The sequence below is a fragment of the Tasmannia lanceolata genome, unplaced genomic scaffold (genome assembly GCF_043159265.1).
Source record: "Tasmannia lanceolata isolate RefF3 unplaced genomic scaffold, GAP_Taslan_0.1 ptg000002l, whole genome shotgun sequence".
In the NCBI taxonomy this organism is placed as follows: domain Eukaryota; kingdom Viridiplantae; phylum Streptophyta; class Magnoliopsida; order Canellales; family Winteraceae; genus Tasmannia; species Tasmannia lanceolata.
In genome coordinates, this window is record NW_027518679.1 from 43482331 (window position 1) to 43553733 (window position 71403).

Genomic DNA, 71403 nt, shown 5'->3' on the forward strand with positions numbered 1-71403 from the left:
AAACTTTTTAGGTGAATGATATTGTATTATTCCAACAGAGAATTCAATCGTCAATGTATACAAGCGTGGTATCCATTTCTATGGAATTGCCGACTACATCTAGGTGACTAAGATTTGTATCTTTTTCTCTATATACATTAAGCAAGCTTTCCTCATTAACTGTTGTGTCTTTCTAACAAAAACACAACCTTCCTAATAATAAATATCCTAATATATACAGCAGTGTAATTAGTATCATTGACTATTGTTTCTTTCTAAAAGAAACCACAGACTTCCTAATACTCCCCCTCAAGTTGGAGTGTGAACATCGTGAAGACCCAACTTGCGAACAGGATTTCGAAATTGGACTTTCCCCAAGGGTTTAGTGAATAGATCGGCAAGTTGTTGGCAGGTCGGAAGATAACATGTGTGAATCATGCCTGACTGAATTTTCTCATGAACGATATGACAATCGAGCTCTATGTGCTTTGTTCGCTCGTGAAAAACCGCATTTGCAGCTATGTGAAGGGCAGCTTCATTGTCGCAAAATAGAGTGGCGGGATGTCAATGCGGTACTCCTAAATCCCATATAAGATTAAAAAAAAAAAAGCCTGGTGAGTTCACAACTTGAGGAAGCCATAGCACGATATTCTGCCTCTGCAGATGAGCGGGATGCAGTATGTTGTTTCTTGGTCTTCCAGGAAACTGGAAAATTGCCAAGCATCATGCAGTAACCAGTGCTTGAGCGACGAGTCATCGGACAACGAGCCCAATCAGAAGCACAAATGCCCTTGAGTTCAAGAGTACTATTAGAAGGTAGGAGAAGACCTTGACCAGGAGACCCTTTTAAATATCGAAGGAAAGGCATTGTGGGGCCAAGATGGGGCTTGCGAGGTTCATGCACGAACTGACTTAGAATATGAACAGAGTAGACGATAACTGGGCGAGTGATGGTAAGATAAATCAATCGACCCACAAGACGTCGATAAATAGTGGGGTCCCGAAGAGGCTCACCATCTTCCGTAGTTAGTTTCAATGTCTGCTCCATCGGAAAATCAACAGGTCGAGCACCAAGGAGACCCATGTCATCAAGTATCTCAAGAGTATAATTGCGTTGAGATATAGCAATACCAGCCTTAGAGCGAGCTACTTCAATTCCCAAGAAATATTTGAGGGGACCTAGGTCCTTCATGTGAAAATGACGGTGGAGGAAAGTTTTGAGGGAAGCAATATCATCATCATTATTTCCAGTGACAATAATGTCATCGACATACACCAAAACAGCCGTGAAAGATGTACCATGGGAACGAGTGAATAAAGAATAATTAGCTTTTGACTGTGTATATCCCGCAGCACGAACAGCTGATGAAAACTTGGAAAACCAATTCCTTGATGCCTGCTTGAGCCCATGAATGGATTTTCGTAGACGGCATACGGGGTGGAAGAGTCATATAGACTTCTTCATCGAGGTCGCCATGTAAAAAGGCATTGTGTATGTCCAATTGATGGAGGGACCAGTAACGGATGGAGGCAATAGCAAGAAGGCATCTGACGGTGATCAACTTTGCAACAGGAGCAAATGTTTCATGAAAATCAAGACCAGCAGTTTGGTTGTAGCCTTTAGCCACGAGATGAGCCTTGTATCTCTCAATGCTCCCATCAGAGCGATGCTTAATGTTGTAAACCCATTTGAAGCCAATGGGGTTTTTATGTGGTGGCAAATGCATAACAATCCAAGTACCATTCTGGTCAAGTGCCTGAAGCTCAATATTCATGGCGTGGCGCCAATTCGGATCCTGCACAGCCTCGGCAAACGAAGTAGGTTCGGAAACAGTAGAAATTGCTGCCACAAAGGCATGATGAGCCGGAGAAAATCGCTCATAAGAAATGAAATGAGATAAAGGAAAGTGAGTACCTTTACTTGAATTTGGCAATGTAGACGAAGAAGATGGGTAAGATGACATGGCAATGGAGCAATAATAATTCCGTAGCCATGTAGATGGTTGTCGAGATCGTTTAGAATTGTGGGTGACTAGCGAAACAGGGGTAGGTTCAAGGGAAGGATCAAGTGGTACCACAGGAGATGGAGATGGAGATGCGGGAATGGTGGGTATGGCATCCATAGTAGTTGTAGGAATAAAATCAAAGTTGGAAGGAGATTGCACAGGAGATGGCTCGGGTGAAGAGAAATCAAGTGCAGGCAAGGGTAATGAGGGTATGATTGGGTTCGAGGGGTTAGAAGTGGATGAGGAAAAAGGAAAAACGTCTTCATGAAAGACAACATCACGGCTTGAGAATATTTCACGTGTATTGAGATCATAAACACGATAGGCTTTTTGACCGTGAGGATACCCAACAAAGATGCACTTCCGTGCACGGCGATCAAATTTATTGCGATGGGGATTCGTATTGGTGGCAAAGCAAAGACAACCAAAAACTCGTAGATGAGAGTACGGTGTCTTCCTAGAGAGAAGAGGTGTAGGTATACAATTAATGAGATAAGTTGCAGTTAATACACACTCACCCCAAAAAGAGACCGGCAATTTAGCTTGAAAACGCAAGGCATGTGCAACTTCAAGAACATGACGGTGTTTGCGTTCAACAACACCGTTTTGTTGTGGTGTGGCAATGCAACTGTGTTGGTGGTAAATTCCATTTTGTTCAAAAAATGATGACATAGAAAGAAATTCAGCCCCATTATCAGATCTTATAGCACGAACTTTGCGATTAAATTAGGTTTGAACAAGAGCAAAAAAAGATTTCATAAGAGATTGTTTTTCAGACTTGAATTTCATGAGGTAAACCCACGTACATCGCGTAAAATCATCTACGATTGTCAAAAAATAATGAACACGAGAATGGGAAGGGGTGGAGTATCCACCCCAAATATCACAATGGATTAGACAAAAAGGTTCAGTGGATGGATGAAATGATGCTCCTTGTAAAAGGCAAATGTGTTTGCTTTGCCAAGGACAGATTTCACAAATACAAGGATCATGAAAAGATATATCAGAAACAGATTTTGATAACTTATGGAGAGTATTAGTTGAGGGGTGACCAAGTCTCTGGTGCCAAAGCTCTGGACGAGCGGAATGAGATGTCGTGAGTGCAATGGGTTTTATAGAGAGATGATAGAGGCCTTCGTCTTCTTTACCCAGTCCAATTGTCGTCTTCGTTGCCAGATCCTGAAAAATACAGAAGTCAGGGAAAAAGGTCACTGAGCAATTTGATACATGACTAGATAGATGGGTCCCACTTAGAGTTGAATAAATTAGGATTTAGCAATATCTAAATTGGCTTTTAATATTAATGTGGCTGCTAGTAATATTTTTAGTACTTATTTATATTTAGTAGGATATGGAGATTTGATATAACTCTTAGTATATTGGCTACTCTTAGAATAAAAAGCTATTATTTAATTAGGAAGTAGATTTGGGTAGGATTCTTATTAAGTAGGAAAGTTGAATAGGATCTATGGCTTATAAAGAAATTGTAATCTTCTATTTCATCAATGAAGAAAGCATCTTAAAAATTGTGTCTTTTGCTGGATCAAGAGGCTGATCTTCCCTCTAAGAAGATCAATCACGTTACGAACCGTTCGGGTTCGTAACAATTGGTATCAGAGCGGTCGATCCTTCGTCATGGCCGCGTCTTTGGAGCTTTGGAAATCCATAGATGAAGATCTGCATGAGATTAAGGCATTGGTTTTGAAGATGATGGAAGGACAACAACAATTAGTATAAGGCTTTAAAAAATCAATATGATGATCGAGAAGCCCTGCACAATGAAAAAGCGACGGTGAAATAGAAAAATAAGGAAAAAGAAGGAAGGAGAAAGAAAACAAATAGAAAAAAAGAAAAATGCAAAAAAGAAGCGTTGTCAATCTCGACAAAGTCATCACCCAAAAATTCGTCAGTCGTCTCAACCCGCACGCCATCAAAAAGATCCTCATCCTGCACGCCATCAGGAAGATCCTCATCCGCGACAATTCGTGCGTCAAAATCTTAATTGTTCCAAACAAGCACGACGATGGAGCTTTGATGAAAAACACAGTCAGATTAATTTGAAAATGGAGCTTCCTTAGCACTTGATGACCAATCGCAAGACGAAGAGAAGAAAGAGAGCTAGAAGGAAAAGAAAAAGAATATGGAAGAATTTTAAACGGTTTTGCGCAAATCTTTCACCAACGAGCCAACGCTTAATTTTCAACCTTGAGGACAAGGTTGATTCCAAGAGGGGTGGAATGATACGGGATGTCAATGCGGTACTCCTAAATCCCGTATAAGATTAAAAAAAAAAAAAAGAAGCCTGGTGAGTTCACAACTTGAGGAAGCCATAGCACGATATTATGCCTCTGCAGATGAGCAGGATGCAGTATGTTGTTTCTTGGTCTTCCAGGAAACTGGAGAATTACCAAGCATCATGCAGTAACCAGTGCTTGAGCGACGAGTCATCGGACAACGAGCCCAATCAGAATCACAAAAGCCCTTGAGTTCAAGAGTACTATTAGAAGATAGGAGAAGACCTTGACCAGGAGACCCTTTTAAATATCGAAGGACAGGCATTGTGGCGTCAAGATGGGGCTTGTGAGGTTCATGCACGAACTGACTTAGAATATGAACAGAGTAGACGATATCTGGGCGAGTGATGGTAAGATATATCAATCGACCCACAAGACGTCGATAAATAGTGGGGTCCCGAAGAGGCTCACCATCTTCCGTAGTTAGTTTCAATGTTTGCTCCATCGGAAAATCAACAGGTCTAGCACCAAGGAGACCCATGTCATCAAGTATTTCAAGAGTATAATTGCGTTGAGATATAGCAATACCAGCCTTAGAGCCAGCTACTTCAATTCCCAAGAAATATTTGAGGGGACCTAGGTCCTTCATGTGAAAATGACAGTGGAGGAAAGTTTTGAGGGAAATATCATCATCATTATTTCCAGTGACAATAATGTCATCGACATGCACCAAAACAGCCGTGAAAGATGTACCATGGGAACGAGTGAATAAAGAATAATCAGCTTTTGACTGTGTATATCCCGCAGTACGAACAGGTGATGAAAACTTGGAAAACCAATTCCTTGATGCCTGCTTGAGCCCATGAATGGATTTTTGTAGACGGCATACAAGCTTCTCCCCCTGTCAAGAGTAACGAGGTGGAAGAGTCATATAGACTTCTTCATCGAGGTCGCCATGTAAAAAGGCATTGTGTACGTCCAATTGATGGAGGGACCAGTAACGGATGAAGGCAATAGCAAGAAGGAATCTGACGGTGACCAACTTTGCAACATGAGCAAATGTTTCATGAAAATCAAGACCAACAGTTTGGTTGTAGCCTTTAGCCACAAGACGAGCCTTGTATCTCTCAATGCTCCCATCAGAGCGATGCTTAATGTTGTAAACCCATTTGCAGCCAATGGGGTTTTTATGTGGTGGCAAATGCATAACAGTCCAAGTACCATTCTGGTCAAGTGCCTGAAGCTCAATATTCATGGTGTGGCGCCAATTCGGATCCTGCACAGCCTCAGCAAACGAAGTAGGTTCAGAAACAGTAGAAATTGCTGCCACAAAGGCATGATGAGCCGGAGAAAAATCGCTCATAAGAAATGAAATGAGATAAAGGAAAGTGAGTACCTTTACTAGAATTTGGCAATGTAGACGAAGAAGATGGGTAAGATGACATGGCAATGGAGCAATAATAATCCCGTAGCCATGTAGATGGTTGTCGAGATCGTTTAGAATTGCGGGTGACTAGTGAAACAGGGGTAGGTTCAAGGGAAGGATCAAGTGGTACCACAGGAGATGGAGATGGAGATGCGGGAATGGTGGGTATGGCATCCATAGTAGTTGTAGGAATAAAATCAAAGTTGGAAGGAGATTGCACAGGAGATGGCTCGGGTGAAGAGAAATCAAGTGCAGGCAAGGGTAATGAGGGTATGGTTGGGTTCGAGGGGTTAGAAGTGGATGAGCAAAAAGGAAAAGCGTCTTCATGAAAGACGACATCACGGCTTGAGAATATTTCACGTGTATTGAGATCATAAACGCGATAGGCTTTTTGACCATGAGGATACCCAACAAAGATGCACTTCCGTGCACGGGGATCAAATTTATTGCGATGGGGATTCGTATTGGTGGCAAAGCAAAGACAACCAAAAACTCGTAGATGAGAGTACGGTGTCTTCCTAGAGAGAAGAGGTGTAGGTATACAATTAATGAGATAAGTTGCAGTTAATACACACTCACCCCAAAAGGAGACCGGCAATTTAGCTTGAAAACGTAAGGCATGTGCAACTTCAAGAACATGACGGTGTTTGCGTTCAACAACACCGTTTTGTTGTGGTGTGGCAACGCAACTGTGTTGGTGGTAAATTCCATTTTGTTCAAAAAATGATGACATAGAAAGAAATTCCGCCCCATTATCAGATCTTATAGCACGAACTTTGTGATTAAATTAGGTTTGAACAAGAGCAAAAAAAGATTTCATAAGAGATTGTGTTTCAGACTTGAATTTCATGAGGTAAACCCACGTACATCGCATAAAATCATCTACGGTTGTTAAAAAAAAATGAGCACGAGAATGGGAAGGGATGGAGTATCCACCCCAAATATCACAATGGATTAGACAAAAAGGTTCAGTGGATGAAATGATGCTCCTTGTAAAAGGCAAACGTGTTTGCTTTGCCAAGGACAGATTTCACAAATACAAGGATCATGAAAAGATATATCAGAAACAGAATTTGATAACTTATGGAGAGTATTAGTTGAGGGGTGACCAAGTCTCTGGTGCCAAAGCTCTGGACGAGCGGAATGAGATGTCGTGAGTGCAATGGGTTTTGTAGAGAGATGATAGAGGCCTTCGTCTTCTTTACCCAGTCCAATCGTCATCTTCGTTGCCAGATCCTGAAAAATACAGAAGTCACGGAAAAAGGTCACTGAACAATTTGATACGTGACTAGATAGATGGGTCCCACTTAGAGTTGAATAAATTAGGATTTAGCAATATCTAAATTGGCTTTTAATATTAATGTGGCTTCTAGTAATATTTTTAGTACTTATTTATATTTAGTAGGATATGGAGATTTGATATAACTCTTAGTATATTGGCTACTCTTAGAATAGAAAGCTATTATTTAATTAGGAAGTATATTTGGGTAGGATTTTTATTAAGTAGGAAAGTTGAATAGGATCTATGGCTTATAAATAAATTGTAATCTTCTATTTCATCAATGAAGAAAGCATCTTAAAAATTGTGTCTTTTGCACAAAGGAGCACCGGTCCTTCCCTCGAAGTGGATCAAGAGGCCGATCTTCACTCTAAGAAGATCAATCACGTTACGAACCGTTCGGGTTCGTAACACAATTGAGAGAACGAGTTATCTTGCTAACAGAGATGACGAGGGAACACATAAAACGTTTTCAAGATGCATAGCAGGATTGAGATCAGTTGATCCAATATGAGATATTGGTGCAAAAGTGCCATTAGGTAATTTAACGGGTTGTACCGAGTTGGTTCTAGAAGAAGACCGTAGTAAATGAGGAGAAGAGACCATGTGGTCACTGGCACCTGTGTCAATAATCCAGGAATGTGGATTCGAAGAAGAAGAACAACAACAAATGGATGTACCTGCTAGGTGTGCCATAGGCAGTGCATTACCATTATGTTGAGATGCACGGTTAGAATCCGAACCCATAACCAAGTAGTGACATTTGATACAATGTTGCAATAGGATTCAAGAAAAAGTATGTGACGGAACTGCATCTGAAACGACCGAAGGCTTGACGGAACTGCGCCAAATATGACGGAACGAGTGACGGAAATGCGTCAAACACGATGGATGGATCGCCGGAGTTCTCAAAAGGGGCGATGGAATGATCGCTGAAATTCTCAAATAAGACAATGGAATGGTCGCCGGAGTTCTCAACAGGACGATGGAATAATCGCCGGACATTTTGAAGAAGAAAAGATTCAAGAGGAGAACATGTTTTTCAGAAAGAGCACCTCTGCTCTGATACCATGTGAAACTTTTTAGGTGAATGATATTGTATTATTCCAACAGAGAATTCAATCGTCAATGTATACAAGCGTGGTATCCATTTCAATGGAATTGCCGATTACATCTAGGTGACTAAGATTTGTTTCTTTTTCTCTATATACATTAAGCAAGCTTTCCTCGTTAACTGTTGTGTCTTTCTAACAAAGACACAACCTTCCTAAGAATAAATATCCTAATATATACAGCAGTGTAATTAGTATCATTGACTATTGTTTCTTTCTAAAAGAAACCACAGACTTCCTAATAGTTTTGGCCAATCTATTGGTGTTCTTTATGTCCCTTTTCAAGATTCCGTCTAAGGTAGCAAATAGAATGGAGAAGCTCCATAGAGATTTCGAGAAATGGAAGAAAGTGTGTAAATCAAAGAAAGAAGGCACGCTTGATATTGGAAAGCTACCATTAAGAAATAAATTACTCTTGGGGAGATGGCTATGGAGGTAAGGAGAATAAAAAGATGCCTTATTGCATAAAATAGTTAGGGAAAATATGGCACTAAATGGAAGGATTTGAAGGAAAAAGTCCTGGGTGCATGGTGGTCAATCTGTACTTCTTGTCCTTTATATGAGTTTATAGTTAAGTATAAGATGGGAAGGGGAAACTAGGTTTTAGGAGGATTTACGGGTAGGAGAGTCATCGTTGTGCCATGAATTACCGGATCTATACTAGTTAGCAAGCCATAAAGTGGTGAGAATTTGTGATTACATCAAGAGAATAGGGATGAGTTCATTGTATGGGTGTGATAAATTCTGAGAAGATTTCTATTAATCTTGGATGATTTACAATGAACCCTATAGGGATTAACATGTCAATGCTCGATTCCAAAAGAAGATGAATGCAAAGTCTCATGTCCAAGCATGGACCCAACCCAAGGAACATTATATAAAGAGGTTGGGAGGAAGAAAAACTCTCCATCACATTTTTCTTCCATGCCCATCCACTCCTCAAAATCAGTTAACTCTCCTTATCTCTCTAGGTGTTGTGGTTTTATCAACCATTTAGGTAGTTTTAATATCACAAACCTCTATCTCAACGGTTGATCTTGTGCAAGACCCCCTTATGGTTCGAATCATTCTTAATATTCTCCCACCTGGCCTGCAAATATCTCTTCTGGCATACTTCAAGGATGGTATGGCTCATATTTGTTGGGTCCCAAAGTAATAATATGTGCCCTAAAACTCTAATCCATAAGATGATCCTAACCATCCGATTTTTTGAGGTTTGAAATGGATGACACATTATATATATAAACCTCCTCAGATCAGAGGGTTATGATCATCCTGAGGAGGAGATTTTGAGTAAAGGGCCTATATTTTCTGCGGCCCAAGGAATGAACGGTTTAGATCACCCAAATATATGTACAGTGTTAATCTATAAATTAATACAGTCTGAGCTCATATTCAGCAAAAATCAGAGTGGCGCAGCGGAAGCGTGGTGGGCCCATAACCCACAGGTCCCAGGATCGAAACCTGGCTCTGATACAGAGAAAAGGCTTTCATTACCACTCGCTTTTTGACCTTTTTTACCCCACCTATCTATAATCAGGCTTCCATACCACTTTACCCTTTTTACCGCACCTATCCATTGGAACAACAGACAATCTCAACCGTTAGATCTTGTTTAGAAAAATAAAAAAATTGTAATTTTTATTTTTAATTCGAAATATTTTTACCCCATCTATCCATTGGAACAACAGACAATCCTAACCGTTAGATCTTGTTTAGAAAAATAAAAAAATTGTAATTTTTATTTATTTTTATTTTTAATTCGAAATATTTTTACCCCACCTATCCATTGGAACAACATACAACCTCAACCGTAGATCTTGTTTAGAAAAATAAAAAAATTGCAAATTTTATTTTTAATTCGAAATAGGTGGCACGCCCTAATCACGACTGGTATTTGGGGTCGATCGTAATTATTCAACCAAATCACATACGTCCATTTTATTAGGCGACCTGATTGGACCATCCCATGGTGGGCCACACCATGAATATAGATGGGGCCCACTTTTCGACCCCACATTAAATAACTCCAGAACATTTTAATCAGAAAATTGTACTAACTATTCAATCAACCGTATCCCTGGACCCACTTTGTGCTATCTCTGTGGTTTTGATCGGGCGGTTAGGATGGCCCAATCAACATAATTTTAGGCCATTGGATATCTATAAAGGGCCCACAAAGTGAATGGTTCGGATAGATCAGAGTCACTCGATTATTCCCTTGAGAGTTTTCCCATGGATCAAAAGCCTCAGATCCTTTAGAAAGAACCTTAAAAGGGCCCTTTTGGATACTGATGGGGTCCGAACTGATGAGGTCCGAACTCAGAACTGATGAGGCCCGAACTCAGCAACCAATTGGCTGTTGACACGTGGCCCTCACAGGGACCGCTGCAAAGCCAACACCTGTCCCTGCTAGGTGTGACACCTGGGCCAATCGGGGACTTCCACCTGCCCCTCCTAGGTATGAGACCTGGTCCATACAGAGGCCACCACCTGTCCTGGACAGGTGGCTCAGAATCACTATAAATAGCCTTCACTTGTGCTAAGGTGAGGGATCTGAAACCAAAAACCCTAAGCTTTCTGCTCTGACATTGCTCTGCACTCCTGCTCATACTGACTTGAGTGTCGAAGCGCCCGTCCGGAGCAACACTCCGGGTTGGTCTTCTGACCCTTTGTCTTCTTGTCTGTGCCCTTGTGCAGCGCAGGACTCCACTAGCCCTTCAGCTGTGGCTTGTCAGATCAGCCCTTCCGGCCCTACCATAACCTGTTACCAATTTTAGACCTAACAGATTTGGCACCATCCGTGGGACCCCGCAACAAAAAGCTGTTCGGAACCTCACTCAAGCAATGGTAGGGAAAAACGGAAAGCATGTGCCAACCTCCCGGACGACCCGGGCTACAGCCCCCCGCGAAGGAAGAAGCGAGCGACTGGCCTCGCAGATAGAGGTCGGGGCGGTAGGGGAGCGAAGTCTGACTCGCTCGGACCGCTCAGACCCTACCCCGACCCCGAGGGAGATGCGGGCCCTTTTCCAAGAAATGACTGCTGTGATTGCGCAGTTCAGGAATCCGGCCACCGCACCCCAGCAGCACCCAGCCGAGGCTTCTCAGCCCACCCAGAGGAGAGGAAGCTCCCGCAGAGAGCACACGCCCCCGCCCCGGGAGCAGACTCGTCACTCCACAAGACGAAATCACCTCTCCCGGGACAAGCATGTGCGCCCCGAGCCTCGCCTACATCACCGGTCACGATCTCCCTCCGTACAAAGGCATGGCAGCAAGAGAGACGCCACGCACGGAGAGGGATCGCGGCATCGGCGAAGGAATCAGGCCAGTCAGTCCGGATCGGCTATGAGTCCGTCAGCAAGAAGAGAGAGGCCCGTCCACCGGGCGGAGGAAAGAGAGGACCCGGTGTTGCGAAGGATCCAGCAGATCGACCACCGGATCGAAGAGCTCGCTCGCTAGAGAGCAGGGCCGGCCTGCCTCCCGGATCTTCACAAGCGCTCAACCATTTTCGGACAGAGTGCTCAGCGCGGAGGCCCCCGCGGGCTGGAAGATGCCGCAGATTTCGCAGTATGACGAGACCACCGACCCCGTGGACCACCTGGAGACTTTCAGGACCACAATGCTCCTCCACGGGGCGTCGGATGGATTCCTTTGCCGGGCATTCCCCACCACGTTGACCGGAGCAGCGCGGGACTGGTACTCGCGGCTTAAACCCAGGTCAGTGGACAATTTTGATGATTTTGGGGATGACCTGGCCCGCCATTTCATGAGCAGCAGAAGACCCAGGAAGACGACCGCTTCGCTGATGGCCCTCAGGCAGGGAGATGATGAGGCCTTGAAAGTGTTCGTTGGTCGCTTTAATAGGGAAGCTCTTCAGGTTCCCAACCTGGATCCCTCCGCGGCCACAAACGCCCTTCTGGCCGGCGCCCGATCAACTGACTTCAGGCGAGCAGTGGCCCGGCGCAACCCGCAATCCCTCGCAGACCTGATGGCCGGGGCGGAGGAGTACATCTCGGTGGAGGAAACTCTCGCCGTCCTGGACTCTGCTAGCAAGAGAAGGCCCGAGGAGAAGAACCCTACCAAGCAGCGTAGGGATGATAAGTCTCAGAAGAAGGAGAGAAGCCCTTCCCGCAGGGAGAGAAGCCCTTCTCGAAAGGGGAGAAGCCCCCACCCGAGAGAGCATTACACGCAGCTGACCGCGTCCAGAGCGCAGATCCTGGCAGCCATTCTGGAAGAGGACTTCATCCGGTGCCCGGAGAGGCAGACCTCGTCGACAAAAAGAAACATGTCCAAGTACTGCAGGTTCCACAAGGACCACGGCCACGACACCAACGCGTGCCTTCATTTGAAGGAAGAGATCGAGCAGTTGATCAGCAGAGGGTACCTCGGAAGGTACTTGAAAAATGATGACAACAAAAAAGAGCGCAAGGACAAGCCGAGGCCCAGAGGCAGAAGCCCCCGGGGCGCTCAACCTCTAGGCGACCGCATTCAAGCTCCGGCCCCGGCCAGCCCCCCTCCTCAGGTACCTCAACCTCAACCTCATGGTGTTATTGGTACCATTTCAGGAGGGCCGACCGCAGGAGGAACCTCTTCATCAGCCCGCAGGACTTATGCCCGGCAGGTCAACGCCGTCCATACCTGCAGCAAGAAGGCCAGGCTAGAGAACGAGATATCCTTTTCAGATGCAGATCTCGACGGCCTGATCCTTCCGCATGATGATGCCCTGGTCATCACCATGCTGGTGGCGAACTGGGAAATGAAGAAGATCTTGGTCGACAACGGGAGCTCCGCAGACATCCTCTATTATCACGCCTTCGAGCGGATGCTGATCGGAACCGACCGTCTGAAGCCGGCCAACTCTGATCTGTTCGGGTTCTCCGGAGAAGTTGTCAAAGTTGAAGGGCAGATCGAGCTTCCAGTTCTTATCGGGGAGCCGCCCTGCCAGTCCGTCGCCATGGTGAACTTCTTGGTGGTAAGGGCCAAGTCGGCCTACAATGGTATCCTGGGTCGCCCCGGCCAGAATCTCCTCCGAGCCGTTCCCTCCGCCTATCATCAGAAGATGAAGTTCAGTACACCAGGGGCCGTAGGGGAGGTCAGAGGGGACCAGCCCAAGTCGAGGCAGTGCTATGCAGCGGCACTGAAAGGGAAGAATGCGTCCGAGTCTCTGCCGATCGAGCTGTTTGATCTAAGGGATGAAGCCCAGATCACAGTAAACGAGCCAGCCGAGGACATTATATCTATCCCGTTGTATAGCGATGACGACCAGAGGGTTGTTCAAATCGGCTCTGCCCTGCCAGAGGCCGCGCAGCAGGATCTTGCTCAGTTCCTCAGAGCCAATGCAGATGTCTTTGCCTGGGCTCCTTCAGACATGCCCGGCATCGACCCTGCAATCAGCACCCATGAGCTCGGGGTTGATCAGACCTGCAAGCCCGTGAAACAGAAGAGGATGCACTTTGCACCGGAGAGGCGAAGGGCCATTAGAGAAGAGGTGGAAAGGCTTCTGAAGGCCGACTTCATCCGCGAGATCCAGTACCCGGACTGGCTCGCGAATGTTGTGATGGTGAAGAAGTCTAATGGGAAGTGGAGGACCTGCATAGATTTTACAGACCTAAATAAGGCCTGCCCGAAGGACAGCTACCCGCTCCCAAAGATCGATCAGCTCATCGACGCTACTGCAGGTCACGAGCTGCTAAGCTTCATGGACGCCTTCTCGGGATACAATCAGATCAGAATGCATGAGTCCGACATTCCGAAAACATCCTTTGTAACCGATCAGGGGACTTATTGCTATCGAGTTATGCCTTTTGGACTGAAGAACGCAGGAGCCACCTACCAGCGGCTCGTCAACAGGCTGTTCAAAGAGCAGATCGGCCGCAATATGGAAGTATATGTGGACGATATGCTGGTCAAGAGCAGAGCTGCCTGCAATCATGTTGCCGACCTCAAAGAAGCGTTTCAAGTCTTGAGGGAGCACAACATGAAGCTCAATCCGACCAAGTGTACGTTCGACGTCGGAGCAGGCAAGTTTCTGGGCTTCATGGTAAGCCAGAGAGGGATAGAGGCAAATCCTAAGAAAATCAAGGCGGTGATGGAGCTGACTCCGCCCAGAACTATCAGAGAAGTACAGCGCCTGACCGGATTAGTAGCTGCCCTGGGGCGGTTCATCTCTAAGTCCGCAGAAAGATGTCTTCCGTTCTTCAACGCAGTCAAGGGTATAAAAACCGCGCCCTGGACTTCGGAGTGCCAAGCGGCATTTGAAGAGCTGAAGCAGTACTTATCCTCTCCACCGTTGCTGTCGAAGCCAGAACCAGGAGAAGAGCTGATTCTGTATCTCTCAGCGGGACCTTTGGCAGTTGCAGCAGTACTGATCAGAGAGGAGTACCACCAGCAAAAGCCGATCTACTATGTCAGTAAGGTCCTCCATGATGCAGAGACAAGATATCAGCGAGTCGAGAAGCTCGTATACGCCCTCGTTATGGCGGCCAGAAAATTAAGGTTGTATTTCCAAGCGCATACGATCAAGGTCCTGACAGGACAGCCCCTCAGGCAGATCCTCCACCGTCCAGACACTTCAGGCCAACTTGTGAAGTGGGCCGTGGAACTCAGCGAGTTTGACATCAAATATCTGCCCAGGCCAGCAATCAAAGCTCAGGTTCTTGCAGACTTCATAGCTGAATGTACCATGCCAGATTCAGACCCCGGGTCAGAAGCAGCGCTTCCTTCAGAAGCAGAACCGGTTATACCCGAGCAGCAGATCGAAGTCGAAGCGGTTCCGCTTCCCGGGCTTGAGAGTGCAGCTCCTCCGACCAGCCCGCTTCCATGTTCTGAAGAGCCGTTCTGGGAGGTATATGTCGACGGTCTTCAAATAAAAGTGGCAGCGGTGCCGGACTAGTTCTCACAGGACCAGATGACTTTGTCCTGAATTATGCCCTGAGGTTTGGATTCCGTGCGTCAAACAATGAGGCAGAGTACGAAGCGCTCATCGCCGGAATGAACCTCGCCATTCAGGCCCGCGCTCAGAGACTGAAGGCGTACTGCGATTCACAGTTAGTCGTATGTCAGATCCAAGGAGTATATGAGGCCCGAGAAGAGCGAATGATAAAATATCTGCAAAGGGTCCGTGGCCTGGCCAGCAAGTTCGGAAGTTTTGAGGTCATCAGAGTCCCCCGAACTGAAAATACAAAGGCTGATGTGCTCTCAAAGCTAGCGGCATCAGGCTACACCGCTCTCAGAGAAATCCGTATGGAGTTCCTAAAGACCTCCAGTATTGATGACCAGCCCGTCGTAGTAATGCAGATCGACGATGAGCCGTGCTGGATGGATGAGATCATCAGATATCTGCGCAGCGGAGAGCTCCCCGGGGAGAAAAAAGAGGCCCGTAAAGTCGTACAGAGGGCAGCAAGGTTTTCACTTGACGGCGAGACTCTGTACAAGAGATCTTACACCCTCCCGTACTTGAAGTGTCTCCGGCCAACCGATGCCCTGTATGCCCTGCGAGAGACCCATGAAGGGATTTGCGGAGAACATCTTGGGGGCAAGGCCCTCGCCATCAAAGCCCTTCTAAGAGGCCTGTACTGGCCTACATTAAGACAAGATGCACTGAGCCTTGTGAAGAAGTGTGAGAAGTGTCAGAAATTTTCTCCCGCCGTTCACCAGCCTGCCGTGCCAATGGCTCCGATCATCAGCCCTCTCCCTTTTGCTATTTGGGGAATGGACATCTTAGGTCCTTTTTCCGCCGGCCTCCGGAGGCCGCGAGTTCGTCGTTGTCGCCATCGACTACTTTACTAAGTGGGTAGAAGCTGAACCTCTGGCCAAGATCACCGAGCAGAACGTCCAGAACTTTTTCTGGAAATCAGTGGTGTGCAGATTCGGGATACCCCGGGTCCTCATAACGGACAATGGCAAACAGTTCGACTCAAGGAACTTCAGAAAGTTTTGTACAGATCTGAAGATTGAGCAAAGGTTCACTTCCGTGGCGCACCCTCAGACCAATGGACAGACCGAAGTGACGAACAGGACTCTGCTGCAGGGGATAAAGAAGAGACTGGATGATAAGGCCGGACGCTGGGCTGACGAGCTGTACCATGTGCTCTGGGCGTATCGGACTACCCCACGCACTGCAACGGGTGAGTCGCCTTTCAATCTCTCCTTCGGAACAGAGGCTGTGATCCCGGTTGACATCGGTATTCCTTCCCCAAGAATTGTTCACTTCAATGAACAGCTTAATGGGGACGGGCTCCATGTCAACCTCGACTTGCTTGAAGAAGTCCGTGAGGAGTCACAGATCAGGGCCGCAGCGTATAAGCAGAAGGTGTCTAGATACCATGATACGAAGATCCGACCAAGGGAGTTCCGCACAGGCGACCTAGTTTTGAGGAAAGCGGCCGTCTCCCAACCAAGAAGGGTGGGCAAACTCTCCCCGACTTGGGAAGGGCCGTACCGAGTCAAAGAGGTCATCCGTCCAGGAAGCTACCGCCTAGAGACACTTGACGAGCAGCTGCTGCCGCACGCCTGGAATTCCAGAAATCTTCGAATATACTATCAATAGCCTTTTATTTTGCCTTAAAAGGCCTGTAAAGAATCTCTGTAATTAAATTTCAAAGAGAAATAAAGTGGAGTTGTCTCTGAACTGTGTCCCTCACTTTTGAGTCACTAGTATATGCCAGCTCCCCCATAAAAAGACTCTAAGTGTTTGCAGACTTAGCTCTCATTGTAAGTGTTTGCAGACTTAGAGAACGGCAGTGGTGCACTCCGGCGCGTCCAATTTGGTGTGAAGATCAGTTCCGACCACATGGACCCGCCCTAGTGGAAACCACCTCAAAGACCTGCCCGGCCTGGCCGCCCAGAGCCTTAGTCGGACAGGATATGGCGCAATCGCTAAACGCCAAAAGACCTGCCCGGCCTGGCCGCCCACAGCCTACGCCGGACAGGATATGGCGCAATCGCTAGACGCCAAAAAGACTAAGTGTTTGCAGACGGCAGTGGTGCACTCCGGCGCTTCCAATTTGGTGTGGAGATCAGTTCCAACCACGGACCCGCCCAAGTGGAAAACCACCTCAAATACTCTAAGTGTTTGCAAACTTGGAGACAGAAGTGGTTCACTCCGGCCAATGACATCTGGTTAACCACTCCGGCTCGGCAGAAAGATAAGGAAGAAGCACAGACGTCATAAATACAAAAAACAAGGCAGCCGTACAGACAGTTAGACAAAATTGAATTTGTATACATATCACAAAAGTGCTCTTTTCGCCGAGCTGGCTTACAAAGAATGAGCCTCGTGGGCCATTACAAAAATTTACAAACAAAAATTAAGGATAGGAGCAAGAGGGCTGCCACTCAGGCCTCCCCGTCGGCCACCTCGTCGGTGACTGCCTCTGTAGTAAGGGATGCAGCCTGGCCGGCCTCGGCGGTTGGAGGGGTGACCTCGGAAGCCAGAACGACTTCCTGTTCTACCTCGATGGGTTGGGAGGAGTCCAGTTCGCCTTCTTCCTCCTCGTCCTCTTCCTCCTCTGGAGGTGCATACGGGACGGCCAGTCCGTCCAGAGAGATGTCGGGGTGAGCCTTCTTAACCTGCTCGGAGCAGAGAAGGAACCCCGCCTTATAGGCTTGGAGGCCCAGGTTGAAGAACTGTGTGTCCTTCCTCTCTTCGGTCTTCTGCACGGCCTCCCGCACTGCCACTTTCACGGCCGCCTCGGTAGCCGCCTTCTCTCTCTGATCGGCTCTCTCCCTCGCAGTTAGGAGATCCTGCACGGCCTGGTTCTTGACCCTCTGCACCTCGTCCTTCAGGCTGTTGCATTCGGCCTCTTTGACCTGGACGGCTTCACTAAGCCCGTCCTTGTCCTTTTGGAGCTCGCCCTTCTCGGACTGTATCTGTGTGAGCGTCTCAGAGAAGAGATAACTCTTCTTCGCCATATCCCTAGAGTACACTTGGAGCTGATAGAGGGCGGAGGCGATCGCCTCTGCACAGGTCTCCGGCGCCTCTTTCTCGACTTCCCGTCGGTCGCGTGGGAGGACGCCCTGGTACATCAATTATGTGGCCACCCGGCTATCCCCTAGGCCGGTGTCCGTTTTCTGCACCGCCCAGTTTGGGCGGAAGACGTTGTCGCCTCTCGCCGCCATGGCGGCAGGGATGCCCAGGACTGGCCCACTGTGTTGGGGCTCTGTCACCCGTGCAGACCCGGAGCTCTGCCCGACGAGATTTGGCCGGCTCGGCTTAACTGCAAGCTTATGTGTCGCCCGGCTGCTTTTGAGAGGCTCAGCCAGTGCGGCCATTGCCGGAGTTGACTCCGGCACCTTTCTTTTCTTGCCTTTGGGTTGGGGCTGCTCATGCGTTGGGGACGCCTGGGAGGTCTGCCTGATTTTGTCCAGCATTGACATCTGCTTCACCATTTCTGAACGTGAAAACAGAACAAAGTTAGAACTATAAAAAAAAAGAAAAAGAAAGGAACAGTTCAAAAAATAAGAGCTGGCCTAAAAAAGTCTACGTACGTGCCGGCGTCGCACGGCTGATACCGAGCTCTACCAGGACGGCCTCCTCGGAGAACTCCGAGCAGTTTATTTGACTGCGCTTCAGCTCTTCTTTGATCAAAACGAAGGTCATGTAGTCATAGCCCTTAAGGGCTGGCTTCCGACTAAGGTTCTTGGTGTCTGGCGTTCTCCACTCCAATGAGAACGGCCAGTGGGAGCCCTGCTCGGTGTCCCTAGCGTAGAAAAACCTGTTCTTCCATGTGTGAATGGAAGTAGGTATGCCAGTGATCATTTTTACTTCGGGCCGTTGGCTGATGTAGATCCAACCGCCGTCCTTGTGCCTCTTCAGGTGCGCACACATCCTGAAGACGGGCAGGGTGGGGTTCCTACGGAGCCGAACTCCCAAAAGGTGCAGGAAGCCGACCAGCATCCTCCAAGAGTTCGGCACGACCTGTGTAACCGCCAGCCCGTAATAATTCAGCACGTCGACAAAAAATGGATGCAAGGGAAGCCTGAGCCCGGCCCGTAAGGCTTCTTCGTATAGGCAGAGATCTGCACTATCGTTGCTGGCCCGGTCCCCTTCAACGGCCGCCCTTAAAAGGTACCGATCAGGGATACAGTATTTGTCCCTGACGGCCTGAAGTTTGCCCGGCCCCGGATGATTCGCCTCGTACAGGGCCCCGATGTTGTACTGTGGGTTGGCCTCCATCCGCGCCTCCGCTATCACCTCGACGGGTGTGCGCGGCAAGCGAGGAACTTCAACGTGTTCTTCGTCGTCGCTGGTTTCTACCCGGTGCGGTCCGTCCCCACGGACCGGGATTGTGTCTAAGTCCACAATCTCTTCCTCTCCGCTCTCCTCGTCTACTACGATTATTATCTCCTCGTCCTCAACACCGGCCTCCGCAGGAGAGGCCGGCCTCGTCCTCTCCGACGCCCCGGACCCAGTACTACTAGTCGAACCGGACTCCTTTGAGCCGGAGTCCGACTCGGAACTAGTGCTAGACATTAAAAGGGAAGAAAAGAAAAGCTAAAAGAAATTACCGAACTGAGGTGCTGACTGAAGATCTCCGGGCTCACTGATCCGAGGCGGGCAGAAATTTGACTAGCCGAGCAGCAGAGAAGGAGAAGAGAATGTGAAAAGTGAAAAATGAGGAGTAAAAACTCCGGTATATATAGGCTTGGAAGAGCGGGAAAAATCCCGCCCTTTTCCCACCAGCCGGAGTGCGCCACGTCACCTACCGCATTAAATGCGCCGCTCGCATTAAATGCACCGTCCGCATTAAATGCGAGGTACAAGTTCCAAAGTGCAAAGTGATGACGCCAGAAGACAAAAGATCTGTCCGGCCTGGCCGTCCAACGCCTTAGCCGAAGCCGGACAGGATATGGCGCAATCGCTACGCGACAAAACACCTGCCCGGCCTAGCCGCCCAGAAGGCTTAGCCGGACAGGATATGACGCGTTCGCTAGAAGACAAAAGATCTGTCCGGCCTGGCCGTCCAACGCCTTAGCCGAAGCCGGACAGGATATGGCGCAATCGTTACGCGACAAAAGACCTGCCCCGCCTAGCCGCCCAGAAGGCTTAGCCGGACAGGATATGACTCGTTCGCTAGAAGACAAAAGATCTGTCCGGCCTGGCCGTCCAACGCCTTAGCCGAAGCCGGACAGGATATGGCGCAATCGCTACGCGACAAAAGACCTGCCCGGCCTAGCCGCCCAGAAGGCTTAGCCGGACAGGATATGACGCGTTCGCTAGAAGACAAAAGATCTGTCCGGCCTGGCCGTCCAACGCCTTAGCCGAAGCCGGACATGATATGGCCCAATCGCTACGCGACAAAAGACCTGCCCGGCCTAGCCGCCCAGAAGGCTTAGCCGGACAGGATATGACGCGTTCGCTAGAAGACAAAAGATCTGTCCGGCCTGGCCGTCCAACGCCTTAGCCGAAGCCGGACAGGATATGGCGCAATCGCTACACGACAAAAGACCTGCCCGGCCTAGCCGCCCAGAAGGCTTAGCCGGACAGGATATGACGCGTTCGCTAGAAGACAAAAGATCTGTCCGGCCTGGCCGTCCAACGCCTTAGCCGAAGCCGGACAGGATATGGCGCAATCGCTACGCGACAAAAGACCTGCCCGGCCTGGTGCCGTCCAGCGCCTTAGCCGGAGCCGGACAGGATACGGCGCACTCACTAGGCGACAAAGGACCTGTCCGGCCTAGCCGCCCCGTCCAGGAAATCTGCCCGGCCACGACGCCCGGGAGGTTTGGCCGGCCAGACTTCTGGTTCAAATTTCGGCCGGACTGGATTGCACAGGGGCTCCTGCCCGGCCGTGCTCCTTCAGGCCAAGTTTCAAGGCCGGACCAGGCCGCCCAGAGGCCCCCGGCCACCGCGGTTTTTCCTGGCCCCTTCTTGAGGCCGGCCTCAGCTGCCCAGAGGCCTTAAGGCCGGCCAGATGCTATTTTAACCCTCTTTTTGCTTCCCCTAGCCGCTGTCACGACTCGGAGAACCAGGGGGCAACTGATGGGGTCCGAACTGATGAGGTCCGAACTCAGCAGTGATGAGGCCCGAACTCAGCAACCAATTGGCTGTTGACACGTGGCCCTCACAGGGACCGCTGCAAAGCCAACACCTGTCCCTGCTAGGTGTGACACCTGGGCCAATCAGGGACTTCCACCTGCCCCTCCTAGGTATGAGACCTGGTCCATACAGAGGCCACCACCTGTCCTGGACAGGTGGCTCAGAACTACCACCTGTCCTGGACAGGTGGCTCAGAATCACTATAAATAGCCTTCACTTGTGCTAAGGTGAGGGATCTGAAACCAAAAACCCTAAGCTTTCTGCTCTGACATTGCTCTGCACTCCTGCTCATACTGACTTGAGTGTCGAAGCGCCCGTCCGGAGCAACACTCCGGGTTGGTCTTCTGACCCTTTGTCTTCTTGTCTGTGCCCTTGTGCAGCGCAGGACTCCACTAGCCCTTCAGCTGTGGCTTGTCAGATCAGCCCTTCCGGCCCTACCATAACCTGTTACCAATTTTAGACCTAACAGATACTTCATGCATTTGTATTTTGATTTGGATTTGAGTTTTAGATACAAAACACATCAATCATCTTCATGATCATGTTTTAAGAGAGAGAGAGAGAGAGAGAGAGAGAGAGAGAGAGGATGTCTCGTTGCTGCCGGAGCAACGTCGAAGAGTAGCGATGGTGAAGGAAGTTGTCACAAATATTGATTTCCAAATAATGTCTCGCACAACAGATTTGAAAATCGGAATTTTTTGCACTGTTGTAGCTGATTTGGAAATCTAAGGATTCGATCCAGTTCAAAATATCAACTAAATCCAAATCTAATTCTTGTTGGTATCCAAACGTGGCCATGAGTTTCTTTTTAGCATTTTCAACTCCTGACCGGGGAAAATGGACGTAAAAGTTGTTTTATGTTATTTTTACAATGAACATAAAACAAATTTTACCTCAAAAGAAACGGGGCCTAAGGGCAAAATAATTTGTTGGGGACAAATTTATGTGAGGACAATGCTTATTCGGCATTTGTTAAGCAAATATTCTGGACAGAAATAATCCTAACTTATTATAGAAGGGATGGAATTTCAAAATTATGGGGAAAAATGGAAAAAAAAAAAACTTAAAAAATGGAAAACTCGCGGAACACTTTTATTTCATAAGAAATGAACAAAATACCTAGGACGATGATATTTTAACCCCCCGCAGTACGCATTCGCCCCACTTTTAACGTGATTTGATGTCAGAAAGCGTTAAAGTTTCCCACTGTGTACGTTATTAGGGGGGCGGATGCGTACCGCAGAGGGGGTGAAAATATCATCTCCCAATACCTATCTAATGAAAATAATCAAAATACCACTAAATCTTCGAAAAATCGACTAAAAATGGGTGGAAAACCGTTGTATTAGACATTTGAAAGAGTCAACCCTATAATTTTGTAACTACATCCCAAAGTAGCCAAAACTTCCCAACGAGATTAGAACCACTGCCCTCTATCTGCCCTTTAAATCTTCTCTAAAATCTCTAATGTGACTGGAAAACCCACCCCAAGATGGCAAAATTGAAAATGAAAACCTCTCTAATTGCCATGTTGTTACTATTGGGCCTGGTGCTGAGCCCATGCATGGCCCATGCAGAATCCGTGTATAGCAACATACCGTGCGCTCTCCTCCCTCGGATGAAGCCAAACGAAGCCGTCGATTGCCTCCCGAAGATCGATCAACCGTACTACGTGCTTAGTGAATCCCGATACCGGGTGGGTCGGCCCCTCTATAGACATAGAAACCGTCCCAGAATTCCGATTCCGGCCAAGGACTTCCCAACCATTGGAAATCCGGGCTCACCCGATAAATCGCACTAAAGGAGCGACACGCGTGTTTTTAAGAAAATGCATGTATTTTAATTGTGCTCAGAATTATACAAATATTGTGGGGATTGTGAAATACATTCATTTTGATTACTTATGAAATTATGTTGCTTGTGAAAGTTATGGGTTCATTAAAATACTGAATTATGTGTTTAAATAATACCATTAAGAATGATAAAACATGTTCGCGCAAGCAAGACAAAAGAAAGTCACAAAGTTCTGGTTCAGGAATAATTTTGTGAAGCAATTATTGGCGTGAATCGAGAAGAAAAGAGGGATAATAAATTATTATCTGTGGAAAAATTGAGAAATAAGGAGATAAGGAAAGAAAATTGGATGTTATAATAGAAATAGCAAAAATAAAATAAAAATACCATTTTTTTGTTTATTTTTTGAGAATTATTTGTGAATTAGTGAAATTCTGCAAAAACATGGAATATTAAACAGTCATATAATTCAGGTAACAATCTTTTTCAGAAAATATTTGAGAATTATTTTTCCAGAATTATTTCTTTTCTTTTCTTTTCTTTTTTCTTTTCTTTTCTTTTTTTTTTTTTTTTTTTTTTGAAGTTTTCTAAAAAATTTAACTACATTATGAACTGGCTGATCTTCTGAAGCCTACTGTTTTGGTACACACTGATACAGGCATGTCAACATTCTCATATGCATTAGATTTTCCTTCCAATTTGTGTTGATGAGAGGGAGATGATCCTTCCAAAGTACAGAATGAACTTTCAGAAGTGAACTTCCTGTCAAGATTAGTGAGATTTTTTTATCAGGAAGGATTTAGTTAGGTAGGACCATTTGTAGTGATTTTTGAATCTAGTATCTTGCAAGAACTGCAGAGAGGTTAGCTCCATTCCATTTAAATGGATACTTAGTCCTAACAAAAAAGTTAGATAACAACATAGTGGAAGATTGATAGTCTTACATGAAGATAATCAAGGAAAATTGCCTCAGATTAATAAACGTTAGAAGGTGTACAACATTATATACACTTACCTAATACTAAAATAGGTCAAAATACAGATAAAGGTCGCTAAATTACCCGTTGTTAGTAGCGTGGGCGACTCAGCATCGAATGAGAGGGTGTCAGGTCTCTGAACTGCTGTGGTTGCTCTTCGGGGCAAGGCACTGCTAAAATACAAACCACTTTTTTATGTCACCTTGCGGATTGCAAGTTAACTGGCTCGACCAACCGAGATCTTCGTCTTCTTTTTCCTTCAGGGGTTCGCCTAATGGCATTGTTTTTTCCATGTTTAACAGAGAGATTGTCATTTGGATTAGATGATTTTACGGGAGAGGTAAATTCCATTGAAGATGAACTGTCTGCTGGAAGTTTTTCTTCAACGGGCTTTTTCCGGTGAACTTTTATCAATGGGGATATAACTCTCTTCTTTGACAAGCGGAGAGGAATTCTATCTTCATTTCTGTCACGGCAAAGGAGCCGCACATAAAAGGGATTTGTAGCTGTATAGCATACAGAATCACAACCTGATGATTCTCCCCTTTCCAGATCAACATCTCTGTTATTCACCTGAAAATGTAAATGATAATTTTTATAACCAAGGAAAACTCTATATTTCCATTTTGAATACCTAAAGGAAAAAGTTTAAACTGTTTCGAAAATTAATCAAGGGAATCACCAGCTGCAGAAGTGCCGAGAAAGTCCGGGCAACATCATGCTTTGGTTGACCACTGACAATATCGGGAAAGGACATGCCATGTTCACTGTCTGCTTCCAATGATAGTTTGTCGAGAATTCTCTCACCGTATACATGAATATCGAAGGGTGGGCGGGAATCCTGTCCAAAATAAGTCCAATGAATATTACAACTTAAATGAGATGAAAGAACCTTTTAATGGTAGTATGAGAACAATATGACGAGAAAGAAGGCACACGCCATAAAAATTACTTGCTCTTCCAAGTACTTTTCAATTCTTTGCTTCCATGTTGAAACCCGAGTGGCCAATTCCGTCTGCTTCTCAGCTTCAGCTATTCTCGCAAGGAGGGCATCCTGCATGAAACAGAGTAACCATGCAAACCTCAGAAGAAAAAGAAGCTTGATGTTATCTCAACAGACCAAAGAAATGATGCATACAATGCCAACACAGACCACAACGAGCAAAAATTGTGTAAACTCAATCAGAATTCACTAATAACCTACAAAAATAGAAAGATCAGAACTGCCAATTTTCGCCCAAACAAATATGTAATGACTACTAATACTCATTTTAGAAAGAGGTGTATGGTTATTATTTTTTCCAGGACTCGTCTCAACGACGATCTAAACTATTCCCAGAAAATCAGTTAAAGATTACCATAAACCCCAATTGGTAAGAAAGAGTCGAAAGACTAAATCTCCCAATTATCATGGCAAGAGCCCTAAGACGCCTACTGATGGCAACATAACACTATGCTGGCATCATCAACAACCTCATACTGCTTCCTTTTTAATCACTCTTTAACTTTTTGGGCTTCAAATGAACATATTTGGGACAAGGTCAGGTTCAAGAACTTCGTCCCACCAGAGATTGGAGAGTTTACCCTTGTGATGAAAATCTCCCTTTCATGATCCAACCTCATTTGTTATGGACCTATTGTAGCCTGTAACACACCCTGATAGGAACCTGGGCTAAGAAAGAAAGAGTGGCAACTCAGGAAATGTTTCCTGTAGCCCAATTTTCCAATCGGCCCCATATCTCGTATGCACATCTGAGAAAACCAACCCTGAGATGAAAAACAACCTTGCATGCTAGCAGCAACGATGCGAAAAAACTACAAAAGGACCTTTTGGGAACCAGATTCAGCTTCTATGTAGTGAAATTTTCTGCAGACCAGCACCCCCATCAATGCAGACATACAATTTTGACAAACACAAGAACCAGTATAGAAAAATATTGAAGAATTCACTATAGACTTTGAATATAATCTCGGTGTGTGTGTTGACTTTCAACCAAATTAACAAACTAGAGCCTAACACAGCTTAATTAGCAAAACAACCCACCCATGGGAAGCAATGCTGTCACACTCAGACCCCTTGAAGAAAAGTTGGAAATTATGCCGTGCTCACTTTATTTGTTAATGACACTACTTCAGGCCATGCAGAATAACGTTGGTCCTCTGTGGGCCAACGAAAGGAATTTCCACAAAAGCTCTTACAAGTTACAACCCATATGATAGGAAGTTCCAACCAAAACTCGTACAACCCATCTGAGAAGAAACTTTCAGCTTTGCAAGTCCAGATTTTAATGATTCTGAACCACCCTCACTCCTTGGTTGAGATTATAAACTGGCAGAAAACTCAGCCGCTAGCTATCTGAAGTTTTTGCCAGCATGATCCTAACAGAATCTAAAATGTATAATATTTACACCAACCTGTTCTGTCCTGGCCAAACAGTTCAATCTAATCCAACTGCACACTTTGTGCCCTGTTCGTTTACGATTATTAACCTATTGTGACTGCCAAAGCAATTATGGGACTCAAATTTAAACATAATTTTGAGTCCAACAATCGGTTTGGCACTCACAATCGGTTGTGATAATCTTAAACGAACACGGCCTTGACATAAATTAATAATTGATTCTAATGGCAGCCTTCATCAGTAACCTCTATGACATTGCAAGCCTTCAAGAATTGATTGCACAGTTCTCATAACAATAATCACCATATGCTAGAACAAAATATCATGAATAATATAGGAAATAACCGTGTACAGTATTAACGAAGTATCCAAAGGAATCAGTCATTACCAGATGTGAGCGGCAAAGATCTTCAAGGCTTGCTTGCGAACTAGGCTCTTCCTGTCCAAAAGCTTCGTTGCCACTAAGATTAGCATTATCTTCAGCTGGCTGCATATAGATTACAAGAAATGTCAATCAAAGGCATAATTGGCTATCTAATAGATATAAAAGATACTACTCAAACCAAAATTCAAACACGATAACCTTTTCATGGGGTAAAGGCACATCCATATCCATGAAAGTTCCATCTTGCAGGCCAACATCACCTTGATCAAAGTCAGGGAGGTCATTCCCAAATCCGTTATCCTGATTTTCATCATCAATGCCATCAGAACTATCAAAATTTCCATCTTCTCCAAGAACAAGTGATTGCCTCAGCTGCAGTGCGGACGTTGGCATAATGTTAGAGAAGCTATAGATGAATATGTAAGTAAATAATAAACAAATACAACAAACCGCAGCCAATAGACCTTTTCGTAGATCGGAGGAGATTGAGAAGCTCGTGATCTTTCACGGGCATGGAGCCGTTCCTCTACTTTTTCTGCGAATTCTGGATTTACAGTAGCATTCAATCTTGCGAGCGGAAATTGTTCACGTACAGCATTCCTGTTGGTATAACTTATTCCACATCTTCCATGATTTTTTCCTGGTTGAGAAACGCACGAGAATAAAGATAAGATTTGTAATAGAATACAAATCGGAAATAACAAACAATGGGTACGGAAACGTTATCAGACCTTTTTTGAATGCCTTTACTTTCAAATTCCCAGGCTCATGCGGATTCAAAGGCTTCCATGGATCCACATCATCATCCGAATCATTTCCATGTTCGGAAAATCCACCATCCATTGGTTCCCCATCATACACGTCATTCTTGGAAAGATTTTGCTCAATGTGAGATTGAGACCATCTATTATTATCATTAACTGTAGAGAAACTGTTAATTCCTGAAAATCGATTTAGATTATCCTCCTGATCGTTTCCAAAATTTGGTTTATGGGCACTTCCCACAGATCTTCCCTTTGGTGACTGCAGGAAACTTCTGTGAGTCTTAGACCTTGCTGAGCTGCCCCTTTGGCCCACATTCTGCTCACCGACATTATTCCCCTTCAAGAAATCATCAACTGCTCCAGCATCACATGGATCCAATAGTAGAAAATCCCGGTAAAGAGTGCTGGTGGCCAACTGCAATCACAATGGAATCATATTAATAAATTCAGAAAAAATATTCAAATGAAAAAATAAAATCAGAAAAGACAAGTGCATGATTCCATTGACAATTGACATGCTTAACAATCATGCTACCAGATATGATTCTAATTCCCCGGAATCGCCACTAGTATCCAAAGAATCCCCTTCTAGTACAAGCAAGTTTGCAGGGGGCTTCACGAACTGATTCAAAATACCATCACCACCGCGTCCATCATCCAGGCAGGTGTTAGGCTCCACTGCCAAGGTAAAGAAATATAAGCCAACCAATAACATTGTAACTTCAATAAAAGATAAGATATATAATTTCGATTGAGTTACCCGGCACATCATCTAAGCCCAAAAATGTTTCGATCTCTTCACCACCAGCTGTACTGGAATCATGTCTATCAGGCTGGGTTGAAGTTTCTTCCTGTTGATCAGGCCTGTTCAGAAGGGGGAATAAAACCCAAAAAGAAACAAAAGAAATTAGACACTATTGAATTGAAACCTCAGTGAAATTATGAAAAGAACTTGGTCAAATTAAATTTCTCTGATTCTGACTGCATACAAGTAGCAAAAAACTATAGGAGACAGTGATAAAAGATCACCATAGATGAAAAAAATAGTTTCTTGATGCTAAACAACTTCAACTAGCATTATAAAAATATAGACCACTATATCTACAGTTTCAGAGCAAAGATAATTATGTTCAGTATGTATTACAGTTGCCAAAAAAAAAAAACAGAAAACCTAAGGTAGCATAGTCAATTCACAGCGTCTATATACACCTGTAATATACAACTGTACATTTTTCTGTATGAAAAGTTATCACCAAAACGTAATATGATAATATCAATACATTTGTTTATCCACCCAAGACGGTAATAGCAACAACTAAAGATTCCTCAAACAGTGTTACAGGGTTATAGCTCTGGTTCAGGAAAATGCAAACATGGATCAGATTTGACAGTAAGAGCCAGACATTTTATTAATATTTGTCAACACGGACGTGATTTTGATAGTGTTTCCAATTGCTTTCAGGGATCACAGAGCAGCAGGGTATAAAACTATGACACATCCCAAAGGCAACTTGCAATGCCCAAAAAGATCAAGATTCATACCCCCTTGCCCTTCAACAGTCCAAACCTTTTGTTGGACAATGAAAAATAACAAGATTAAAACCATGGATGTTATAAAGAGAAAAGGATTAAATGGTTAATGCATGAGAAGATCAGCAATGAATTAGCAAATAATTTCGCAAAAGGGTTGAAATGGAGAAATTAGACATTAGCAATGCACTATCCCTAATATCAGCCCAACAATTGAATTCTACTGTTGGTCTGTTATGGTGCAGAGACAGGTTTGTTTTATGCATTTGACAGCTCTACCATTACTGTCTCAGTCCAAGGAGTCGACTTTTGGAGCTAAAGGATCATTTAGAATCAGAGATGTGTTTCTTTTAGATTTTTTTATTTTTTTTTTTGAATGGCGATTATGTATGCATTCAAAAAAAGGGCCAGCAGCCGGGGCCAAGATGGCCAGTACAAACAAAACAAAGACAAGCAGAGACAAAATACAAATATTAGTACAATTCGAAAATAAAACAGGTGGAAGGGAGTCAAAGAGTTCCAAGGCGGATCTATTGGTTCCCAACGAAGCCATCTGATTGGCCTCATTACTGGCAGATCTCCAAACATGCTGAAATTTGACTGCAGGTTCCTCAACTCAGTCGAATATTTCTTCAATAGCATCGGCACATCTCCATGGGTAATGTGTTCTATAATTCATCCAGTTAATGACATAATTGGAGTCTCCTTCCACTATGATGTGGTCCAAGTCACTCGCCTCTATCAAACGCGTTAAAGTATAAAAGAACAAATAACGCCATCTCCATTGGCTTAAGCTTTTGGAGTAATTGGTTGTTTCACACGGTATCAGAGCAAAGGTCCTTAGCTCAAACCTCCTTGATGTCAAAAATCCACATGCAATGGTCAACCCAAAAGGGGGCCACATGTAGGCCAACCCAAAGAAAGAGGGGTCACATGTGAGCGGGAGTGTTAAAGTATAAAAGAATAAATAATGCCATCTCCATTAGCTTAAGCTTTTGGAGTAATTGGTTGTTTCACAAAACATATAGCGCTTGCACCTCAACCATGGTTATGTCTGTCTGCAACAAAGGTCCCGAGAAGGTCTACCCGGTGATCCCATTATGCTCACTAAGGAAACCACTAATGCCTGCCAGCCCAAGATTTCCCAAGCTAGAACCATCAAAGTTCAACTTAAGGAAACTTGAAGGACGTGATGTCCCTCTGGAGGTCAACTTGACCTGAGAGGTTTGGCTTAGATGAACCTCATTCTACAATCTTCTTATCAATTTTTCCCCTACCCCCTTGAATATGGCGAGATACTAGCCCATCGTACCAACAGAGAAAAGATATATTGTTGAAAACAACAAATGCCTTTGGAAATCCTTTTAAGCACACTATTGTTACTCTCTTTCCAAAGGCACCAAAGCCCCACCAAAAGAGCTAGACTCCAGAGTACTTCTTTCCCTCCTCGGCAAGGGGCCAAGGAACAACTCCCAAAAAGACCTTCGATGTGGGCCAGAAGAGTCCAAGGGACATCGAGCAACTAGAACAGGAACGCCCAAATCACCTTGGCAAACCTGAAATGTATAAACAGAAGATCTATTGAATCTCCTGCCTCAAGGCAGAGAGCGCAATGATAGATAATGACCATATCCCTACTTCTCAGATGGTCCACCCTAAGAACTTTGTTGAGGGACGCAGTCCACGCAAACATACACACTCCAAGGGGATCTCCACACTCTGTATGCTAGCGAGGCAAACGAAGCCAGCATAAAGCACTGGTAGAAATAGCAAACCGAAGAATCCCACATGATTCCCAGACTCACATCCACCTATACTCTAGATTCCTCTTGATAAAGATCGAATCTAGGAGCCAATCTCTCTGTAGAAGAAATTCTACTAAATTGAACGCTCTATTTGATGCCACGATCCTAACTCTGAGGCACATCTTTAACCAAGCATCCTGGATCAGAAGCTACCTGAAATAGATTTGAAAGTTTAACTTTGAGAGGTGCTTCTCCTACGACAAATAATACAATAACCAAATCTTGTTGCTTTCTTCAACTCGAAAGCAAGACAATATAAATATATCCTTTATACTTGTATTCATCCGAAGAGATACAACCTACGAAAGTCTTTATCCTATTTATCTGCTATTGCAGTTCTCCAAAGCTGACTATGATGCTCCCCAAATCTCAAAATCCATTTTCCTAAAAGAGGTTTTTCTTTGCAAACCTCTTTGCAATACACCAAATGGAACCTTCTTTTGGTTTCGGAGTCATCCAATAGGAAGTTCCGCTAAAGGCTCTTCAATGCACTTGACAAAGCTGATCGAGCATTTGAACAAGGACAGGTAATATAAAGGCATGTTAGATAGCACCACTTTAATCATAGTTTTTTTTTTTTTTTTTTTTTTTGAAAGATAGCTATTCTAGTTCCCAGCGACAAGAGTTTTTTTTTTTCCACGAGGATAGGCCCTTCTCAATCTTCTCAAAGACTGGATCCCATACTGCTTTGTGAGCACACTTGCCACATATAGGGTGGCCAAGGGGTATATGCTAGGGATGGATCCTACTCTATATCCAAGAATTTTGGCAAACAATTCCTCTTCATTTAGGTGGATACACATTTTTTTCCATTCAGGTGGATACACATAATCAAAGATTTATTAAAATTTAGATCTGTCATGTTGTTCAAATGAGATCTGAAATTCAGAACTATCCTATAGTTCATGATCAATCATGCTGATTAAAGATCAGACCTGCTTTAGATCTATTTCTACTGAATTCTAGTACATTGAACAGATTTTACCCACTTCAATTTCAGATCTGTGATCTACAGTTACTGGAATTTTCAGATTTCAGTTGCTGAAATTCAGATCTATAGTTGCTGAAATTTTCTGATCATTTTCATATTTTGAATAATGAAATACAGATCTATAACTGATAAAATTTTCAATTTTCTTTTAGATCTCGGTTTGTCAGGTTCAAATCTATGTTTAGTTATGAAGTTCATGAAATCCGGATCAGTTACAACGAGGGGGAAAAGTTCTCAACTGGTTCTTGTGCTCAAAACCTATGGTAAGAAAATAGGTAAGGAGCTGTTTTCTGCGGCTCTCAGTTGGGATGATGCAAGGGTCTAGTCGCGGCTACTTGCAGGGGGTGGTTCTCAGTCAGAACCTAGCAGAAAACAAGGCTGTTTGCCAATGGTTTTCTGCGGCAAATTGAAGCGGGTAAGCAGCTGCTTCGTGGATAAATGGGCGAGATTTTCGTTCAAAAATTTTTGGCGGTTTCGAGCACAGGAACCACAATCACATAAGAAATCACCATGATGATAGAGATAAACTTGCTTGAAACATATGAAGACAAATCAAAGAAAGAATTGATTTGAAGGCAAAAAACCATAACATCAGCCTTCAAAACAGAAAAGGATGAAGGAGACTTATCCAAACCAAAATTCAAGTCATTGATCCATAATTCAAGCTTGCAATTTAGCTTACTTGCCTTGTATTTATAAACATAGCATGGGCTTTTCTTTTCTTTTTTTAATTTTTTTTTTGAATAGCATGGACGTTTCCTAATTCAACTAAAACTTAAAGTAGCTTCCAGCTACTAAAACAAGGAAAGAAAAGGACAAAAATCTCCTACCTTTTGGACGTCCAACACAGAGAGAATCTTCACTCCTAAAATTTCTAAACTATGGATGGCCAACTCAAACATAAACTTCCTAGTTTTCCCCCAACTCTCTAAGGCTTCTCTATAAATCCCAATCAAACTACAACAAAGGCCATTTTTAGCCAAATAGAAAATTTTCAAATAAAATAAAAAACTAAATCAACTGAACTTTAAACTCTTTAAGCTATGTGATAAATGTGGGCAGTTGATCTGCTCGCCATTAAGATCTCTTGGCGATCTGGGATGATCAGCCTATCGATAATATGATCAAGTGCTATCTCGGGCCTGATCGTTTATCCATGACATCTGAGACTTGATACAGTGGACTGAGGGTTGACCCGATAGTCTGAGTTGATCCAATCATGTCTTTGAAGCTTTCGGCCATTGATCTGCACAACCAAATCAATCCGATCATCTGAACTTCGAACGGCTAGGATGCACCCACATCATGCCACCTAAAGTTCATGTAGTTGCATCCGCTACTTTTCCAATCGAATCCCATTCCCATGTGCTGATGTTGCAGAATCTTCTTCTATGTTCCTACTAGTATTGACCACGCCCCTCCCCTGGTCCTTTTATTCAGGCCGCAAAGCCACGTTCAAAGAGAGTCAGCATCGAATGCAAAACTTTCTGCAAAACCAGCTCATCATAATGTAGTCTGAGCACTACCAATTTCCCTTCATCCATCCTCTGACATCCATCGCATTTTCAATCAAAGTTTAGATTTGTTATTTTGAGCAACATCACATACTAAATGGGATTCAAAATTCCTTATGATTCCCAGTTGAACAAAATACATCATGTTTAGTTTTGTTATTTTTAGCAACATCACATGCTAAATGGGATTCAAAATTCCTTATGATTCTCAGTTGAATTAAATATATCAAAAATTATTAAAAATAAAAGTGAAGACAAATACATGGTTGAAACATTGTGCATCGTTTGGTTTCTAAGACCATGGTATTCCATATAATCTGATTCACTGTATTATGCCCGATATGGGAGATATGTATAGCTAGTATAGCCAATATCTATTGTTTTGACCTTCGATTGATATACAAACTGATACCAATATCTTGAACCTTTGTCGTTCCTTGGAATTGCTTGCACTTGTTCTCACAATCTTCGGGATCTTCATATGATTGGTTATTTCTTATGTGTACTTGATGTGTTTGTCATTTCATAAGGTATCTATTCATATTAGCCAATCGAAATCCTCTCTGCTACCCTCTATCAATCCCTATAAATTTCAAATAAGTGAAAGTGAGTACTCCATGTTTCGATGAGTGGATGGGGGATTAAAGGGTACTTAAATAAAGAAAGGAAAGCCCAGAGCAGAAATTCTAACTATTGATGTTTATTGGCCAGAACCTTTAGGGTTTAAGAAAGCTCATCAAGTCAGTTAACAACTCAGACAAATAAATAAAAGCATTCCAATTATCTGCTACGAAAGTTTTCAATATAGAAGATACTAGGAGGTCTCAAACACAAGTTGCACCTTGGTCTAATTCATAAGTCCAGATCTAATTTTCAGAGCATTCATTTTTCCTCCTCAAATTGAATGTCTTATCAGTTCTTGTCTGAAAAGGGCATATGTGGAAGGTAAGATAAGATTTCTGACACTATTATGAGAGTTGATAAAGAATTAAGCATCAAAATCTTTAAAATTTTGGTGATGAGTACGGTTGTTCTCTCTTCCTAGACCCCTAGTGCATGTGGAATCACGAATAGTTTTTGCCCTGACTTCTAAAGTCTCTTTCATTCAATTGACCTATACTAACTTTTTGGCTCTTAACACTCACAACAGGCTTCCAGTGCCAAAATTTAGTCCCTTTTCTGCTTGCTCGTCTGAATTTGAGGTTTCATTTATGTAAAACAACAAATTACTCCGAAAGCTTAAGCAGTTGGAGTTGGCGTTATTTAATCTTTTATACATTAACTCTCCCCGTCATGTGTGGTCCCTCTTTTTTAGGGTTGACCTAAACATGGCACATGGGACCCCTCTTATGGGTTAACCATTACATGTGGATTTTTAATATCAAGGAGTTTTGAACTCGGTACCTTTGCTCTGATACCATGTGAAACAACCAATTACTCCGAAAGTCTAAATCTGTTGGAGTTGGCGTTATTTAATCTATTATACTTTAACAATTCGTTATAATGTCAGCTTAACATCTGGTGATATATAGTTATATACAGGGGTCAAGTGGGTATTATAAATATCACAGCTGCAGGATTGAAACTAACGACAGTTTCATTGTTCTGTTGATAACTTGATATACAGGTCATGTGGGTATTCTAAATACCATAGTTGGGGATAGAAAGCAAAGACAGTTCGCAACTTTATGCTAAAACAAACAACTGCTTCCCTCTTTAGAAAGAATGATTATCTTATTGTGACCCTACAGCGTATCTGAAATAATTAGAGTTATTAACACACCAGTCACTCTCCTAGCAGCAAAAATTGCAGAAGAAGCAGGATTTGAATTATGGAAAAGGGTTCAAAATCGTTCTATATCTTGAAACCATTGAATCACATCATCCCTATCCGAAAAAGGAACCAAAAAAAAAAAATGCTTCCAAATAAACAGAAATCAAACGAGGAAAACAAAACAGTTGTCAAATCCTGACCTCTTCTGAGAAATAAACTCCAAAGCATGCAATACCAAAGAATACAAATATTCCACTTTCCGACTGTACACCTGAATGGAATCTTGGATAACCAGTGCAGCTACATACACCCAAAGAAAAAATTGCAAAGAAAAATCATCAAAAAAATACAAATTTACACAGGGAAATAGAGAAAAAAAATCATAAAAAAAATTCAAAATTTACATGGGAAAAAATTCAAACCTTCAACGAAATTCACGGAATTGTGGCTGTTTTCGTTCCCATTGATTTCGCCAGAGCAAATCTTCAAGAGATAATCTTCAAGATGCTTGGCGAGATCGACAGCAAAATTAGACTGGGGATCGCGATTCGGCTGCAGAAAGTGGAATCTACTGGATTCCTCGCCTCCTCTTTGTTCTTTATCATTCATCTTTAACAGACAAAATCAAAACCTAAAATGCCTAGCTATTTACCTCACATTGCCTTCCGAAAAACCCTAGATCTAGTTGCCCCCTCTTTCTTCTTTAGCATTCATCTTTCAAAGACAGAATCAAAACCCTAGATCTCTTCGCCCCCTTTCATTCATCTTTAACAGACAAAATCAAACCCTAAATCCCGAGATATCTGACTTAGTTACCTTCCGAAACCCTAGATTTCGCACGCCTTAGAAGGAAAAGTTAGGGTTCAAAAAGACGTATTAGAAAGGGATAGAACAGAAAAATGTGGTAAAATGAGAGAGAGAGAGAGAGAGAGAGAGAGAGAGAGTCCTTTTCTGGTTCTTCTAGCCTTCTAGGGTTTACAGTTTCTAGGGTGAAATGGAGAGTGAGAGAACGAGAATTGAAAAGAACGTCACAAACCCTTTCTCTGGTTGTTCTCTAGGGTTTTGTCGATTTTAGGGTTTGGCTAGGGTTTCTGCAACGTCTTTCTTCTTCAATCAAAGGATGAGAGAGAGAGAGAGAGAGAGAGAGATGAATTCGGATTTTTGGAAAGGTAGTTTTCCCGCTCGTTTATTAACCCATCTGGTTCTTTCTATTGGACGGGAGGCGTGGGACCTACTTATGTTTAAGTGGGCCCACATATACTAAGGAAAGGAAACGCCAGAAAAAATATCACTTTTACTCTACTTCTGAAAAGGCACGTATTGGACCCACTTCATGAGAAAACAATGATCGGATGATCAAGACCCATGATCCATCAAGCTTTGATCAAGGATTAGGGTTCCACTAAGAAAATCGATTTTACAATTATTCTTGATTCCAGAATGAGAATCAAGAATCAGTTTTTAAATGACCCTCCCAGAATAAGTTTACAAACTTTCATGTTCTATTGCTGTTTTTTTTCTTAGGGAAATGATTTAGCATGTTAGAATATGTGATCTAACATAGCACTCCACAAGTTTGATATGTGGTGAAAGCTTCTTGGGAATTGTAAATAACCTTTTGACACCCCCTTTAAACACTAAAAGACAAGAAGCTTTCGCCACATATCATTAGAATGGAGTGCTAAAATCATTTCCCTTTTTATAATGCCCAGAGCTTTCAATAGACAGAAGAAGTGGACTGAGATGGTCACTACCATGGTTTAAAATTTTAAAATTTCGACCGAAATCCGAAATTTCGGATACCGGCGGGGACCGATACCGGAATTTTCTGAAATTCCATTTTTCACCATTTACCAAATTTCGGTTTAATGACATTATTTATTAAAAAAAAAAGTGTTACAAAATTTCGGCCGAAATTCATTTGGAACCAAATTACCAAATTTCGGCGAAATCCAAAATTTCAGTTTTTGGTGGGGTCCGAAACGATTACTGAAACCGAAATTTTAAACCTTGGTCACTACAATAGCACAGCAAAATAATAAAGATAAGTACATAAAGAAAAGGGAAATGATACTAGCGCTCCAATGTTTTGATATTCACTCTCGAGTATCTTGTCTTTTAGTATTTAAAGAGCTGTAAAGGTTATTACAGTTCCCAAAAAGCTCTCACTTGCCCTTTAAATACTAAAAGACAAGAAACTTGAGCTTGAATATCAAAGCATTGGAGCGCTGATATCATTTCCCAAACAAAATTGAGAGATAAAACAGCAAGAGACAAAGGGAGCAAGAAGCAACACAAGGGGGTAAATCATTGTATAACTCCAATTTCTTCTAAGAAATCCCTCCCCTCGCTCGGCTATCTGCAACTTCATTTGCAGACCTCTTTACATGATGGAAGGATAACTCCCATGTTTTAATAATTGCACTCACTTTGTCTTTCACTATTTAACCACCTACCAAAAGTTATCACAATTTCCATAAAAGGCACTCATAAGCAAATTGAGAATGAAAAGTCAAGGTGAGTTGATGCAATTATTAAAATATGGCGGTGCCAAAAATATAGGTAGCCAAAAAATATTGCTTGATAGAGAGAGTCTTTATAAAACCCCATTTCATTGTTATTTTTAAAATGGCTTTTAAAAACAAAACTTCATTTGCCATCTCTTTAATTAGCTTTCCTTATTTATTTTTTCGGGAAACGATAAATGCGCCCATTTTCATTACTTGGGACACCTAGCTGCAGTGTACGATGGCAATCAGGTCCCTTAAATTCATCGCATGTGATGTACACCAGCCTTTTGCAGTCAGAGATAAACTGTAGCAGGGTGTCCCAAGTAATGAAAAGGGGCACATTTGTCATTTCCCTTTTTTTTCTTGATGCCACTTTATGTCAATTTCCAATTTTATTTTTCATTTTTTCCTCGCCCCCACTTTATGTCAATTTCCAATTTTATTTTTCATTTTTTTCCTCACCCCCACTTTATGTCAATTTCCAATTTTATTGTCCTTCTCCTAGCTCTATCCTCCAATCCTCCGCCCTTTTATCTAAGAAGAAATGAAAAGGGTCACCTCATTTGAATGCATTGTGACAAATGTGCGTTAGTTAAATATGACAAGGAATGAATGAATCATAGAGTTTTTATAGGTGTATGGCTGTACAGTCAAGTACTTTTCAAAATGTAATTTACGGCCCACACCATAGGATGAACCTAAGGGTGTCAATTTTGGCTCGAGCTCGAGAGCTCGCTCGAGCTCGGCTCGAATCCTTAACGAGCCGAGCCCGATTTAGGCGGCTCGTTAAGAATTTAATATATTTAAATATATTTATTATATATTAATATATACACTAAAAGGGTTATCCAGGGAAAGAAAGGGGGAGGCAAATATGTCACTACATTTTTGGAACCCCATTTGTTACTTGGACCACCCCCCATAGTGTAAAAAAAGTAGTCAAATTACACTAGATAGGGCTGTCCAGGGAAGATGAGGGGTGTGAACTTAATATAACCCGAGCTCGGTAAGGCTCGCGAGCCTGGCCGAGCCTGACCGAGCCGAGCTTTTGAGCTTAACGAGCCGAGCCGAGCCGAGCCTGGCCAAGCTCAGCTCGGCTCGGCTCAGCTCCTTTACACCCCTAGATGAACCAAACCATCCATTTGATTGCCACAACGTAAATAGGTTGTGCCCAAAAAATCATTTCCATAGGATGATCCTAGCCCTCCGATCTATGGAGGAACGGCATATTATGGAAACCCATGCTTCTATATTCCCTCATCAAGCAAAATAACACAAAAGTACTTATCAAGCAAAAAATGATAAAACCCAAAGCTTCTATATTCACTTTGGCCAAGAAATTTCACATATTTGTCGAGATCCATAATTTACATACTAAAGTACTAGTGTTTCAAAAAAAAAAATACCAAAGTCTATAAATGTTGACCAACGGATTTTGTTTCAATGAGGATGGAAATAGAAACATGTCGCTATTTCATGTCAATATGGTCTACATTTAAAACCATTTTGGAACAAGGGGTCCAAATATATAAATAACAGAGGAAGATCCCAAATCTCAGGCCAACTGATCCTTTAACTACACAAAAATCAAGTGATTGGTTGATGTAGTAGATGGGCAATGCATAGTGTAGCTTCATCCAAAATTTGCGATGCTTCCCAGTTTTTCAGGAACTCAGAAATAAACTTGATGGAAATAACCCAACTGCTTAGAAACTGGTGAAAAACTGAAATTACTCTCTGAGCTATAATCCTTTTGGTTTCAGAAAACCTCATCTGTATAGAAACTGTGTTTGCAATAACATTCTCTTGCCCAACTTCATTTTTTCAAACTGCATTTTTTTCTGGAAAAGCTAATGTTGAGGTCTCATGTATTGCCCTTTCCATGAGTGAATCCATTCTTGACTCAAAATATCCACTCCTATAGAAAAAAAACAGTAGTGTCAATGGAGTTCTAGCAGTGTGTTTTTCACCCATTCTGTAAGAAGGTTCTAAATTCTCGCGATTACATTCAAATAGTTTCTTTTAACAAAAAATCTCCTTTGTTGGAACTAATTTTGATATTACTCAGCTGCACATCCTCTACATTCTCTATGCCCAAGTAGTTCTCCAAAACATTTTCACCGCGTGGAAATCCAGCATGGAGAGAACTAAACTTCAAAGTACCCATCTGTGCTACAAATCTTACAGACAGAAGCTTATTGGGCTTTGGTTCAATGGACCACAAAACTTATCAATTTCATAAGCATTTCTACAAAAAACTGCTTCGCAGTTCAGAATCAAACAGCAAACAACTTCCATTTGGAGAACGCACCGCATACCTCCTGAAAAAAAAAATTAGAAATTCCCATCCAGAAGTTATAATTGCAAGCAAAGTAGATGCCCAAGGTTAGGAAAAACACTAAAATGAATATGAAATTGGGATGGCAAAAATCTAACCGCGTCAAAAAATCCAATCTTTGGAGATGGCATTCGAAGACCGGATGGTTTAAAGCATTGTGCTCCAGAGTTACTTTTGACACAGCTCCCTGTTTCTGAGACCTGTTCTGCGGTGGATTGAATTTGTAGATGTTTCTGAAGATCTGATCGCTCAGAGGAAAGACTATCTGAAATGTTCCTTGTGCGAAGAGGGGATGGAGAACTAATATCAAGGCAAATTTTTGACTTATTAGGCTTCTGATTAGCAGTAGAAGTTGATGAGGATGACTCTGAAGACAAGGCGTCAAGAGAGCTGGCAAGTGATGTGCTTGGGGAGAACTTGGAAGTAGACAATAGATATGCCAACAGATGAGAGTTTTCAGACTCATTTTTAGGTCTCAAACTACGTGGGGGGGTTTTGGCAGTCGAATTAGACGACTTATTGGCATTTCTAGAATCAATTTTATTTCTCAAAGCCTTCGAACCAGATTTACCCGTTGAATCAGATAAAGTGCTACCCAATTTACTGTATGGGGAGCTAGGGATAACACTATGAGAATCACCCGAAATAACTTTCTTGGAAACTGCCAGAGATCGTTGGTTACCTACATTGCCTGTAACCATCAAATTTAAGCAGAGAATGACTTCTTCAATCTGAATTCGGCGGAATGCAATTTACTAAATGATCATGCATAGGGAAGAAGTCCACATTCAACTTGGTTCAAAAAGAAAAGGTAAGAACTCTTACCACACAAAGCCTTCGCATTATTACTTCTTATTTTGGCACCTACATAACTAGCCAATTGATTTGGATTGCTTTTGGCCGGTGTTGTTGGGAGGGGACTAGCCCTGGGTAAGATCTTGGGCAGCTTTGAAGACAAATGCTGGTCTCCCCTTCTAATGAAACCCTTTATTTAATAAATAATTAATAGATGTCAGTTAAACCATATAAAAGTCTTAAAAAGCAACAATATGTATCTATAAAATATGACGATACCACTCGCGGACGAACAAGAGCCTCTTTTGAATTTTCTTCTGAGCTTTGCTTGCTATTGTTCAACCTATTGGAATTCAATACAGGCCTCATCTGCAATTTCAAACACATAATTTCAGACATGCTTTAAAATTGGCCACACAGTGAAGATTAGTCTCTGCAAATAAATAAAAACTTACTCTGCTTCGGGAGGAAAGATCCAGCTTCTGAGATGCTGCAAAAAGGAAATCATCTTGAGAATACTTCCCAGAAAGGCAGAAATTGATGTCAAGGATAAAATTTTAAAGTGTGGTGCCACTGACCAAAACTTAATAACAAATTGCAATCCATTGGTGGTTGCCACATGCCTGGCATCCTCAAGGATGCCCCAAGCAAAAAAATTGCTCTTTTGGTAATATTATAGTGTTTGGTTGCTAATTTAGCATCACAATCCCTAGAGACTACTAGACAAGCTTCAAAGGTAATTATTGCTTCTCTGGTGACATGGCACCCTTGTTCCCTACTCATACCTTCCATGCCAAATTGCTCCAAAAAAGAGGAATTTAGGAAGTAGAATTTTGCTTTTTCTCTTTTCTCTCTCTTCTCTTTCTATATATTTGTAATGACATCCCCACCCATTACTCTACGAGGTCGACAACCAAACACTACTTATCACTATTCTACCAAGTAAATCCTAGGTATATCAAACACTACAAATGTTTGTCTCCTACCGATTGACTACTTATACCACTAATCTACAAGGTAACTATATGCATCTCAGGAAGGATGTCGTTAACCAACACTAAAAACAAGTTGGCACTTAAATATGCCATCATAGCAAGGTCTACTTACAGCTTTGTATATCTGCTTTCCCTGGTCCAGTTTTACTACAAGAAGAAGAGATATCCGAAACATCATCATAATCATCGCTGGACTTTTGGATAGAGGCTCGTATATCTTCAAACAAATCAACTTCAAGGTTTTTCAGTGCCCAGCTATTGCTGCCCGATGTAGAGGTTGAGTCAGATGATTTCTTTATATCTTCTTGAATTCCAGATAAAACATATCTATCAGCCTTCTTGAATGTTTTATTCACAATCGCCAACTCATCAGGATTGAGAACCCCTGATCCAAAAAAACAAAGGAAATGATTAAGAACTTCAAATTTGTAATAATTTTGACGAGGGAAGTGGCCATACTGTAGTTTCACATGCACTTAGGTGTGTACCTTCACTGGTGAAGAAGGCACTATCCCAGGTTAAACTTTTACGAAAGTTACACTTGGCGACTCTCTTTGTTCTGATTGGTTCTGAGGGTTCTGACAACATAGGTATCTGTTTACATTGCTTATCGATATACATTATATCCTCCCCCTCATGAGAACTCCCCGCCCCAACCATTCCAAAGCAATCATGCTCATCACAATTTTCTGAAAGACCTGTTGATTCACATTCATGTGAGAGATCACTTTTGGTAACTAAAAAGTAGGACGTCAACTGGTAAAGACAGTAAATCAGCACCAAAGAGAATATACCAGAAACCTCGCAAAAACTATGACAAATAGGGAATGTGTGTAGAAAACTCACTAAATATGGTATACAGACTATAAAACTTTAGAAAAATGCTAAAATAGCTACAAATGCACAGTTATAACCATTACATTAGCAAGACATACAACCATTATGGTTTAACAACATTGAACACCTAGTGACATGCGTTGTCACACATGTTTGAAAGTTTAGCACATACAACATTTCACATGTAGTTCATATAAATATTTATACTTCATACATACACCACATTTCACATGCAATTCATATCTACATAATTATATAACACAATAATAAATTAGACCTCTAATAAACACACAGTCTTGGTTCTGTATGTGTTTCGGTTTCGGTATGTGTTTCGATGGGGATGAAAACGGAAACATTTTGGTCGTTTCGTGTAGCTTTCAGTGGAAATTTAAAACCATGATTTTCAAACAACTCATATATGTGATTTTTTTTTGTATTACTCGGAATTTTTGTTTCCTTATTGATACAAGAATACATTTTCAAACAACACATACATTTAAAAAGTCAACAAATGAAGAGTAAGTCTTCTGTATTTTTGCTCAGACTTCTTTTGCTCATATCGAGCATAGTTTTAAAACTCCCCGGCGTCATCGTGGACTCCCCCGAGTTGACTCCCTTTTCCCTTGGCCGTGTTTCGTGTTTTGCCCTACAGAGTCAATAAAAGATCATCTGACTCTCCTAGGTTATGACCATGTCAACCAAGTACTCAGCCGCATCAAATGGCCATGTCCGCGCCGAGTCGACAAGGATTTTTCTAGGGCGCATTTTGACCCGCATCCGCATTTTTAAACATTGATATAGAGAGCATAGTCACAAATATTTGTCCCAGGAATTTCTCAGGGAGGGTGTACTCGGGATATTTTAAATTGTTTTGTTATTTTTGGGTTTATATCGGGAAAAACTGAAAAATAAAATACTTAAAAATATATAATTTAATAACTAAATTAGGATAACAAATAGTATTATGAATTTATCAGGATATTTTCATTATAAAAAGTAAACAATGATGATATCTTTTTTATTTTTCAGAATCACAGGAAAATTTTGTAAGTTAACGTTTTATTAAAACAATTGCAAAACATTGCGATATTTTCGAAGATGTAGGAGATATTTGTGATTATGGTCAAGAAACATAACATTTCATGCTGTTTTGCAACTGAGTCATGACCAGATAATTTTTCTCAACCATTCTTCATACTTACCAACAGGCTCAATAGACCCACTCTTGGTATAACTTCAATTTCCCCTTGCACCAAGAGCTACCATCATATATTAAACCCGCAGGAGATAATTGGTCCCACTCGATTTAACAGAAGTAAATTGCATTCCCCACACCTCCTTGATGATGGAAACAAAAGTTTACTTTAACCCATTATTGTATTCGGAAAAAAAAGCAGCAACTTATCTACACAAATAAAACAGCACATATAGTTCAGACAAGAGGATGCAGCAAATCAACAACTTAAAATCTATGGCCAAGGCAGCAAGCAGAATATGCAGGGAAGACAACTCATCATAAAAAAGGGAAAGGAACACTTCTCAAAATTCGTGAGCAGGACCATTGCCAACCACCATGAACAAACGGAGCATTAATTGGATCACCAAGGTATGTAAGCACAACGCTCAATCAACAAATAGTAATATGGCATCATAGGCATGAAATAACTTTGAGCAAAGGTGTGGACCTAGGGGTAACCCTTTGAGAATCACCTGAAATAACTTTCTTGGAAACTGCCACAGATCGTTGGCTGCCTACATTGCCTGCAACCATTAAATATTAAGCAGAGAATGACTTCAACAATCTGAATTCAGGGGAATTTACTAAATGATCTTGCATAGGGAAGGATGCCCACATTCAACGTAATTCAAAAAGAAATGTAAAATTTCTTACCACACAAAGCCTTTGCATTATTACTTCTTTTTTTGACACACACATAACTAGCCAATGGATTTGGATTTCTTTTGGCTGGTGTTGTTGGGAGGGGATTAGCCCTAGGTAAGTTCTTGGGCAGCTTTGAAGACAAGTGCTGGTCTCCGCTTCTAATGACACCCTTTATTTAATCAATAATTAATAGATGTCAGTTATTCCATATTAAAGCCTTAGAAAGCAACAACATATCTATAAAATATGACGATACCACTCGTGGGTGAACAAAAGCCTCCTTTAACGTTCTTTCTGAGACTTGCTTACTATTGTTAAGCCTCTTGGAATTCATCACAGGCCGCATCTGCAATTTCAAAGTAATAATGTCAGATATCCTTTAAAATCGGCCAAACAGTGAAGATTAGTCTCTGCAAATAAAGAAAAAACTTACCCTGCTTCGAGAGGAAGGGTCCAGCTTCTGCGATGCTGCAAAAAGGAAATCTTGATAATGCTTTCTAGAAACTGAAATAAAAGAGAAAATTTTGAAGTGTGGTGCCACTAATGAAAACTTAATAAGAAAATACAATCCATTAGTCAGGAAGGATGTCATTAACCAACACTAAAACAAGCTGGCACTTTAAACATGGTATTGTAAGGAGGTCTAGTTACAGCCTTGTATATCTGCTTTCCGTGGCCCAGTTTTACTACTAGATGATGAGATATCAGAAAAAATATCATAATCATCACCAGATTTTTGGGTAGAGGCTTGTATATCTTCAAACAATTCGACTTCACAGTTTTCCAGTGCCCAACTATTGGTGCCTAATGTAGAGTTTGAGTCGGGTGATTTCTGTGTATCTTCTTGAATTCCAGAAAAAACATATCTTTCAGCCTCCTTGAATGTTTTATTCGCAATAGCCAACTCATAAGGATTGAGAACCCCTGATTAAATGAAACAAAGGAAATGACTATAAACTTCATATTTGCAAGAAATTTTGACGAGGGAAAGTGGCAATATTGTAGTTTCACATGCACATAGGTGCATACCTTCACTGGTGAAGAAGGCACTATCCCAGGCTAAACTTTTACGAAAGTTACACTTGGTGACTCTTTTTGTTCTAATTGGTTCTAAGGGTTCTGACAACATAGTTGCCTCTTTGTGTTGCTTACTGATAGCCATTATATCATCCCACTCATGAGAGCTTTCAGCCCCAACCTCTCCAAAGCAATCATCCTCATCGCAATTTTCTGAAAGACCTGTCAATTCAGATTCATGTGAGAGATCACTTTTGGCAACTAAAAAGAAGTAGGTCAACTGGGAAAGATAGTAATTCGGCACCGAAGAGAATATACCAGAAAAATACAAAAGACTATGAGAAATAGGGAATATGTGATATAAAGCTCATTAAATATGGTATCCAGCCTATAGAGAAGAAACCAGATCAAAATCTCCGCAATTATGACAATGTATTTCGGTGAATAGTTAAATATCCCCATTCGTATGACCTTCATGTGCGTGTCTAAGAATCTAGACCCCTAACATGTATTCTACTTTAACTACTAAATTTAGACTAGTTCACCAACCTAAAACAACTAACTAAAAATGTAAAATTGTTGCTGTTCTGATCTAATCAAAGTAAGCTGAGACTCCTAAAACACGATTGATTTCCAATAGGAGCAAGCTGAGAAAAAGCATCTCCATCAATTATTAAGGATACCTAATTATCTCATGAGGATGTTGCTCTTCTGATTTGATTAAAATAACTTGTTTCAAAAGGAACTAACTTCTCTAAACTAGCACCCATCAAGTGCCCTAAAAGGACTAAACTAATGATCTGATGCCTAAAACAATGTGACTAACTTTCAATGGGAGCAAGATGAGAATAATAATCATCTCCATCAATTACAAAGGATACCTAATTATCCAATGTGAGCTTTTTAAACTTGCTCATACACTGGTGTGTAATTGGCTCGTCGACAGTGTTTGCACTTTCTATTATCACATCCTCTATCACCACCAAGGCCTCCCCTGCCTCACTGCCATAACCCCTTACAAGAGCATTGTGGCATCTATCAGCATCATCTTTGACAATGGAAGAGGTCAAGGCAGGCATTCTCCTGGCTTGAAAATCCTAAAATATTGAAGACGAGGCTATATTTTATTCAGGAGAGGTAGCTCCTTACTAGAAAACATTTGTCCTCGAACTAAATGGTACTATGAACTGAGCTCGGGAAGAAAGTCAATAACTCTAAACTCTTCAAAAAATTAAAGTCAGACTTAATTTTTCTTCATACCATAAAAAGCAGTGTAATACTCAAAACTTCTCTTTCCTTGTTGACACAACAAGATAATTTCAAACAACTAATACAAATGAAAAGTCCTCATCTGAATGGTAAGAGCGGTGCAATACTCAAAAATTGTGTTTCTTTGTTGACACAAGAATTAAGAATATATTTTCAAACAACTCATACACATAAAAAAAACCCTCATTTGAAGAGTGAGTCTCCTTTATTTTTGCCCATACTTCTTTGGTCGTGTCAAGAAACATCACATTCCATGCTATTTTGCAACCGAGTTATGAACTCGCAATTTTCTCAATCATTCATCACACTTACCATAAGACTCACTAAACCCGCTCTTAGTTGAACTTCAGCTTTCCCCTCGCAAGTCGCACCAAGGGCTGCCTTCATAAATTGAACCCATAGGAGATAATTGGGTCCCTCTCAATTTAATAGAAGTAAGTTGTGTTGGTTTAAGAGAAAAGACACATTGTATTTCGAAAGTACAACTTGTGCTCTTTGGTCCTTTTGTTGTACAACTTGTGCACTTTTGTGGTTTTCAAACCCAAATTTGAATTTTTCTCCACTTCTTTGTGTGTATGTGTGCGCGCATGTGGGAGTTGAATCTCTAAGGGTTGGGGATTCTTAGGGAGAAAACAATGGATTTGAGGGAAAACTCTTTACCATGCGCGCATGCGCTGAGCCGAGAGGGGCGTGGCATGTGTATGTGTTTGACTTAATTTTTTTTATTTACATACAATAAGTAAGGTTCAGGTACAAAAGACACCTGTACTTGTGTATAACTTATTCCTTTGCCCTAATCAAATCAGTCACTTTGTGATTTCATTTTTATTTTTTTTTTGGAATGAACTTTGTGATTTCATTATTTCTTGCAATTTTGAATTAGTTGGGGATTGTTGACCATTCTTTACGGTTTAAAAGAAGAGACAGATTACAACTTGTGCTCTTTTGTGCTTTGTGGTTTTCAAACCCAAATTTAAATTTCCCTCCACTTCTTTGAGTTTTGTGGTGATCTCTTGTCCCACATTGGAAAATGAGAGGAGGAAGAGAGGGGTATATTATATTATATTATATATATATATATATAGGGGTGTGTGTGTGTGTGTGTGTGTGTGTGTGTGTGTGTGTGTGTGAGAGAGAGAGAGAGAGAGAGAGAGAGAGAGAGAGAGAGAGAGAGAGAGAGAGAGAGATTTGGATATCTAATGGTTGGAGATTCTTTGAGAGAAAATTATAGATTTGTGGAAAAACTCTTTGCCACATGCATACCAAATAGAGCTGTGACGGGCAGGTCAGGTCGTGGGGTGTGTGTGTGTGAGATTTAATTTTTTTTTATTTACTTGTATTTATTTTCTTTTCTTTTCTTTTCATGGGAAAGATCATTTTAACAACTTTTGTATTTATCACTTCTTTGCCGTTCGGGTTAAGGTTTTCCACGTGGTTTAGTTTACCGTTTGAAAACAATTAATTTGTAACGTTTAGACACAAATCGTGTCATTTCTTTATCTTAAACCATTGTTGTAAAGTGACTACTTAAGGAGGTGAATGTAGGTTTATATGTTAAAGGAGGGGAATGTAGGTTTTTCAGTGAGAAATCTGATGGCGGGTTGTCTTTTGCAAAATACACATAAAGGGGAGATGGTCTTCGGAAAGCATTCGAAAATTTAGTGGGCTTTTGAAAAATATACATAAAGGAGAGGTGGTCGCGAGGCCTTGGTTACATGTGTTCGAAAAAAGCGGTTGGCTAAGCCTCCCTTACGCACGCTTAGTCGTTCAGTCCCTCGATCGGGGACCTCGCTTGCTTCAGCTATTGCGTATATGATCACTGAAAGTGTTCGCCTGCCCATTGTCAGCATTTGTGCTAAATACCCCTTAGTCACACCCCCACTAAGGCTACGGACATGGTGCCATATGTACCGTTTTCGGGAGGGAGACCCGGCCCATTCAAATCCAACGAGCACCTACAACTCAGGGGAATGGAATGTCGACCGCAGGGTGAGGTGATCTTAGAATACGAGGGCGAGCGACTGGTCAAGTCATGAAAGATATGACCCAAGAATTTCGCTATTTTGATTCTTGTAGTCCTTGGGAACAGCGTAGCGACGGATAATTCAGAATCAGAATAGGTCCAGTCCAAGGGACAAATCAATAGGAAATGCTATTTGCTTCGTAAGAATCAATATTCACCTCTATGAAATGAAAGGCTTCTGACAAATACACTTTATGGTTCTCTCTAGTTTTCTATTTTACAATCTTCATCCTCCATTTTCTTCTGATCAAAGCAAGCAGCAAGATAAGTGAGTTCAAAAGGCACCCGGGCAACGTGAGTGGACAACCCTGGAGCGAGAGTTGATGTATCCTACACCACCCACCCCATCTGCACCATTGGTTCATCACAGTCGAGGTGAGATTTGTCTTAAGAACAACAAATACAAATTCCCGCCTCAACTCCATAAGTGATATCATTCTTCTTTCTTCGTTTACAGTTCAGTTCATGCCAGATTACTTCTGATGTTGATTGTGAATTCATCTACTGTAATTAGTATTAGTTTATGGTACATTTTGAAACCCTAGTTTACATCTATTATCGACTACAGATTGCATTTTTCACATTTCCTTGATGTTGGAAACAATAAGTTTACTTTCACCATTCAAAAAGAAAGGAGAAGAATTACATAGGAAGAAAAAAAAAAACATCAATGAGTAATACTAAGCCCTAAATCTCCATAGAGAATAAAACTTTTATCCTCCAAATCGAATTAAAACCCTAGATCGGCATCATTGAAAAAAACAAGAAAGGAAACAAAAAGAGTACCAGAAGAATGAAGATTTTGTATAGCGCAAGAAGGCGAGGTTATGAGGGAATCGAACTCTGAAGAAAAATCAATAAGAGAGAGGCGATCCATGTTCAAATCCTCGTTAGCATCCATGGCAGAAACGATAAGAATTTCAGAGAGAGAGAGAGAGAGAGAGAGAAATAAAAGAGCGTATGCGTTTTTTATTTTAAAATGGGGCCAAAGAGAGGCACGGAGCGGGAAAGGAACTTTCCTTCTTTTTTTTTGGCTCCACGGACTTTCTATTTTTTAAGGAGCTATGATTTTTTCGCCCCCCGTAGGATAATGCGCCCCCAAGTTCACGTGTTTTGAGAATTTGAGTATGGAAGTCAAAAGGCGTTAAAATCTAGGTAATGATTTCTTCGCCCCACTATAGGATAATGCGCACCACTCTGACGTGATTTGACGTTACAAGGGGGGCGCATTATCCTACAGTGGGGGGGCGAAAAAATCATCTCCTCTCTGCCCACAATAAAAGTTACAATGAGGGTGAATTATCCTAAGGGGGGTGAAAAAATCATCTAGGCAGTATCACTCCACTTGGTCATGGGACCCACAACAATCAACGGTTTAGATTAAGTTCCTATGACCCTAAACAAGGTATTTTACTATATGATCAAGGGGCCAAGGATGATCAAATCACGGTAGAGGAAATTGCAATGGTGGGCTGGACTTGTGTTATGTAGGAATGCAACTTGGGTCGGGATTGGCTTGGGGGTTGGGTTGGGAACATGGTTCTTAAAACTTTGGGATTTGCCAGGGAGGCACTGGGACTATTGCAGAAGGAATTTTGCATACTGGCTGTTGCATGAGAGAGCAGCCACATCAGATGAATCAAGTGAAGAAGACAAAATCCGGGCCTATGTGGCTGCTTGCTCGTGCAACAGCCGGTCTGTGAAATTGCCTTCTGCGATGATCCCTAGCAAATCCCTAAAACTTCAATTTAAATTGTTTTTTTTTTAAGTTGCCAACTTTTTAAATGTTACAGAGAGGAATGTTAAACTCAAGGGCGCCCTTGGAGAAATCGGTTGAAATGACACCCCCATTGGTTTCACATTACCAAAGTTCATTTATAAGTTACTAGTAAAAAACCCGTGCAATGCACGGGCTGACAAAGAACGGTACGGACCACGTCATAGGTTGATCCAAACCGTCCATGTGATGGAACACAACATACATAGGTTGTGCCCCAAAAATCATTTCCATAGGCTGATCCTAGCCCTCCAATCTATAGATGTTTCCATAATTCCTCTTATCTTAAATTGGATGGTTAAGATCACCCTATAGTTTTATTAATTAAAAAACCATAAAGGACGGGGGTAAGATCGAAATTATACGGCTTTAATGGGTGCCTTTGTTAAAAGCATAAAGGAGGGGTAGGATTGCAATTATATGATTCAATGGGTGCCTTTGTTAAAAGCATAAAGGAGGGGGGGGGGGTAGGATTGAAATTATAAGATCTAATGGGTGCCTTTGTTAAAAGCATAAAGGGGGGTAGGATTGAAATTATATGAGTTGAATGGGTGCATTTGTTAAAAAAAGTCAAAAAATGTGACGTGTAATTCTCATGTGATTTTCAAAAAAATCGAAAAAACTCTCCTCTTTTCATCCCAGCTTATTGTATTAGATAACTACTAGAAGTCAAAGAACATTAGTCATGATAAAATATTCTATCGAATATTAGGGGGGCTGGTTGTGAGAGATGGACAGAGAGGTAGAGACTTGAGGGTGGGAGTAAAGGGGCACGAACAGCCTCCAAAAATTAAGATGGAAAAAATAACCTAATATGAATCCAATGGACACGGTTCCGATCCAATTCTTGTGATCCTATGGCTATGATATGATCATCCAACTAGGGCAAAATTGTCAAATGTTATCCTAATATCATGAAAATTGCACCTCCAATAGATCATTAACATCAACACCTTACAAATTTTAGGAACACCCTTATTTTCAGTGGATCCCACTTAATATGATGCCTCATTTTACATTGGATCCCACTTAATATGATGCCTCATTTTACATTGGATCCCACTTAAGACTACTTAGGTCCATCTGACTTTGTGACACATGTACACTGGCGATGAGCTACCCAGTAAGTCTTTTTCCTTTAGGACCAATTACCAATGGGGGACAAACATTAGGCAAAATTATCAACAGGACCCATGCTTTTCAAAAATTATCAACAGGGGACAAAAGAGGTCTTGTCAGTAAAAGGTGGACGAAATACTCTTTGGCATTTACAACACGTTTTGACCTTGTTTTCTCCTTCTTCCCTCTTCTTTTACTTTTCCATTATCACATTTTTTTTATTTTTTACTCTACTAGTCATCTTCCTCCTTGTTCAGCCACCATTGTTGCTAGCAAATCTTGAAAACTTGAATGTTGAGTTCTTACCATCTATCTCTTTGTATTTATGTTTTGTTTTTCTTTTCTTTTTTAAGGGTTTTGCACTATTTTTCATTCCTCTATTTATGATTTATCTTGTTTAGGGTTTAAGCGATTTGTTTTTTAGGGTGAGTTCTGGAGATAATGCATGGATGGCTTCACTCACTTTTTTGGAAGCCAAGTGGTTGTATACGAAAATTTTGATGTAATACATGAATGGATGGCTACACATTTTTTTATTTACTTAATTTATTTATTTTTGTAATACACAAATTGGGATGTAATACATGAAGCACATTTAATGAAAACAACATCCATTTCTTTTGTTAATTCTATCATGAGCAGAATTATAATGCCATTAGAGGAGTTGCTATAGGCAGGGGGTTTTGTAGTAGAATGGGTTTATCAACTCTCTGGAAGGGGGTTAGTAACTCTCAAAAGTAGGGTTACCAATTTTCGAATGGGCTTATCAAGTGCTTGAAAATTGGCCGAGGGTACTAGAGTTTTGGAAGAGGGTTTTCAAGTCTTTAGGATTGGGGTTATCTAGTATAAAAAATGGGGTCACCAATTTCCGAATGGGGTGATCAAGTCCCTAAAAATTGGCTAAGGGTACTAGAGTTTTGGAAGGGGGTTTTCAAGTCTTTGGGATTGGGGTTATCTAGTATAAAAAATGGGGTTACCAATTTCTGAATGGGCTTATCAAGTCCTTGAAAATTGGCCGAGGGTATCAGAGTTTTGGAAGGGAGTTTTTAAGTCTCTAGAATTGGGGTTATCAAATATCAAAATGGGGTTACCAATTTTCGAATGGGTTTATCAAGTCCCTGAAAATTGGCCGAGGATATTAGAGTTTTGGAAGAGGGTTTTTAAGTATTTGGGATTGGGGTTATCTAGTATCAAAATGGAGTTACCAATTTACGAATGGGCTTATCAAGTCCCTTAAAATTGCCCAAGGGTACTGGATTTTTGGAAGGGGGTTTTTAAGTCTATGGGGTTGGGGTTATCCAGTATCAAAATGGGGTTACCAAATTCCAAATGGGCTTATCAAGTCCCTTATGAACACGTTTTTACTTTCTGTTTTTTTTTTCACTCGGTCATTTTCATGTTTTTTTTTCTTTCTACCGTACGATTCATGTTCCTCATCCTCCATTGAAAGGGAGAAGGAGAAATGCAAAACAAATGAAAAACAAAATCTAGATATTGAGAGATAGATGTGAACGAACTCACGTTTCAAATTTTCGAGTTTTTCCGCCTCCAATGGTGGCTAAATGATGAAGAAGATGACTGGTAAGGTAAAAAAACAAAGTTGAAAATAAAAAAGTAAAAAAAAAAGAGGGAAAGAAGAGAGAAGAGTGAAAAGTGGAAAAGCAAAACGTGTTGCTTAAGAGAAGGGCATTTTCGTCAATCTTTTAATGACAAGACCTCTTTTGTCCCTTGTTGATAATTTCTAAAAAATATGGATCCTGTTGTTGATAATCCCACCTAATTTTTGTCCCCCATTGGTAATTGATCCTTTCCTTTAACTATGCACAGCCATCCTTGAATAGTGCATGTGCTGTTTGGCATGGGCATTTAGCAAGTTTTTTGGTCCAATTCCATATGATCTCGAAACAAGTTCATGCCAGCCACGCTCTTACCTCCCAATTCCAACTTCGATCTTGCTGCCAAATGACAGAAGATCCATCCCGAAATTGGCGCTTATCTCACATCAAGAATCCACTATCCTTAAAGTATTTTATACGTGTAACTGATTTTGCTGTAAGAAATCATATAAAATGTCAGACTCTATTCTCTATAGCAATCACGAAGAGAATATGTTGGAAATACCACGCCACTCCCATCCAAAACCCTGCAAAATTCCTAACAAACTCCAATGCTACAAAACCCAAGAAGGAACAGTATGAAGGAACAATATTGTTCTCTTTCCCAAAATAGAAAAGCAATTCAGGCATCCATTCAACACACATTCCTTCCTCAACATCAAAAAACAAAAAAAAAAACAAAAAAAAAAATTCTAAGCACTTAATACAGCACAAAAAGGGAAAAAAACAAGCATCGAGTCTTAAGAAAGAGAGGAATGTTTCAAAATCTAGACTCGAGGGCTGTTCATAAGCCCATGCAAAGATGATCCAATCCCATTCCAAGAATCTCTTCCTGACTCAATAACCATGTTTCCATCTCCTCTAAGCTGCCATTGCAAGCCCCAAAAGGCTCTATTTTCCCCATCCATATCTTTACAAAACCCTTGATTTCCTGTAGTTGTTGGTGTTTCACCACCCACTTCCTCCAAAGACAATGCCACCTCTTCAGCACCACCAACACCACCATTCATCTCCCCCATGTTTGCATTTCCAAATCCATAGTATAAATTTTGGGACCCAATTGGGGGATCAAGAAAACCACTCCTTAAAGCATAAAGAAAGCCAAGAGAAGTGGTGGCATTGAGGTTTCCTAAAAGATCAATGTGGGTGCTGTTAGGGTTTCCTAATATAGAAGTGTGGGTGGTTTTAGGGTTTCCTAAAATAGAAATGTCACGGTCATCAATGCCCAACTGTCTTGTGGGTTGTTGGTGGAGTCTAGCAAAGGCAAGGGTGAGATCATTAGAGTCATATGTTAGGGGTGGGAGAGTAGGAAGTGGGTTAGAGTTGGTGGTAAGAGCTTGGTCTTGTGGCCTTTTTGAAGAGGAAGAAGACCTTTTGTTTTTTCTACAACTCCCTCCAACAGGAACATTTCTCAAAGAGCCTCCTTTAGTCCAATATCTTCTACATGCTTTGCAGAAATACCTTGGCTGTGAGAGGCTATAGTTGTTGTAGTAGCAAAATTTTGTGTTCGTGGAATCACACCTAGGGCACTTTAGAGATTGTTCTGCTTGGGGTCTCACTCTCCTTTCTTCTTGTGGTTTGGGGCAGATCAACACATCTTCTAATGAATGGTGAACCATGGCCTGGGAGAGTTTACAAGAAATGAAAGACATCATAATTAATGGATTTAGTAGACCATTAAAAAAATGGATTTAATAGATTTGAGGGTGCAATTTGATTAAACATATAAACTAAAATTCATGGGTTTGTAAGGTTTTATTGAGAAAAGTTGTTTTTTATTCATGAATAAAGAAACCCTAATAACTTCTAGGATAAATTCCCTTAAAATGGTTTGATCATTTAAAGATCAGAAACTAAGAAAGAAATTAAGGAAAGATATCATAATTCAAGGCCAGACAGTTTTGAGAATGCTATCTCAAATTAAACAGAAAAACTTCATGGGTTTGTAAGGTTTCATTGAAGAGTGTTGTTTCTAAATCATGAATAAAGAAACCCTTATAGCTACAAGATTGAATTGAATTCCCTTCAAAATTAAAGGTTCAAGGTGGTTTGATCATTTAAAAATTTTAAGTCAAGAAAGAATAATGGAAAATATAGAGAAGCATAGGTTCTAAAAAATTCAAGAATCAGTGCCAGCTCATGAGAGGCTAAGGATTTTGTTGTGATCTTTATATTGGTTTGCCAATCTAAAGCTTCCTTTGGAGATACTCATCCGTTCACCTCAGAGATTGGTTTAGTTCAAATCATGATCCATCATCATTTTTCCCAGTTGAAATATAAGGAAAGAAATCTTAAAAATCGGTGTCTTTAAAATTGGATGATGATCACCTTCTGGCAAGAAATAAGGAAATTTTTAAGTGGTTCTAGTTATTCCCAGTGGAGAAATAAAAGTAGAAATTTAGAAAGGGATTTAATGGGAATTACATGGTTAGTTGAAAACCCAATAAATTCACAAGGTTTGAATCAGTTGAAAACCCATTAAAAATTATCAAAGATCTGTTGCTTCTTTTTATTAGTTTAAGAAAAACCATTGAATGAAGTGGGAAGGCCCTCTTCTGCTGGACTAAAAATCAAAGCTCTATGAGCAATAGCCAAAACCCACAAATTAAATAAAAGCAAAGCTAGAAACCAACCAAACCACTTGATCTCTCCTTTTTTTTTTTTTTTACTTTATTGTTAACAAAAAGAAAGAAATTTCAACATCATGCCATGTCAGTTCAGACCCATATAAAAAAAAATAAAAAAAAAATCACTAAAAACATTCTCATCAAAGATCTCTTTCTTTCTCTTTCACAAAAGAAAGAAAAAAGATCTACAGAAAAGGGAAACAAGAGAGAGAGAGAGAGAGAGAGAGAGAGAGAGGGCTTTTTCTTCTTACCTGGTGTGAAGGGTCCATCCATGCAATCCTGAAAGAGAAGTGAAAGTGTCATGGAAAGGGAGGAAAGAAGATGATATATAGAAGGCGAATAATATAGGCACAATCATTTCTGATAATTGGCACGAACTTAATTTGTCCTTTTTGTATTAATCAGCTGTCCAAGGCTGCTGAGTGCTGACAACTTTTTTGGGCATTGTTACATATGGTTAAAGCATACAGGACAAGGTTTAGTTAGTGCAATTATCAAAACATGATTGTGCTGATATCATTTCCCTAGACTATATAGAAATACAAAACAAGAGAGGGTGGGCGAGAGGTGTAACAGTGTAATGATTGCTTCCCGTACGAGATGATCGATGTTTGGCTTGCACGCAGAGAAAGCATGGAAAATTCGGGTCGATCTGCAACGGATTCATGAGCGAGTGTGGGCCCCCCCAATGGCGTGGATGCAACAATAAAAAAGGATTAGGCCATGCATCCGATTTATTCGGCAATCTCTAGTTCTTGAATAAATTCAAAGCACTTGAATGAAAAAAAAACTCTCTACTTTTATTTCTCAATAAATGAGAAAGTAAATATGAAATCAAATATTTTCATCATTTTTCTACTTCGCAAGGAGATGATCCAATAAAAGAGTTTCTTTCAGCTCTCAATATTTTTGAGCATCTTTGGTAGAAGCTAATGTTATTTTAAAACATTACTTTAGTGATCCCTTTGGATCTTTGGCATTGAAAACAAAGAAAAACTTGAAATTAAACGAGATGGGTTTGTAGTACCTTGTGCCATGGCTTGTCCTTCAACGTGTGTACTCCGACTATCCTTGCAGCCTTTCCGAGCACAGCAAGAGGCTTAGAAACGCCCTTTGATTCTTCTCTTACCTCTACACCAAACGGTCTGTGGGAAACCTCTCAAAGAAGAACTCTCTCTCTCTCTCTATGAGATCTCAAGGTCAAGGTGTGTTGTAAGAGGGACCAAATGTCTCCTTATATAGATAAAAAATCCCCATAGAACTTCCTAAATTTACCCAATTCATTTTGGCTCTTTCCCATGAATATAGAAAGTATATTTTGAGTTACTTTCCTTTCCAAATATTGGTAAACACAAAAGGGTTGCCAAAACATGATGAAATGTTGCTTGAATGCAAAGCCACAACCTTAGTTTGGCAACTCTAGAACTTTCAATGATATTCTAGAATTCCAATCTTAAATGGGAGCTTTATATTTGGAAACCCAAATATGAGGAAACGTCCGACAGTCTCCCACTTGGCTTGCATGGGCTTTACACATTTCTCATTAACCAACTTTACATTCTGTTCAATAAGTTATACTAACAACAGATCATGTAATCATTGGATTCAATATCGAATAACCTCCCCATGGTCACAAAGTTAGCAAACTTACCAACATGAATAAGGTCCACTTTATGTCATTACCGACATTCTGCTTTCAAAATATCCATTCAATGTGCACAATATAAATAATGGAAAAGTAGATAACTTTATTTTATCAGGATCAAAATCTCAAAAGTGGTCACAATACTATGTCTATAAACTTTATGCAGACTCACACTAATCAACACAACCGGACTTACTCACCAACCCCATGCGCGCTACATGGTCATTAAAGACCTTAGGTGGTAAGCCTTTCGTCATCGGATCTGCCAACATAAGTGCGGTACTTATGTACTCAATAGACACTAATTGATCATGAATCCTTTCTCTAACAACAAGATACTTCAATCTAATATGCTTCGAACCATCTGATAACTTGTTGTTTTTGGAAAAGAAAACCGCAGCGGAACTGTCATAGTACATCTTCAACGGCTTCCTAATAGTATCAACAACTTGAAGCCCAGAGATAAAGTTCTGCAGCCATAAGGCATGTGCCGAAGCTTCCCAGCATGCTATAAACTCCGCTTCCATCGTAGATGAAGCTCTCATTCCTTGCTTTACGCTTCTCCAGGATATTGGTCTTGCTGAAAGTATAAAGATATAACCTGATGTAGATATCATGGTGTCCCGACAACCAGCAAAGTCGGAGTCAGAATAGCCAATCACCTCAAGGCTATTTGTCTTTCTAAATGTGAGCATATAGTCCTTTGTTCTTTGCAGATAACACATAACTTTCTTAACAGCTTTCCAATGATCCATTCCAGGATCACTTTGATATCTTCCAAGTATGCCCACCACGTAGGCTAAATCTGAACGGGTACAAACTTGAGCATACATGAGACTTCCTACTGCCGATGCATAAGGAACTCTCTTCATTTCTTCCCGTTCCAAATCGTTCCTGGGACTCTGTGAACCACTAAACATATCTCCCTTAATCACAGGAGCAATGCCAGCTGCGCACTTATCCATGTTGAACCTTTTCAGGACTTTCTCAACATAGGCCTTCTGAGATAATCCCAGCAATCCTTGAGTCCTATCTCGGTAAATCTTTATTCCTATAACATAGAAAGCTTCACCGAGATCCTTCATGTCAAAATTCCTAGAAAGGAATTTCTTGGTTTCCATCAACATGCCCAAATTGCTACTGGCAAGTAAGATGTCATCAACATACAACACTAGAATGATGAACTTGCTCCCACTGACCTTGAGATATATACATTGGTCCACAGCATTTTCCTTGAATCCGAATTATGTGATAGTTGTGTGAAACTTTAAGTACCACTGCGGAGAGGCTTGTTTCAAACTATAGATGGATCGGTCAAGCTTGCACACTCAATGTTTCTTGCCTTCAACCTGAAAACCTTCAGGTTGTGTCGTATAGACAATCTCATGCAAATCTCCATTTAGAAAAGCAGTCTTGACATCCATCTATTGTAGTTCTAAATCATAATGAGCTACTAAGGCCATGACTATCCTCAAAGAATCTTTCTTGGAAACAGGAGAGAAAGTCTCTTTGTAGTCTATTCCTTCCTTTTGAGTGTAACCTTTTACAACCAGTCTTGCTTTATGTCTCTCAATGCCGTCCTTGGAGTCACGTTTGGTCTTAAAGACCCATTTGTAGCCAACTGGCTTGACTCCATTTGGTAACTCAGTGAGTTTCCAAACTTGGTTCTTCTCCATTGAGTGTAGCTCTTCCTTCATGGCTTGAAGCCATTTAGCCGATTGGTCACTTTCCATAGCTTGATGGAAAGAAACGGGATCATCATCCATCTCTCCTTCATATTCACACTCATTAAGATAGACCTCATAGTCATTTGGAATGGCCGATCTCTTTTCACTCTGCAACCTGCGCAAAGGCTGATCTGTAGGAACTTCTACTGTGCCCTCATCCGTAGGGGGTGTTATGTCTGGAATGCCTTCAGGTTCGACTATGTCCTCATGAATGGGGACATGCACCACTTTTTCTTGGAAAACTGGCAATGGAATTGTAACACGGTTTTCCTCAAAAATGATCTTCCTAGGCACAACACTCCCACTGGAGTCGGCGTCTTCCAAAAACTCGGCGTATCTAGTCTCTATGATACGGGTATTATGACTAGGACAATAAAATCTAAAACCCTTAGATCTATCAGGATAACCAATGAAATGACAAGTAACAGTTTTAGGGTCCAATTTCCTTATATGGGGTTTGTAAATTTTAGCCTCTGCCAAGCATCCCCATATGTGCAAGTATCCTAAACTCGGTTTCCTACCAACCCATAGTTCATAAGGAGTTTTTGAAACTGCCTTTGTAGGAACCCGACTTAGTATGTGCACTGCCGTCTTTAAGGCTTCTCCCCAAAGAAACTCAGGCAAGGAATAATTACACAACATGCTTCTTACCATATCCATAAGAGTACGGTTTTGTCTCTCAGCCACACCATTCTGCTCAAGTGTTCCTGGCATTGTGTATTGAGCAACGATACAGTTTTCTTGTAGATACACAGCAAAAGCCCCTGGATTGCGGCCCGTTTCAGAGTATTTACCATAGTATTCTCCGCCTCTATCGGGCCTCACAACTTGTATTTTTAAATCAAGTTGATTTTCAACTTCGGTTTTATAAATCTTAAACATATCCAGGGCTTCTGATTTCTCATTGATAAAATATATATAGCCATAGCGAGAAAAATCATCAAATAAAGGTAATAAAGTATCTTTGTCCACCAACTGTCGGAGTTGGAAAAGGTCCACAGATATCAGTGTGAATGATCTTTAGTAGACTCGTACTCCTGGTGGCCCCTTTCTTACTAGTTTTAATGTATTTTCCTTTTATGCAATCCGTACATACACCAAAATCGGAAAAGTCAAGTAGTTCAAGAACTCCTTCCTTCACAAGTCGTTTCATTCTATCTTTCGATATATGACCCAACCGTTTATGCCATAGAAGTGAGGAGTTATTGTCCATTCGACTTCGTTTATTACCAACATTTCCAATTTTATCATTCATATGCATAGAAAATAAATTTTGAGCATGAGAGGAATCTAATTTAATCTTATATAGATTCTCCATCAAAACACCAGATCCAACCACATGGGATTCACGGAATAGAGTAAATTGTCCATTACTAAACTTAAATTCAAAACCATAGTAATCAAGTCTTGCAACAGAAATTAAATTCCTAGTAATACTCGGAACGTAAAGAGTATCTACTAAATCTAAGCAGAAGCCCGTATCCAAAATGAGACGAAATGTCCCAACGGCTTCCGCATCGATCTCTATTCCGTTTCCTACTTTAATGGTTCGTTGTCCTTTGCTCAATTTTCTATTTTCCACATAGCCTTGCATAGAATTTGTAATATGAACAGATGCTCCAGTATCAACCCACCAAGTATCTTTAGGTGCGTCAATCAAATTGGATTCAAAATACATAAAAACTAAATTATTACCTTTCTTTTCAAGCCATGCCTTGTACTTGGCACATTCAATCTTTATGTGTCCTCTTTTTCTTCAAAAGTGGCATTTTATACCCAATTTGCCCTGCGAGGTAGTGCCATCTGCAGGTTTACCTTTCTTGCCTTTGTTTTCACCCTTCTTAAATTGCTCATCAATTGCTGCTAAGTATTCCTTGGTGGCCAATTCCTTTCCATCTTTAGTATCAGGAATTGCACCCCTAATGGAAGTACTTATGGTACTTTTCATTATCATGAGACTCATGCGATTTGATCGCTCCCACTTGGCACATAGTGCCTTAGCCTTGGGTGTACTTTTACTCGAGTCCTTAGGTGGTTCATCGATCAAAAGCGCACAGTCAAGTTCCATGCAACAGAGGGCAATATTCAAGTGTTCCTTTCATTTTCCATAGTTTGTCCCAGTTAAATGTTCAATACAAGACAAATATCCAGCAACAACACCTGGTGAAATGGCTGTAAATGAAACATTACGGTTGTCAATATGCTCACTAAATACAACACCTTGATCCACAATTGAGTTTATTTAGCATTCATAAAAATTAATCTAACTCTTTCCAAAATGTTAGAATTTATATCACTGGCAATTTCTTAATGTGATACTTCAAGACACCCTTCGTGTCATCGTGACCCTTCCGTTGGGCCGAGCCACGACACACAGTGGATTCTTAACATGAGACAAACCGAAATCGAACAACTTAGCACTAGAGATTCTACCACCATTGGCCAAAAAAGAATCCCAAGCCCGGTTATTCAATTCCAACCTTCTCATTTCACCCAATCAAACGGGACAATGATTTTCCGTTGGGCCAATCACTTCCATGTTCAAGTGGGCGCCAAACAATTATACTCTTATGTCATATACAACCATATGAAAGAGATTATAATATCCTCATTCCATCATACAAGAGATCATATGATTAAAATTTATAACTATTATCCAAAATCAGGAACCTGATATGATGCAATCTAAAACTTAAAATAACATAAGGGTTAGGATCTTCCGTTGGGCCGATCGAAACCCCATGTTATTCCAAGATTGCAAGTCCCTTTATATGCTTTCTAAAAGTCTCTATTTGTGTCTTAAAGCCAGCACGGATCCTCTTAAAACCTTGTTACATGAATCCAAGAGGCCCTCCCATAACATACACAAATAAAAGATAATCAAAATATTTGAAAAACTTGCTTTCATCAAATTTGTTTTGAAAAATAAAGCCAAATATGGTCAATAAGAGATTTGTAACCTAAACCCGAAAGAGGAACCAAGATGGGTTTATTAAGGGTTAATGCTCAGAAATAGGGTACCGAGCTCAAGTTACTGGATTTGGGCCTAGGAGCCTTAGAGTCTAAACCCAAAACATTGAAAATACCCATTTAAATTTAAGGTTAAGTAACATGGGCATACTAGGAAATAGCCCTTCAGTATGTCACTTTTATTTTATTTCAAAAGCAAACAAGGATTTACTGACATTGCTTGCAAAAGAACTTTATGCAGGCAAAAATTACCATATCGCCCTTGATAGTGAAAAATACGCATTACGATAAAAGAAAACACTATAGGGGCAAAATTGTAATTACAAACTTAACAACCCCCTTTTAATTCGTTTTAAAAGGTAAGCCGTGCTCCTCTGCAAAAGTTGTAATGTTACTATTTTACCCCCACCTTTTCCTTTTTGTTTTGCCCCCTGATTTAACTTGGACTACCATGTGTGAAAAAAATAAAAATAAAGTATCATACAGGGTGCTGTCCCATGAAAAAATAAAGGGGGCAAAAATTAAAACAGGTCATCTTCCCCATGAGACTTGTTCTGAAACTAGAAGGAGTTTACAAAATTGTAAAATCTACCACTTGAATTTTGAGGGGCTTGATCTCATAATCTGACCGTCAAAACTCGTTGAAATTTTAGGGGTGTGACCTTCAGACTAGGGAGAACAAACCGGCATCATCGGTTTGCCGGAAAACGGCAGCAATAAGCCTTTTCCGGCAGCCACTAATTTAGCATAAAACACCCAAATTCGAACTTTCTTTGATTTCAAAGCCTTTAACCATAGCTCTGATACCAAATGTTATTTTAAAACATTACTTTAGTGATCCCTTGGATCTTTGGCATTGAAAACAAAGAAAAACTTGAAATTAAACGAGATGGGTTTGTAGTACCTTGTGCCATGGCTTGTCCTTCAACGTGTGTACTCCGACGATCCTTGTAGCCTTTCCGAGCACGGCAAGAGGCTCAGAAACGCCCTTTGATTCTTCTCTTACCTCTATACCAAATGGTCTATGGGAAACCTCTCAAAGAAGAACACACTCTCTCTCTCTCTCTATATATATATATGAGATCTCAAGGTCAAGGTGTGTTGTAAGAGGGACCAAAGGTCTCCTTATATAGGTAAAAAATTCCCATAGAACTTTCTAAATTTACCCAATTCGTTTTGGTTCTTTCCCATGAATATAAAAAGTATATTTTGAGTTACTTTCCTTTCCAAACATTGCTAAACACAAAGGGTTGCCAAAACATGATGAAAGGTTGCTTGAATGCAAAGCCACAACCTTAGTTTGGCAACTCTGGAACTTTCAATGATATATTCTAGAATTCCAATCTTAAATGGAAACTTTATATTTGAAAACCCAAAAATGAGGAAACGTCCAACAACTAATTCTAGCACTCCTTTGTTTTAGTATGGTGACTTTTCTTTTGTGTGAAAAGGAGAAAGTCTTATTATAATTCAAAATTATAATATTTACGCAGTTGTTTTTGTCTTTAAGATTTTACTCTTTAAGCTTTTGTGAACTTTTGAAAGCAAGCTTGAGTTTCCATCTTTCGCTTTGTCCTTTGTGAGACTTTTAGTCCCGTATTGGAAAGTGGAGGAAAGGTTCATAGGTTTATATTGGTTTTCATTTCTCTTGGTTTGTGAATGAGAAGAGGAAGAGGTGGGCCTACGCGCATCAGTGGCCACACACGCACGGCCTGGTTCAAAGCTTTTCCTCTTTCCCTAGCCATCTTTTATTTGTTCTTTTTGTTGCGGGTCATGTTTGTCTTCAGGGAACTTCAAAGTTATTGGTGAATAACTTTGCCGTTACTGGAAAATAAATTCCTCATTCTTGGAAAATAACTTCGCCGCTCTCGGTCAAATAACTTTGTCGTTGGTAAGACTTTCGAAGGTGATCTGCGCGATGATTTGATGTTTTAGTTCTGTAACCAACAAATAAGTGCAGCTTTTCCCGTCTTCCAGTTGGGCAACGTTCTAAACGTTACCTAATCGTGTCCATTGATTATGGGGATTATGGACGTGACTTTTGGAAGTCTGCTAAGGCGTTGTTTTACGTTACCTAATCGTGTCCATTGATTATGGAGATTATGGACGTGACTTTTGAAAGTCTGCTAAGGCGTCGTTTTGGGTTAAAGGAAAGTACGAAGAACAGAAAGTCATCTCTGGTTTTCTTCATCTTCTTCTGCCTACTGGTTCTTTCTGTTTGAAGAGTTAATATAACAATTACGTACACAATGATCAAAAATTGATAATAAACAACGAGTACACATGATTTACATGGTTCTGCAATGTTTGGCAGGGAAATTGGTTTTGATTTGAAGCCTGGAGTTGAGTCACATGTAGGGCCAATCATCAATCATAAGTACGGATAATGGAAGGTTCCGAATAATGGACTACCACATCAAATGATGGATGCATGCAATAGTTGCACCTCCTGTTGTCGCACAATTAACCCACTATGCTACTACCTGATAAATCGCTTCACAGATTACGACGAAAAGATAATGGGACGTTACATGTTCACCAATGAAGTCTATAAATACTAGAATTCTCAGGAAGCTAAGGAATCTCTTAATCCAATAAACTTTGTTTATTTATTTTATTTTGTTGTCAAGGTATCTTGCTTGTTGTCTACATTTTCTCACAATGTACCTACAATGCAACTTATATTTCAGTTATCATTTATCAACCGACTTTAAAAATGACGTGGATCTATTTAAGGGCCCTTCTCTTAACCTTCATCTATTATTCCTCACTTATTATGCATTATTTACATTCCAATAATTTTATCTTTTCTTCATATTTTCTATGATCAATAGATCATAGAGGGGTCCCCTTTACCATTCTCTATAAATGGGTTATTCTATTTGTATAGAACATGGTAGAGCGGCACATCCAATCCCTAATCTATGTTCGTCTATTAGTTCCCAGTTCTTCAACGCAGGGTAGAGCAGTTTGGTAGCTCGCGAGGCTCATAACCTTGAGGTCACGGGTTCAAATACTATCTCCGCAACATCTTTTGTTTTAGGATGGGAGGAAAAGAAGAGGGAATATAGAACCGCTACACTATTATGGTCAACTATAGCGAATTATTTATCATATTCCATGACTTTACCATGGGCGATAGCGGGAATCGAACCCGCATCTTCTCCTTGGCAAAGAGAAATTTAATAATTTTACTTTCCCAACAAATCGTCCTTTACTTTTCCTTGCACTTTACCTTTCTTCCACTTTACCTTTCTAATTATCACACATAGGAGATTTGGAAGTATACAGCTATTTAAAAATTGACACTGAAGTTTGAAGACTTGTTTACGAACATCAAACTGAAAGAAATTTGCACCAATTGTAATCCAGGGTAGGACCCACCATGGGAATGGTTCAGATCAATCATTGCTGGGCCCACATGTAATGCTGGAGATGGGTCCACTGTTTTAGCCCCACAAAATTATTCCCTGCCTTACAATTTCAAAGGCTGGAAGCTACATTTAGCTCAAAGGCCCTGCTATCATGCATTAGTCAAATTTGTTGACCACATTTTAGGAAAAAGACAAGGGAAAGGAGGTGATGATTAAGAAAAAAGGGGGGTATAATATCATTTCCCCAAACAGCTAAAGTATAACCAACCTAGTTAATAGTTATGAACTTATGAGGCCTTTCACCTCTTTTTTTTAATAAAGGGCTGAGATTAAAAAACATTTTCTCAGCCCTACACAAAAAAGTGAATGGCTGATTTCGGGAGATGAAATTTGTCTTGAAGAAGGTAAAGTGTAAGCTCATATTTTCAAAAAGTGTGGTAAAACCCACACAAAAGGATGATCCAAACCGTCCATTTGGATCGCCGCAATGTAAACAGGGGGTGCCCTAAAAATTATTTCCATAGGATGATCCTAATCATCCGATCTATAGAGCGACTGCACATTATGGAAAATTCTATAGATCGGAGGGTTACGGTTATCCTATGGAAATAATTTTTGGGGCACTCCCTGTTTACCCTGTGGCGATCCAAACGGACAGTTTGGATCATCCTATGGTTTGGGCCGTACCATACATTTTGAAGAAAAAAAAAACATGTTTATAGGGCCACACAAATCTCAATTAATGCAGGGTTTAACTTTAATCTTATGGTGCGGATTCATTTACTAAATTAAATCGCAAGTATTTTTTGTAGTTAAAATGGAAGCGTGGACGTGGACGGCGGGCGAGGAAAGTGGGGCAAAGTGTGGGACCCGTCTCAGATGCCCAATGTGGGCCCCTCCTTGCTGTTTTATCTCCATTGCTAATTAAAAATCTCCCTGCACTTTTTGGATTTGAAAGAAAACATTTCTTATGGAAAAAAATTTCTATGAATATTTTTTCTTCTTTCATAATTTAGAGAGAATTAATATGAGCATGGCTAGTTTAAAGTGATATGATCATAAATTAAAAATATTTTCCTTTCCTTTCATAAAATGATTTTGTCTTATTCATTTAATTCATATGAGGCGGCTATTCTATCATGCAAAAGCCAGCTGCAAAATGGCTTTCCGTGAAATTGTATAGCAAATCTCAATACTCTCGTATGAGAGATTTTATATGGTTGAGTGCCAAGTGAAGTTAAGCATTTTTCATAAAGTACAATGGAGCCCACTTCTTTGGACGATCCCGTTCATTTGATGGGCCACAACAAAAGAAGTTTGTATCCCGGAAATCATTTCCATGGCGGTTCTGCAATAGGATTGTACACTTATGGAAACCTCTACAGATCGGAGGGTTAGGATCATCCTATGGAGATGATTTATGAGGCACATCCTGTATACGTTGTGGCCCATCAACTGAATGGTTTTGGATCATCCTAATAAGTGGGCCCCACTGTAAATTCTGACAAATACTGGACTTCACACCCACACATCATATAAAATCTCCTTGTATGATACTTGGGCGAGTATTTCATTGTAAACACACGCCAGAAAGAAGAAGAAAAAAAGGAAGCAAAGTTGGGCCCTCCAACCTAGATGATCTTATCCATTAATTTGTTGGTCCCCATCTTAGATAAGCCTTGCCTTAAATTTCTTTTCCATAAGATGATCCTAACCCTCTATATGCTTTGTAAAATGGACGGTTGAGAAGGTTAAAAAATGACAGTTTAGAAACCTCCAAAAAATTGAAGGCTTAAGATCGTTCTATGGAGAAAAGTTTTGGAATGAAAGGTTTATATCATTCAAATTGGTTGACCCATTATTCATTTCTTAGTGTGTTTTTTTTGGGTGGGAATATACGCCCACTTTTGCGTGTGAGAACAGCCAGCTCAGATGAATTAAATGAATGAGACAAAATCTGCCAAACAGTCAACCTAAGTGGCTGTTCTCACATGCAAAAGCCAGCCATGAAATGGATTTGCTAGGCAATTTTGCGGAAGGCCATTTCGCGACTGACTTTTGCATGTGAGAACAGCCAAAATCTGCCAAAAAGTCAACCTGTGTGGTTGTTCTCAAATGCAAATGCCAGCCACGAAATGGCTTTCCGCAAAATTGCCTAGCAAATCCCTTATCTTCCTGAAAGAAAATGATCATCATTCAATTACATGGAAGGTGTGTTTGGCTTGCGGGAATCGGAAATCGGTATCAGTATCGCATTCCAATCCAATTCCAATTCCCCTGTAAAGGAAACAAAGATTCCATAGTGCTTGTGGAATTCATATAGGGAATCAATCGTGAATCTGATTCTAGCATTTGGTACAGTCTAGACCATCAGAATGGAATCAAATTTTCAATAAATCTTTCTTAATATTACTACAATCAATAAGAGTTTTTTTACTAAAATGAGAGACAATATATATATATATATATATATATATATATATATATATATATATATATATATATATATATGAGAAAACGGTTCCTACACATATGTGTAGAGAGTTCTCTACACACTAGCTTAAAATACAGTGAGGGCCCACATTGTTTGGGTGATCCAAGCTATCCATTTTAAAGGCCCTCACATAGATAGGGTGTCTACAAAAAATCAGATCCATAGGATCATCCCAACCCTACGATTTGTGGAGGTAAAATGGATGTCTTTAAGCCTTCACAAATTAGTTCATTTTTTGCCTCCAAAGTTCGAATGGTTAGGATGATCCTATGGATCTAATTTTTTGTGGACACCCTATCTATGAGAGGGCCTTAAAAATGAATGGTTTGGATCACCCAAATAATGTGGCCCCCACTGTATTTTAAGCTAGTGTGTAGATAACTTATCTACACATGCATGTGTGTAGGAACCGTTTTCTCTCTCTCTCTCTCTCTCTCTCTCTCTATATATATATATATATATATATATATATATATAGAGAAAACGGTTCCTACACATATGTGTAGATAAGTTATCTACACACTAGCTTAAAATACAGTGGGGGCCACATTGTTTGGGTGATCCAAGCCATCCATTTTAAAGGCCCTCACATAGATAGGGTGTCCACAAAAAATCAAATCCATAGGATCATCCTAACCATTCGAACTGTGGAGGCAAAAAATGGACTAATTTGTAAAGGTTTAAAGACATCCATTTTACCTCCACAAATCGTAGGGTTGGGATGATCCTATGGATCTGATTTTTTGTAGACACCCTATCTATGAGAGGGCCTTTAAAATGGATGGCTTGGATCACCCAAACAATGTGGGCCCCCACTGTATTTTAAGCTAGTGTGTAGAGAACTCTCTACACATATGTGTAGGAACCGTTCTCTCATATATATATATATATATATATATATATATATATATATATATATGAGAAAACGGTTCCTACACATGTGTGTAGGAAGTTCTCTACACATTAGTAAGGGGTTTTCAAGCTTTTAACGACAGCCACATGATTAATGTCATTCAGCCCTACGTTCAAAATTACCTCTCCATCGAGCAAAGCTCTGTTTCCTCTCCATCGAGCAAAACAGACGGAAAAAAAGAGAGAAAATGGCTTGCGTCTCCTCCTCTCTTTCTCTCAAACCCTAGCTAGCCTCAACCCATTTTTGTGCGACGGTTTCAGCAAAGCTTGAAAAACAGACAGAAAAAAAAGCTTGAAAATGGCGTGCGTCTCCTCCTCTCTTTCTCTCAAACCCTAGCTACGAAAAAAACCCAAAATCTCGTCTCCTCGCCTCTCCATCTCTCTCTCTCTCTCTCTCTCTATTGCTTTTCTTATTTTTACCAACATATTTCATGGTTTTTTGGGTTTTTTTCTCTTCCCTTTCTGTGAACTGATGTGGGTTTTTTTCAGGGCTCGTTCTCTTCGTAAATCCCAGCTGAAACCGTCGCCCTCATCTCGTCGGGTGAGGATCTCCTTCACCAGGTAAGTCCTTCTCCACCCCTTTCTTTATTTTTCCTTTTTTTTTTTTGCTAAAAGAGGAAGAATCAGGCATCCCAAATCTCACCCTCTACCCAAATCTCACCCTCTACCCATTTGTGCCCTCCCAAATCTCTCCTCCCATCTGCCCTAACCCTTTCTCTCCACCCCTCACTTTCTTTTTCCATTTTTTTTAAAAAAAGAGGAAGAATGGGGTGCAGATTTAGGAACACTCTAAATCTCTCCCATTAGATATGTAGAATGAAGAACAAATTCCCTTTGTTTGTTTACTTTTCTTATGAAGAACAAATTCCCATTAGATATGTGACATGCATTGTTACTCCACATTTTGTACCTTTTTTTTCCCTCCTTATTTGAGGTGTACAAAATGGCTAGCATGTCACAGGAGAAATCATAAAGATGGGGAAATTGCACAACAGTTTTAGCCAAAATAATAAGAATGTCATCAACAATGTTTCAACTCCAACCATGAAAATAACTACATTATAAACAACCCCATCATGTTTCAACCCAATTTACAACGGTCATTTCCAGAAAAAGATGAAAAAAAAACCTACCAAGACTAATACTTAAAGCATCGAAATTTCATGCTTTAACATGAACAAGGTACAAGAAGAACAAAATCCCTATAGCTGCTAAGACTTTAAGCAAGCTATTTTCATTCTTCAGGAAGACAATCTCATTCATGAGGAAGGCGATCTCATGCGTTACGAAGGCGATCTCATTCTTGAGGAAGGCAATCTCCTTCTCAACTGCTTTGATATGTTCTTCGTTTATCCCCTTCTCGCCATCATCTGCGCATCCGGTGTTGAACCTTTCCTCCCTACCTGACCCGGCCTCATCATCCCATCGAAAATATTTGCAATTGTGGCCCTGCATGTTATTTAAACATTACATTCCCAGAAGTTTTCCAACAACTTTTTCAAAAAACAAAATAGATAACAAGTATTGCAAGTTTACTCACAGGATAATCAGCACCAAAAACGGACGGCCTTGGTTATTGTTTTTGTTGGTCCGAGTGATTCTTCGAACTAGTGGGTTTTTACAATAACATAAGTTCGAGTCCAATCCATCGCATAACATACCACTATTATTGGTTGAAGATGCCATTATGTTTCAATACATACTGCAAGATAATTGGTATTACAAAATTCACATAGTCCCAAACAACATAAAACAACATAAAACTAAGTAAAACTATTTTCTCTCATACACAGAATCAGTAAACCTCTGATTTTTCCACAAAAAAACAGTAACCTCCTATTATTTTTTACACACAAAACCCATACTTTTCCCTACATAGAAATCAGTAAACCCCTATATTTTCCCTCTTCTTCTAGGCATTTCATCAAATAGATTGTGGGCATTCCACAAAAAAATTTCCTGAAACAAGAAAAAAACACAAAAAAACACAAAATAAACTAACATATTAGAACCAATCGGATTTTCCCCTACACAGAAATCAGTAAACCCCTATTTTTTTCACACAGAAAAACACCATCAACAATCACAGTCAAGGAAGAAAATGAAACAAGACAGAAAACCGTGATTTTTTCCCTCTTCTTCTAAGCATTTCATCAAACAGATTGTGGGCATTTCATCAAACAAATTTTTTCACACAGGAAAAGACCATAAACAATTAAACTACTCACATAATAAACCAGAAACTATATTTAGAAGCCCTTATCTAGGGGTTTTCTGTGGGTAACGAACCCCAAATCAGTAAACCTCTAATTTTCCCACAGAAAACAGAAACCTCCTATTTTTCAAACACACAAAACCCCTATTTTTTTTCTCATCAAAGAAATCAGCAAACCCTTAGTTTTATAAGCTTCAGAAAAAATGAAAATTTAAAAAAAAAATCCAACCAAGAAGGGTACAGAAAAGAG

At 41.0% G+C, this 71403-nt stretch overlaps 3 protein-coding genes and 1 non-coding gene across 7 annotated transcripts; 1 reads left to right on the forward strand and 3 right to left on the reverse strand.

Annotated features, from left to right (window-relative positions):
- The first annotated feature begins 9440 nt into the window (after positions 1–9440).
- TRNAM-CAU (transfer RNA methionine (anticodon CAU)) lies at positions 9441–9512 on the forward strand. Its single transcript has one exon. It is a non-coding gene; the product is annotated as a tRNA-Met (tRNA).
- Positions 9513–23462: 13950 nt separating this feature from the next.
- HEB2 (condensin-2 complex subunit H2-like protein) lies at positions 23463–36188 on the reverse strand. Of its 2 annotated transcripts, none has more exons than XM_077376848.1 (11): positions 35434–36187; positions 35212–35311; positions 28158–28261; positions 27933–28075; positions 27365–27812; positions 27098–27273; positions 26832–27005; positions 26637–26735; positions 24799–24900; positions 24529–24687; positions 23463–24419 (listed from the first exon to the last, which is right to left on the reverse strand). In XM_077376848.1, exons 1-11 carry the CDS (start codon positions 35618–35620, stop codon positions 24045–24047), a joined length of 2067 nt encoding a protein of 688 aa, XP_077232963.1. In that variant the 5' UTR covers positions 35621–36187; the 3' UTR covers positions 23463–24044. The 2 variants fall into 2 exon arrangements, with proteins under 2 accessions (XP_077232963.1, XP_077232964.1); XM_077376849.1 differs by having other exon boundaries at positions 24281–24419; positions 24815–24900; positions 35434–36188.
- A 2637-nt stretch (positions 36189–38825) lies between these two features.
- Positions 38826–49594, reverse strand: LOC143885227 (uncharacterized). 2 transcript variants are annotated; one of them, XM_077389307.1, is made up of 14 exons: positions 49464–49594; positions 45398–45607; positions 45098–45292; positions 44802–44836; positions 44625–44714; positions 44378–44537; positions 44197–44247; positions 42138–42347; positions 41762–42034; positions 41110–41144; positions 40934–41023; positions 40685–40844; positions 39958–40550; positions 38826–39842 (listed from the first exon to the last, which is right to left on the reverse strand). In XM_077389307.1, the coding sequence occupies exons 1-14, from the start codon at positions 49576–49578 to the stop codon at positions 39798–39800; spliced, it is 2262 nt and encodes a 753-aa protein (XP_077245422.1). In that variant the 5' UTR covers positions 49579–49594; the 3' UTR covers positions 38826–39797. The 2 variants fall into 2 exon arrangements, with proteins under 2 accessions (XP_077245422.1, XP_077245414.1); XM_077389299.1 differs by having other exon boundaries at positions 45020–45292.
- Positions 49595–53768: 4174 nt separating this feature from the next.
- On the reverse strand, positions 53769–57159 carry LOC143885239 (dof zinc finger protein DOF3.2-like). Of its 2 annotated transcripts, none has more exons than XM_077389318.1 (4): positions 56844–57159; positions 56414–56468; positions 56068–56095; positions 53769–54811 (listed from the first exon to the last, which is right to left on the reverse strand). In XM_077389318.1, the coding sequence occupies exons 1-4, from the start codon at positions 56851–56853 to the stop codon at positions 53957–53959; spliced, it is 948 nt and encodes a 315-aa protein (XP_077245433.1). In that variant the 5' UTR covers positions 56854–57159; the 3' UTR covers positions 53769–53956. The 2 variants fall into 2 exon arrangements, with proteins under 2 accessions (XP_077245433.1, XP_077245440.1); XM_077389325.1 differs by having other exon boundaries at positions 56391–56468; positions 56844–57156.
- Between the last annotated feature and the right edge of the window lie 14244 nt (positions 57160–71403).

What these genes read in the sequence shown, in the direction of transcription:
- HEB2 (XM_077376848.1), bottom strand. Translation starts at nt 35,620, where the DNA reads ATGAATGATAAAGAACAAAGAGGAGGCGAGGAATCCAGTAGATTCCAC. An exon ending in GGGCTTAGATGATGTGCCGG is followed by an intron (nt 28,076 to 28,157) that starts GTAACTCAATCG and finishes TTACCTTGGCAG; the next exon opens with TGGAGCCTAACACCTGCCTG. An exon ending in GGGAATTAGAATCATATCTG is followed by an intron (nt 27,813 to 27,932) that starts GTAGCATGATTG and finishes TTGTGATTGCAG; the next exon opens with TTGGCCACCAGCACTCTTTA.
- LOC143885227 (XM_077389299.1), bottom strand. Translation starts at nt 49,578, where the DNA reads ATGGATGCTAACGAGGATTTGAACATGGATCGCCTCTCTCTTATTGAT. An exon ending in GAAAGCAGATATACAAAGCT is followed by an intron (nt 41,145 to 41,761) that starts GTAAGTAGACCT and finishes TCCTTTTTGCAG; the next exon opens with CATCTCAGAAGCTGGATCTT. An exon ending in CTCTTGTTCGTCCGCGAGTG is followed by an intron (nt 40,845 to 40,933) that starts GTATCGTCATAT and finishes TATTAAATAAAG; the next exon opens with GGTTTCATTAGAAGGGGAGA.
- LOC143885239 (XM_077389318.1), bottom strand. An exon ending in AGCCAAACATCGATCATCTC is followed by an intron (nt 56,096 to 56,413) that starts GTACGGGAAGCA and finishes CTTCTCTTTCAG; the next exon opens with GATTGCATGGATGGACCCTT. An exon ending in GGATGGACCCTTCACACCAG is followed by an intron (nt 54,812 to 56,067) that starts GTAAGAAGAAAA and finishes AAACTCTCCCAG; the next exon opens with GCCATGGTTCACCATTCATT.